The sequence below is a fragment of the Gopherus flavomarginatus genome, chromosome 4 (assembly GCF_025201925.1).
Source record: "Gopherus flavomarginatus isolate rGopFla2 chromosome 4, rGopFla2.mat.asm, whole genome shotgun sequence".
Classification (NCBI taxonomy): Eukaryota; Metazoa; Chordata; order Testudines; family Testudinidae; genus Gopherus; species Gopherus flavomarginatus.
Window position 1 is genome coordinate 206,833,175 of NC_066620.1, and position 72,089 is coordinate 206,905,263.

At 45.0% G+C, this 72,089-nt stretch overlaps 1 protein-coding gene across 1 annotated transcript; it reads right to left on the reverse strand.

The window, feature by feature from the left end:
- Positions 1-418: 418 nt before the first annotated feature.
- On the reverse strand, positions 419-23,986 carry XKR5 (XK related 5). The gene is made up of 7 exons (XM_050948777.1): positions 23,660-23,986; positions 20,641-20,824; positions 15,870-16,051; positions 13,199-13,408; positions 12,224-12,393; positions 11,236-11,347; positions 419-7,820 (listed from the first exon to the last, which is right to left on the reverse strand). The coding sequence occupies exons 1-7, from the start codon at positions 23,715-23,717 to the stop codon at positions 6,529-6,531; spliced, it is 2,208 nt and encodes a 735-aa protein (XP_050804734.1). The 5' UTR covers positions 23,718-23,986; the 3' UTR covers positions 419-6,528.
- Positions 23,987-72,089: the final 48,103 nt, after the last annotated feature.

The window sequence follows — 72,089 nt, forward strand, 5'->3', positions numbered from 1 at the left end:
TCTCAGCCCCACCACCACTCAGTGGCCAGGCGTTTCTGTGTGGATCAGAACCAGGATAAAAGAGCTACGGCCTAGGCTATGAACTCTCTGCCGTTTCCTTACAGAACTGGATGCAAAGGAATGAGGAGGTGGCAGGTGCCATTATTATGAATAATAAAAGCCAGTTGCAAAAACGAATTTAGGAGAATATTGAACTCCGTTTCAGAAGTGATGGGGACCTCTAACCCCCACTGAAGTTGGTAGGGCCACCTATGAAAATCAGACCCCTGATTTGCAGTGTGACAACACCCCTTTAAATACACAGGGGTCAGAGTGTCTGGCCTGGTGATTTGGGGATCCAATGTACCCTTTGTTAGGCTGGAAAGCATGCTGCATTTAGACTTCCAGTGGGAGAAAATCAATGTTGAGACAAAATAGGAAGATGATCAGCAGGGAGCTTATTTATTTGTCCAGTTTATAACATGTGCCCATTGCAATCTCTAGCTGCACGTACCAAAGAAATAACCCCTTCCAGATTAACAGGTTTCAAGTGACACAACAATTAATGCCAGGAACAGACAAAATATTTTGTGCCCAACTGATAATTCCAAAGCCCTCTCTCCTCCAAGTATGTTATATGCAGCTGGGAAATCTTCCAGTCAAAACTAGGCATTTAGAATGGACTAAACAGACATCAGGTCAAGATACAGGGCCTGTCTTTTTTGCTTTGTGTCGCTACAGCACCGAGTACAGGAGTGGCCAACCTGTGGTTCCAGAGCCACATGTGACTCTTCCGAAGTTATCATGCGGCTATGTAGACAAAAGACTATATTACATATACATATATACATTTTAAACAAACAATTTAATACTAGTACACGGTGATGATGATTGTGAAGCTTGGTTGAGGTGGAGGAGTCAGAGGGTGGGATACTTCCCTTAGTGCTAAACGATGAGCTAACACTTGGCTGAGTCCTCAAGGGTTAACTTTCTCACTTTGCAAGGCACCAAGAATGGAGGGAGTTATGCACATTTCCTTTAAGCACACTGCCTTGTTAATTAGTTCAGCTTGCTGAGACCTCAGCTGCTACAAGCTCCCTCCCCAGAGTCCTGCTCTACAGAAGATGGGGTAAGTAGGGTGCAGGAGCAGGGGGAGGGGAGCAGCTCCAAGCCAGAGGACAGGAGTAGCACATGGCAGTGGGGCGAGGGACACAGCTGAACTGCAGGCAGCTGCTGCACAGGGAACTTAGGGGAGAGGGGAGCTAATGGGGGGCTGCCGGTTCACCCTGGTTCCAAGCCCCCACCAGCTAGCTGCAACAGGCTGGTCTTCCTGCAAGCAGAAGACAAAGCAGGCGGCTGCCAAATGACATTAGAAGGGAGCATTGCACAACTTTAAACGAACAAGTTCCCTAATTGATCAGCAACATAACAATGTTAACAGGAACGACTTTAAGTGAGGAGTTACTGTACACATAAATAATAAACAAAGGGGAGGATTTTCAAAGCAGCCCAACTCCTACTACAAGTCAGGAAGAGATGGGTCCCTAGTTCCCACCTGTTCCTCTGAAAGTCTCCCCAGTACCAAGATGCTGGTGAAGTGAACTCCAGCCTAACACAAAGCAGAATCCCCTGCGTACAAGCAACAAGGACAAAGTATATCAATACTGTAAAGGGGGGCAGGTCTCCAGCTGGAGGTGGACACCAACCTATGAATCCCAGGGGGAATTATAAAGGCAGTTCTCTGACAAGAAAGGATGGTCCAGTGGTTAGGGCAGGATTCTAGTACTTGGGACATAAGCTTTCAAGTCCCTGCTCTGCCACTGACGTTGTGTGAGACCTTAGGCAAGTCACTTAGCCTCTGTGTCACAGTGCCCTACCTGTAACACGGGATACAGTGCTTTCCTAACGCCCAAGGCCGTCGTGTGGAAAAATACTTAGAGTGTAAAGCAGACATTAGGGTAAAGGGCGCTATATAAGTAGCTGAAATAGAGTGTACTAACTCATCTAGGAAAGCCAGGATATTCTGAGCTAAGGCAGAAACACTGGGTCACAGTCACTCCTGCTGGGATGAAATTGGTTCACATGCATTAACTCCCTCTGGGGCGTCTGGCAGTCGTTGCACAGAAAATCAATCAGTGGCTGCATTATTCAGAGACAGCAGAGCTAAGCTAGAATCCAGCTTACCTCCAGCTCGCCTTGCTTTTGTCCAGATGAGGACAGTTAACATTGCCACACAATATGCGTGTTGGCTTTTTGTTTGAAGGTCCAGCTGGGCCTGGAATACAGCAGACCTCTTACATGCATCTTGTCCCACTTTCACTAGATTACACATTTCAGCAGAGGGGATTTTACGCACATTATGGATCCTCACTGTGAAGTAAATACGATAGCAATATCAACTGGAGTCTAGTAGAGCTAAGTGACTTTCCCGAGTTCCCACCCACATTCCTACCCCTTGCTGACCTCCAAGCTCCCTTCACAGTGGCTGCAGGCACCCACTTTGGCTTTGCCTGCAATGAGAGCAAAATGCTCCCCCTCGACCCCCAGGGAGAAGCACCGGCCTCTGGCTATACTTAAGATACTCATCTGGCTCCCATCACCCTAATAGTATCTGAGCACTTTAAACTCTAAGGTATTTATCTTCAACAACCCTGTGACGTAGGGCTGTCTGTTATCTCCATTTACAGATGGGGAACTGAGGCACTGAGAGACTAAGTGAGTTCCCTAAGACCACACAAAAAGTCTGTGGCAGAGAAGGGAATTGAACCCAGCTCTCAAGCCCTAGGCAAGTGCTCTAACCATTGGGCTGATTCTCCATGCTTCTCTAGGCTGCAGCCACACCCATTTCCATCACCCCTCCATTTCATTAGCCTTGTTGGGCAGCGGGAAGTTGTGTGACACAGGATAGCTCCCTGCAAAACCTCCTTTCTCCTCATTGAGAGCGACTCTGGCCGAACTGTTCAACATGGTCACGCTCGCATTTCCTTTGCTGGGGCAACCTGTCAGCTTGAGAACGGCTGAATTTCTCAACCAAAAGAAGGTTGTTTTGCAAAACAAAACAAAACCAATCAGCACGTATCAAAAATAGACAAAAATAAAATGGAATCTAAAACCTGAGCTTGTCTCAATATTGTTTTCTGGTTTTTGAGCCTCCTCTAACCTGAAAATAGACACACTGAATCAAGGTGGGGACCTTCATAGGCTACTCTAGGTGTGGGTACGTCTTCACTACCGGCCGTATCGGCGGGTAGCAATCGATCCCCGAACGAGCTCCTGTCGACTCCCGAACTCCACCAACGCGAACAGCCGTAGCGGACTCGACAGGGGGAGCCACGGATGTTGATCCTGCATCGTGAGGATGGTAGGTAACTCGATCTAAGATACTTCGACTTCAGCTACACTATTCACATAGCTGAAGTTGCATATCTTAGATCGATTTCCCCCCCTAGTATAGACCAGCCCTGTGACTCTGTTGTGTTTAGGGACAAAGAACCTTTTTCTCCTTTTCTACAATGGAAATGGAATGACAGTGTATTTGCATCAGAGCTGCCATTAGTCGTTTGGTGTAAAGCTCTGCAGTGGCTTTGTTTCCCAAAGGTGAGACAGAGAAGCCCAAATTACACTTCCGGGTAGATATTTTGTCTCTTGAGCACCCATCGGTTAGCTCAACACATCCAAAACTTCAGACAGGATTTGCTACTTTCCGTGGTTTTTAAAAACAACACCAATCAGTCAGAGATACTGTCAAACATAAAAGCATAATAAAAGCTGAAGAATGGAGCCACTACGGTGCCTACATAATATATCTGCTGATGTCATCATGAAATTAGAACTCACTACAACTGTCTCTTTCCACACCGAGCACATCCAACATGCTATTTTATAGCCATAAAAAATATACAATCCCGAGTTAGTTACACTGGAAACTAGCTTCAATGTGACATTAGCACCCAAGCGTTACTTAAATACATGAAAATCCATCTTGTGAAACCTGTCCAACTAGGCATGTCCAAGCTGTTAAAACTCAATCAAAATAGGGAAGGGAGCTTTTACTGATTGCTCGCCTGGTCAGTAAATCATGGCTCTCCCCCCTGGCAGCAGGACATGTTAGCGGCACACCAGGACAATTCTGCCAGGTGTAGTCAATACAAGTAGGTTAGAGCTCAAAGACCAATGTGACTTCACTTCTTTTGTTAAACGAGGAGGGAAATGAATTTGCCTGGGCTTGAAATAAATGACTCCGAACATTATTGCTCCGGCTAAGCTAAGAAACGCCCAATTCCATCCCCATATGTTTTCTGTTCCTGCTTCAGCTGGGCTGGAGTCACTGCCTGGAACTGACAAACCATCCATTTTAACTGAATGCTCAGACACAGCAAGGACATATTGGGAGGCCACTTATTCACCCCGTTCTCTGTGTCTGTGCTGGGTACTGGTACACCACAGACTGTGAGCCAAGCCAGCCGCCCGGTGATCAGCCCTCTCAGCTGTAGTGCAGTGTGTCCCTGTAAGGGCACGCGTAGGTCCAGCTACCCCTGCTCCAAGGCTCAGCCCCTCAGTTTCCCCTGACGGATCACGTGACCAAGCGGGAAGTCAGCCCTGGTTGGAATTGGGGGCAGGCAAGCTCTGTGCTCAGTCTAGGAGACACCAGGATTGAAGCAAGATCTGGAGTGGCAGCAAAGAGTCCTGTGGCACCTTATAGACTAACAGATGTATTGGAGCATGAGCTTTTCGTGGGTGAATACCCACTTCGTCGGATGCATGCAGAAGCTCATGTTTCAAAACGTCTGTTAGTCTATAAGGTGCCACAGGACTCTTTGCTGTTTTTCCAGATCCAGACTAACACAGCTACCCCTCTGATACTTAAGATCTAGAGTGAGGCCGTCCCTAGGGAGCGGGGGAAGAGGCCTGGAGCTGGAGCAGTTGGGTGGAGGACTGCAAGAAGGCTGGAGAGAAAGCCTGAGCAGAGGAGGACAGCGTAGGAAGCGGCTCTGTGACAGGCAGGATTCTGCTCCTGATTTAGAGTATGTCTACACTGCAGGTGGGAGCGAGCCTCTCAGCTTGGGTAGGCAGACTCACGCGAGCTGGGCTTCAGCTAGTGCGCTAAAAATAGCAGTGTGGACACTGCGGCTTAGGCAGCAGCTCTGGCTCTATTGGATCTGAGCTCAGGTGGCCAGCCTGAGTCTCCACTGGAACCACAACGTCCACACTGCTATTTCTAGCATCCTCACTCAAGCCAAGCTAGTGCAAGTCTGTCTACCTGGGCTGGGAGCTCACCCAGCTGCAGTGTAAACATACTCTGAGGGGCTTCAGCCTGGAACAGAAAGAGGAGCGGGGCTCTTCATGATGCCACCTGGAAGTGGAGGTGAAAAAGTCCCCTGGGGGCAAAGGCCTCCTGAACCCTGCAGCAGGGATTGATTGGCCCTCCCATTCTAGAAGGAAGATCACAGTGTTTTGTTGTGAACTCATGTTTGCCCTGAAAGGGAAAGACTCTTGCTTTAGGCAGAGGTCAAGATACAAAAATCACCCAGCCAGCAGCTGTTCCTCCAAGCTGGGGAGAAGCAAGCAGCTGGGGAAATAACCCTTTGGAAGGAGGGCTGTTAAGGGCCAAGTTTCAAGACGTTGTCACAGATACGTAAGGGGCGCCATGCTTTGGTTGCTTAGTAAGATCTTTAAATGCCTAATTTAACATTTGTACCTTCCCTTTGTTGCAGGCAGCAGAGCTAGGCCATCGTAGAGGAGACTACAGTTCCTACTGCTACAGCCACACAGCCTCAGTCCTAGAGTCAGAGCCAGGCAGAGAGGGTCTCTGGCATTCGTCGTATCCGCTGGCATTGCTAGCATGCTGCGTGGAAGACACTTGGCCAGTTTTCCATCAAACCCCCCTCCTTTCCCAAGTAGTTAAGACATTAGAAAAACTTTTGCACTTTTGCTTTGATGCACTTTTAAGCTGTAAAAGTGACTGAAAATCATGTCGGGTGCTGGATATGCTCTTGGGCCCGAGCAGCGGAAGATTCTGTAGCCCATTGTTAGTTACCTGAGACAGTCCCCTGCCCATTCCAGTGAATGTCTGCCACCGCAGGATTTCACATCTAATGGAACACCCCTCCTGGCCCACCCACAGAATCCCAAACATACCCAAGTACTATTGGCACAACCTCCGTTAAGCAGAATCGTTGCCCCACTACTTACAGCAGGTTCTGCTACTGCCAATTTACGATGCAACTCCTGCCATCGTGGCCCCAGATTACAGAAGAGCATGGCCATTTTAGAGGGAGCAAGCACACAGCTCCAGAGCTGGACTCTAGGAGTAGTAAAAGACTGCAAACAGCTGGGGAGCTACTCTGCATGATACAGTACGTGGGTTCAGGAAGGAGGAATCTAGCAACGTATCCCCAGCAGGAGGAAAAGGTCAGAACTCCAGACAGACAAGAACTGGAGCTGTACGCTCCTATGGAGACTTAAGAGTGAATTATTAACAAGATATCAGAGGACTGGATTGGACACCAAACACACAGCCCCAGTTGGTTAATTTACAGTCTCACTCCATTACAATTGCTCCATCAATCCCATTAGTTTCGTCCTCTCCTTTATCTCCCCCACTCTGCAGTCCTGGCTGGGGGGGTCAGCCTTGGGGGTGGACGTGTAGCACGGTTCCTCAGCTGGCCTTAGTCTCCTCTTCACAGCAGCAACCCAAGTCCCAAGGGATGCGGTGCCCCAGTGGTGGCACTGTGCCTGCTCCGTGACCTCCGAGGTTTCCTCGGATGGACTCAGTGCACTGCACTTACTGGTGCAGCAGAGGGACGGACCGCTTTGCAGAAAGCCAGGAGTGCCAACACCCAGGATTGGACTGATATTAGCCACGGTAATGGGGAAGCCCTCTCCTTTACCTACGATGTTATCTGGTACAGGCCTGAGCCTGCTGTCCTCCCTCAGCTCCACAAGGCCATCAGCCACACAGCTGGCTGCTCCCCCACCTCTGTTCAGAGATGCAGTGGCCTCTGCATTAGCACTGAAGTACAGAGTAGGACTCTCATGCATCGGAGCTGTCCCTTCTGGGTGCTCCACAACAGCTTCCAAGTCAGTGTTGCCGTTGGCACTGTTGTTTGGAGCGAGAGCGGACAAGCCTCCCGCTTTGTCTGCCTGAGCTTCAGGTCTGCTTGTCGAGTCTGTGCAGTCAGGGGCTTTTGCTGTTGGCCTGTGCTCCTCTTGCAGGACTGGCGGCGTTCTAACAGAGCACATGTTGTGTTCACTGCTTGCTAGAGTGACGTAAGTAGTCTCCTTGCTCAGGCTTTCTCCAGCGCTGTTCTCTTCTGCCTGAAGCCTCTGTCCTACCACTCTGGCTTTAGGGGTTCCAGGGCATTTTCCCACCAAAGAAAAGCCAAGTTTGGTCTTTGGCCCAAGCATGGCACTGCAGTGTTTGCTTGCCACCCATCCTGAAGGGTAAAGCTCCCCAATTCCACCATCTCCAAAGGCTGCGTTGATCCTGGACATATCCCCAGTTTTCAAGGCTAGCTTTACCAACAGCCAGTGATGATGGTTCACCCAGGTGTCTTTCACAGAAGTATGACCTTCAAGTTCTCCAAGTGAGGTCTCACCGTGTGCTCTAGAAGCAGGCCTGGTAGGCACCACCTTCGAGACTTCTGCATTTGAAGAGACAATGTCCCCCTGACCTGAAATTCCAAAGCTCTCCCCAGCTTCGTTTACGGACCGGGAAGTGGATCCTTCTGTCCCGTGATACTTTGCAGCTGTGATGTTGCAAGATTTGTTCAGGAAACTCTGCCAGATCTCTGTGGATTTGGGGTGCAGCAGACTGTAATAGGTGACCAGAGCTGCAGAGCCTGAAAGAAAGCAAAAAGGAACAAGGTGACATTTTTGCCAACACCTCACTGTGTCATATGGTGTGAAACAGTTAGAAATATTGATATGATTAGGTATCTAAGCAGCGGTACCATTACTGATAGTCAGTGGTGCACAAAGTTTCCGAGGTAAGGTCTGTTTTACAATGTAAGCAATTTCAATTCCTTATGTAAAGGACGCAACTGTAGCTGTGTCATGGGGAGGGAAAACACACCAGTAGCTAGATGCAATCTGGCTGCACGGAATCTATATGAAAAATGCCTCTGGGAACATCAATACCACTTGCTAGGACCGTCACTCGATGAGTTCGAGTGCAGAGATAAGCAGTCCCTAAGTACTGGGAGGTGATATGTGGGGACAACCATTCACCTAAGACAAGGATCCAACAGGAGACTTGAGCAGAGCTAAGCATCTCTGTACAATCGCAACTTAGTCAGAAGGGACGTCACTTGGTTTTAGCACTCGTTCAACACAGACTTACTGCTTGCCAGTGGAAATTATTCCAGAGTGCTGACTCATAGAATCTCAGGGTTGGAAGGGACCTCAGGAGGTCATCTAGTCCAACCCCCTGCTCAAAGCAAGACCAATCTCTAAATGGCCCCCTCAAGGATTGAACTCACAACCCTGGGTTTAGCAGGCCAATGCTCAAACCACTGAGCTCTCCCTCCCCCACCACAACATTTTCTTTAAATCAGACTGAACTGCTTCTACAACTCTCCTATCGTTCCAGCCTTCCTGTTGTGCTGCGGGCTGTTCCTCATTTTATTACGGCCAACAACGTCCTTTGTCACTGGCAGATTGAGGTTAAGAACTTGTGGTTAGCAGAGGATGTAGGAGGACAAGGCGTGGGTGGCCGAATAGCAGATCAAAAATAAGAACATACACACTCCTGACGCCAGTCCAGAAAAGACTTCTGCATCAGGTTCAGTGCACAGCAGTTAGGAGGCTGGGAAGAGAGTTGTGTGAAAAACAGCCTCAAACTCTGCAATGCTCAGTCTGCAGAGAGACGGTGTTAGATCAACATCTGGGTTGGAGGCCAGATGCCAATAGTGAAGAACAGGAGCTGCTGGGATCCGAGATTATATTTCTGGAAATGGCATTCAGAAAACAAGCTGGTGGAAGGGACAGTGGATTAGCAGTGCCATCGCACAGTGACACAGCAACACGGAGCTGCTTCTGAAGAACAGCTCCTTGTCTGCCCAGGAATAGAGAGACCCAAAGGAGACGTCTAGGGCAACATTTTCAAAGGCTCCTAAGTGACTGAGGTGCTTTTGAAAACATTACCCCCAGATACTCTGAAAAATAAAGCCAAGGGCCGGAGAGAAGTGAATGGAATCAGTCAGACGGAGCGATTCCTTCTGAGCCTCATCTTGAACAAATGCAGGATCTGCTCAGTGCCAGACAGAATATTGCCCAAGTCCCGGCCGCTGGTATGAGTTGCAGTGCCTGGAGTGATGATGTGGGGCAGAGAAGAAAAACAGCGATGGTGGTTTAGTGAGGAGTTAGGTGCTTGATGCTTCCCTCTCATAGTAAAGGAAACGAGTTCCCAAGGAGATCCTGACAAGGTTGGAGCCCCCTTCTATAGTGGAAGGGTGCCCAACTTGGAGAGCGGGATGGAGGGGAGGAGGCAACTGGTAAACCCCCAAGGGTCAGCAAGGAGAGCCAAGCATAACCCAGCAGATAGGACAGCCACCAGGCTTCCCTACACACACACCCTGCCCATGGCGGCTGGTCCCTCCTGAAGTAGGTGGCAGTGGAGCAAGTGCATTAAGCGTTCACCACTACGGACTTGGGACTCACAGCCTCGGAGAAATCCACTCATGACTTCAGTGGCTGCTTCCCAGCTCTGTCCCGTGCCCCTCCTACCCCTGACTCGAGTCCCAAGGTCACTGCATGCTTGGGACAGTATCTTGGGGGTGGAGAACATGTTGTGGAGAAGCCAGTTCCCTCACCCTGTCTATGCAGGTGGAGAGGAACACCAGGCATTCGCTGAGCTGCAGTAAGTTACAATAGGGGAGAATATTGTGGAGAGCTGGCACAATGCGAGAGAATCAAGGCTAACGTTTTCCCGTGCAAGTCACTACATTGTTGCAAAGGACAGTCATGCCCAACATCCTTCACAATGTAGGGCCGCATTCAGTCCTCAAGCGCATGCACCTGACTGAACGGGAGCCGCGATCACACGCCAAGGGCCAAATCTGGTCCCTGAAACAGAGGGATCCTCCTCCACCCACATTTCTGCATAGTCCTTCATCAACATACTCTCAGTCAGAAGAAGGGAACACACCTTAACAAGACCAATCCCTCTTGTATCCCTACTCATTTTACTGGCAAGAGTTTCCGAACAGCAATCCTCCATACTTCAGCACCACCAACCCCAAGCGCTCAAAAATCACGAGTCAGGCCCCCAAAATAACGAGACTTTTTTAAGCCAACCATAGCATTTGCCTCCTGGTTTCGGAGCCTTCAGGGTGCACTGAAGCCACTTTTTCAAGCATCCCTCTGCTACTGTGAGAGCTAGGAAGTTGCCCTTTTAAAAAGGGAAGGCCAAGATTGTCTCCATGTTAGAAACCAGGACGCAGGTGGTCTGGCCTACTGTCAGAGCAAGGGGGTGAGATCTAGTGGGCAGGCATCCAGGCAGGGAACGGACACGAAGGGTCGGAGCTGGCACTTGCTCCTACATACCGGAGCCAGGAGGCTGAGCCAAGTTGGGCCCAGGAACCAAAGCCGAGGATCAGAGTCAGGGTTGGATATCAAATGCCAGAGCCAATGGTTGAGCCAGTTGAAAATCAGGGGCAGGGTCAAAGCCAGGTTTGGTAGCTGATGGCCAGGAGCAAGATGAAAGGGCAGGAATCGAGGAGAGGCAAGAATCAGAAACGAAACAAGATCAAGGCAGGAGCTGGAAGTGAGGAGCAGGTCAGGAGTGGAGCAGGAATCAGCACCAGGCTTAGATCAGGTTTACAGGAGACAGGCAAGAGCAGGATCCGATGTGGTCACAGCAGAAAGTCTTCACAACAGGCTGGATGGCCCACTCAGGTCACTTCCTGGCTTAAGTAGCAGATGTGAGCCAGTCAGACGCTTGCAGGCCTTTAGTGCTCCAACAGAACTTCCTGTGGGGCCTGATTTTCCAAGTTCAGCGAGAGGGTGCTTTGCCTATCCCCCTTGGCTGGCCCCGAGGGAGCGTCAGTGATCCAGAGACCCTTGGTTTCTAGACCTGCACCCTCGGATCCTCTCAATATGACTCCAGGAACCAGAGCTTTTAGATAAGATACTGACCCTCATGAGAAAATTGCGAGAGCTGGCAACACCATTCTAGGCAGGTTCTTAACAGTGCTTTCATCAGCACAGTATCTGAGCACCTTCTGATTCAGAGCGTGAGAAAGCAATAGATCTTACCAATCACGAATCCAGCCATCACAGCCCCTGTCACAAACAGGCTCTCCCGCCGCACCCCCTGCAGGAGGTCTGTGGCCAACATCAAAAGGAAGATGTTCTCTATCAGCATTATCTGCAGGGCAAAGGAAAGATAGCTGTCACTCAGAGCTGCATGTGCGCCAACTGGTTGTAGACACGGCTTCCACTGTGCAGGGAGTTAAATGACACATGAATAAGTTCTAAGCTTTACCTATTTATTTTGCTTTCACTTGCTATCATACCCTGAGCTCCCGCTATCATTCTGGTCTTCTCCCCCACGTAGGTTTTGAATAGAAATGAAGCATGGCTCTTTCTTGTGAAAATAAATTGCAAGTTTTTATAGTAACTTTTCTGTGCCAAAGCATCTCCACACACCAGCAACATGGAACAGGTTCAGCACAGATCTGGGAGCAATGCCAGACACCACAGAACCAGCAATGTGCACGTGTTTCCCACGAACAATAATAGTAGCAGCCTTTATTGTATTTAGAAGGAGCCTCCCAGGGCTGCCACTCTGCACCTTTCATGAGCACTAAATTCACTTAATCTTTATAACTTCTTCGGTTCTAGAAAAGTATATCCACTCCAATTAGCGTAGCAGGATTTTTCAAGTGGAACTGATGTTGCCAACATAAAAATGTAGCTATGCATGCTAAACTAAGGGTAGTCAAATCTCATGCCTCAGGGCAGAGACCGATCATTATAAGGGTCAGAAAGTAAGTGCCACCCCAGGGAGCACTGCTGTTAGAAGTAGGAAATGGGGAAATGGCTCATCGGAAGCATTAGGTGAAGGTCACTGCTGGAAACCCCTGTTACTGTTATTATGGCCAGACTCTATGGGCTCCACTGTAGGACACAAAGAAGCAGCCACAGCCCTTACTGCACAGGTCTTACGGTTAGATTAGCTCCTAATTGTTTTCGTTGTTAGCGACTGTGATTTTTAAGAGCCAAGAGGAGACCAAGCACTTACCACATAAAACACAGCCACTCTGTACCTGGAGGGGCTAGCCTGGAAGTTGATGTAGCAGAAGATGTACACGGCCCCCACCAGGAAGTTGAACAGTCTCCAGTGACAGGAACTCGCTATGATGTCAGTTTGCTGAGACACTAGCCAGAAAGACATCACTAGCCAGTGAACACCTCAGCAGGGAAGGCAGAGAGTAAAAAGCAAGTTAGCTGCTGTGGTGAGCTGGGGGCGGGGGGGAAGCTAGCAAATCCTACAAGCATCAGCAGTGAGAGACCACTGACAAGAAACTCTGAAGGTGGACAGAGAAATCAGATCACTGCCAGGATCAATGTGCAAAGGAACAGATTCTCTTCCTTGCACCATGTCCTGCGGGGCAGCACAGGGAAAGCTTTGCTTGTGTTGTACCAATCCTGGATGGGAGAGGGATTGCAGGCCCCAGAGCTAAACTGTTCATGAGCTGTGTATTTACTGAAAAGAACAGGTGAACCCTGGATTCACTGACACCTAGGGTACGTCTACATCGCAGGAAAAAACCTGCGGTGCTGAGTCTCAGAGCTTGGGTCAATGCGCTTGGGCTTGCTGGGCTAAAAAGAGCAGTGCAGACATTAGGGCTTGGACTGGACCCCGGGCTCTGAAACCCAGCGAGGAGGGAAGGTCTCAGAGTCTGGGCTCCAGCCCAAGTGGGACTACCCTACTATTTTTAGCCCCAGCCCCCAAGTTTACTGACCCTGGTTCTGAGACTCAGCGCTGTGGGTCTTTCTTTGAAGTGGAGACATGATTTAGTTGGTGCTGGTCCTGCTTTGCGCAGGGGGTTGGACTAGATACCTCCTGAGGTCCCTTCCAACCCTGATATTCTATGATTCTATGAACCCTCCTCTGTGAGAGAAACAGGAGAATTACGACACCTAGTGGCTGTTCACAAAAGGGGACACAGGCGACTATTAACTGCACAAGCATGCACAGGAAATCTCGTCTTACCGGCTGCGACAAAAACCCAGACAGGATAGACTCTGGCAAAGAGCACCAGGGCCACGACCCTCGTTCCTAGCATTCCTGTCCTCCACAACAACTGGCACAGGAGGGCTGCCGCTGGCATGTAGAGATGACCTGGTTTCATTAGGCATGTAAAGCGGCTATAAGAGACTAAAGACCAGGAAAGGGAGAGCAGGGACAGTCCGGCACTCACACCTACAAATGAAGGAGGAGGGATATTATTCAAAAGGCACCGTGAGGGGTCAGAAATCCATGGCACCTACATTCCACAGGACAGATGATTTTCACTCCAGCTAGAGCACTTGACCAAATGTTCCTCTGCTGACCCGTGTTTGTTCTCCACTAAACCCTCACCTCGATTTCTTTCCTTCCCCAGTTATCAGTTTTATCAGGATTAAAAGTATCTTTTGCGACAGCCATTAAAAGACCATCAATCCACTGACAAGTGTTCTCATGCTAATACACACTAGTGCACCAAGCACACCTTCTTATTTGCAGGATACTGGGCTAGATGGACCTTTGGTCCCACCCAGTACGGCCGTTCTTATGTATACTCTACTTCATCAGTACTGTCACAGTTTCATGTAACTGCACCTCTATCTCCCCACCTGTGGTCCACTCCAGGGATGCCCAGTCAGGTCTCCAGCCATCACTTGTCTCTGAGCAGGGACCCTGCCCACTCCTTTCCAAGTTGGGGCTTTTAAAGCTGCACAGCTCCCTGCCTCACACTGTGATAGCCCTAGCAAGCCAGTCTGCCCAACAGCCAGGCCCTGGATGTTGCTTTCTCTCTGAGGGTGATGAACAGTGTATTGCCCTCAGCTTCTTCTGAGCAAGTGTAACGCCAACAGACCCGGGTTGTTGGCGGGTGAAATTGAACCTGGGACCTCTGGAGCTTAATGTGTGAGCCACTACCGCATGAGCTAAACACCAACTCCCTTTTAACTAACGCTGTAGAGCAGACTCATGAATCATTCTCTCTAAGTGGTCTCAGCACCACTAGATGGCACATAACACCACACCCTGGAGGTGTGTGGGTTACACAAGCACGTTTATTCTTAAGATAAAAGCATTACAGAGAAAATATAATAAAAATAATACAGATTTAAAGCCATACAAAACATACCAGGAGTCACCCATCCATCCTATGGGGCACTCATAGGCCAAAGTCCTTCCAACCCTTCTGCAGGGGCTGGGCCCCGCCTTGGACAGAAGATCCTGTCCTTTGCTGATCAGAAAGAAGCCCTTGAGTCAACTTAGGCTCATTTTTTTATACCAAAAACACTTTCTTTGCTCTCTAGTCTCTGGAAAACCCAGTCTGAGCCAGTCTAGGCAACTCTCCCCTTGGAACTGTTTAGTCTCAGTGACTCATCTTAACCCCTCCCTGCACCCAACCCTATTTTTAGTTCCTGGAGGCGCTATGGGTACCCTTCCTCCATGGACTAGAATACACTCACACACTAACCATTCATAAATGTAATACAATGGTCCCCAAAGATACTGCCTGCGATTGCAATCGCTCTCACAAGTATGTTCCATTGCACACCTATAGGGGAACCTTTGTGTGTGAGAGAGGGACTCCTAGCACTTGTGGGACTGATAGCCCTGGACAGTTGAGTCTTCTATTCCTGCAGGCGTGCACACAGTAGGAATACTACAGGCAGTGGCAGGGCAAGTTTATCCTATCTCCCATACCCCTAGTCTGGAGGAACCAGCAGTTCCTCTAGTAGGGTGTTTCTAGTACTGAATTGTAGTGTGACCATGGGCAACTCACAACCTTACTGTGCTTCAGTTTCCATATTTGCAAATCAGAGCTGACATTTGACCTTTATAAAGTGCTTGGAGAGCTACAGATGGAGAGTACTAAGCACCATGGTTATTAATTCTTCATGCTCATTCCGTCCGTGGCTTCTCTTATAAGACTGCCCCTAAGCGTCAGCCTCAGTGACTTCTCTCCAATGGGCTGAGAACACTAATTTTATCTTTTCAGTGGACGATCATCATGCACCTGATCTGGATTCAAACCTGCCGGGGAAGTGGAATGCTCCTTCTATACATGGACAGAGGCTCTACATGCCATTGCAGGATAATTCTGAATTTTGTGGGGAGATGAACTGGATAGTCCATCTCAAATGGCAAGGATTCAGTGCCCACTCCAAGATCAGTCCTCAAGCCATCACACCCGCCAGTAAGCCTAGTAATTAACTCCTCCAGAGATGAGACCGACGGTCCTCTGTCCTGGCCACACATGGAGCCCAAGTTAGATTCCCAGTTTCTCTGCTGTAGCATGAACTGGCTGCTAAGATATGGAAGAGCAGTCATGCTGCAGGCAGATTAAGGAGCGAAGCAGGCATGCTCTGGGTGTTCTCTGTCGGAAGGAACACATCCACTGTGTGGGGAGTCACAAGAAAACAGTTGGGAAAAGATGGGGAACCCTTGAGAGAGGGGGAGAGACACCAGCCTTTGCTGCTAGGTAGCTCAAGAGGCTAATTTTTTTAAAGCACTGTTCTGAAAATGTTTTTCTACAGTTAGTCTGCAATATGGTCCTTCATCCTGAAAGTCCACTCCTGCTACCTGTGCCCACCTACCCTGGGGACATTAGAGGACACATCTCACACATACATCACCTTCCTTCTACATTTAAAGACTCCCCACTTACCTGGGACAAGGCCAGTCGGTTCCACCGCTACAAAAACGTAGCTCTGTAGCAACAGGTGGGGCAAGGTCTGCAGCAGGGCTTCCAAGAGGCGCAGAACTGACAGGTCCCCCAGCTGCACAAGGAGATCTCCAGCAACGGAGCTTCCTCCAGCCTCGGCAGCTGTCCACAGAGCGTCCCAATGCCTGAACGAGTACAAACCATAATCAGGGCTCTTTGGGGCAAAGGACCAGTTACTTTTGATGTACATAAGTGTGATCTAGCGCAGTGGTTCTCAACCAGGGGTCCAGGGCCCACTGGAGGGCTGCCAGCAGGTTTCAGGGGGGGTCTGCCAAGCAGGGCTGGCATTAGACCTGCTGGGGCCCAGGCAGAAAGCCAAAGCTCCATCACCTGGGGCTGAAGCCCAGGGCTCCAAGTCCCGCCACCTGGGGCTGAAATCGAAGCCTGAGCAACTTAGCTTCGCAGGATCCCCTGTGGCATGGGGCACCCAGGCAATTGCCCTGCTTGTTATCTCCTGACATTGGCCCTGGCTTCTGCATGCAGAAAAACAGCTGTTGTGGCACAGGAGGGCTGTGGAGTTTTTATAGCATGTTGGGAGGGCATCAGAAAGAAAAAGGTTGAGAGCCCCTGATCTAGAGGAGAATCAGGCCCTTTGGCTCCTGTGCAGTAATTTCCCCTTGTGTAAAGTGATAACATCCTGATCCAGGGGTATTTCACACCCTGCGTAAATGACTACCAATGGCTTGAAGCAGTGGAAAATCAGGACTCTTGGCTTTATGCTTCCCTGTAAAGCACTTAGCACATTGCCAGTGCTAGACCAGGGATCAGCAACCTTTGGCATGCAGCCCGTCAGGGAAATCCGCTGGCAGGCTGGGACTGTTTACCTGCAGCGTCCGCAGGTTCGGCCAATCGCAGCTCCCACTGGCCGCGATTCACCGTTCCAGGCCAAGGGAGACTGTGGGAAGGGCGGCCAGCACATCCCTCAGCCCGCGCCGCTTCCCACAGCCCCCATTGGCCAGGATCGGTGAACCACAGCCACTGGGAACAGCAATCAGCCAAACCTGCAGATGCTGCAGGTAAACAAACCGTCCCAGCCGTCTCTCTCTCTCACACACACACACACACACACACACACACACACACACACACACACACACACACACACACACACACACACACACACACACACACACACACACACACACACACACACACACACACACACACACACACACACACACACACACACACACAAAATTTGATCCGGTTCAAATACATGAACTTTAGCTAAACTGTTAACATTGACACAATTTTAACCAATGACGTGTTACTGATATCCACCGATGTAATTTATTTCACAGCTTGTAATCTTTTAGAGGTGTTTACTTAAGGTAAATATTGGGGCTTTGCAGTAAACCCTACGCACACGGTAAATACAGCCATCTGGAAGACCGTCCCTTAGCCAGAAACTGTTTAGTTTTATACTTCAGGCCTGCATAGACATTCCTAACAGAGACACTGTATTTATTGAACTAGTAAGCAATAGTCTTACTGGGTAACTGGTGTTAACTGTTAACCCCGGGCCGGCGGCTGCAGTGACCCCATATGGCCTGTCTGGCCAGAACAGCACCAGCCATGCCTGCTGGATCGGCCTCACCGCTTAATCAGTTAACCATTTAAATGAAATATTTGTAGTCGTTTAAACGGTTCAATTTTTTAAACGGTATTTACATCCCTAGAATGAACATGAGTGTCAAGAAACCAATAACCCCTTCAGCGCCATCGTGAAAGGACAGTGCAAAAATTGACAAGTCCAACGTTAGGCCTTCTTCCTCCAATAGCCATCTGTTTGCAAAGGTTTATACAATGGGTGTCTCTCCGCCTGCAACTAGAGTCCTAATCCCTCAGCATGAGGATCAGTCAGCTCTACAACTGTGTTGCACCAAGGCCTTGTCTATGTACCGAAATTTTACTAGTTCAACTAAAGGTCAGCTGTTAAATCAATGCAATTACAATGGTGCAACACTGTGTGTGCGCCAAGTTGTTTTCATGTGGTTCTATTTTAACGGTTAACAGTGTCCCAAAATTATGGCATCTCAAAGGCTTTTGCATGGTTTGTGACCATGGTTAGGTCTCACCTACATTACAAAATGGAATAGTTTTGTAACCAGTTCCCTAGACTAAGTAGTTGTAATACAGATGTGGTTTGGTCACTTAGTCCATTCTTCTCGCAGTGTGGCGCACCATCCCCTGCAATTTATTCTCCAATACTTTGTCCAATCTAGCTGTAAAACAGCTCCAACAGGTGGTGCTTTCACCACTTTATTTCACACCCTCCTAGACTTCATTTTTCAGATAGTGCTTTAATTCAACCACAAGTTATTGGGCTAGATGCTGGAATCGCTGGGTGAGATTCCATGGCCTGCGTTATGCAGGAGGCCAGACTAGATGATAACAGTCCATCCTGGCCTGAAAAGAAATCTGGGACAGTTTCTCTCCAATCATCTGCCAACATTATTAAATGTAACTGCACATGCTCAAGGGCAGTGATAAAAAGTTCAGTTACGGAGACAGCTTCCAGTTTCAACTTCTGAGAGTGACTAACTGCTTTAAGAAAAGAGTAATGTGTCCTTTGAGATATCCATTTACAATAGCACTATTATACACTTTACAGGAGCGTCACAAACAGACAAAGGAAACATTATTGAATTTAAAAAAACATAAACCACACACATTATTGGCATTAATCACAAGTTACACATAAAGTGCAAACAAATTTTGTGAGCATTTATCGAGCATTTTCCACTCCCCTTCCCCGCCTCCCACTTTAATCTGAACAAGATTTGAAGGATTTTTAGGATCTTCAATTAAAATAAGAACAAAAACAAAGCAAAAAACACTAGACAAATAAGCCTTCCTTTCAACAACAGAACTAATGGACAGTCCCTAGGACTTTTTTCCACTGCTTGGGAAAACAGAAGCATCTCAACTAGTATCATCATATTGGACCACTCAAGACGAATAATAGCATTAAGGGTGGGAGGTCTTTACATGTCAACAACCTGCCAGAACATGTCAGCTTTCCCATCATCTTATTCTCAGGTCCCATCTTCCTCCATACAGTAGAACCTCTATTTGATTATCTCCTATTTTATGGGGGATTGACTTCATAAAATTGAACATCTCAAGATTCCAGGAGGTGCGATGCATAGGTTAATTAATTAATTGCTCAGTGATAGTGTATATAACAAATGGTAACAACTGGATACAGTGTGCTTGATTTTTCTTTGAGGGAGAGAAATGCATCTCATCTTCGCCACCAAATATCTTAGTCTTTTCAAACTTGGAAAATGTGGTCTAGATGAAATTATTATACGATGGCTACACAACTGGTTGAAAGATTGTACTCAAAGAGCAGTTATTAATGGTTTGCTGTAAAACTAGGACGGCATATCTAGTAAGGTTCTGCAGGTGTCAGTCCTGGGTCCAGTACTATTAAATATTTTCATAAATGACTTGGATAATGGAGTGGAGAATGCGCTTATAAAATATGCAGATGACACCAAACTGGGAGGGGCTGCAAATACTGTGAAGGACAGGATTCAAATTAAAAAAGACCTTGGTCTGAAGTCAACCACATGAAATTCAACAAAGACAAGTGCAAAGTACTTCAGTGAGGAAGGAAAAAATCAAAAGCACAACTACAAAATGGGTAGAGCCCTGTAGGGATACAAAATTTATATCTGTAGATGCAAATATCCACTGATATAATGTGGCAAAAAAGGAGTGCATCAACGGAAGCGTTGTATGCAAGACACAGGAGGAATACTTCAGTGGATCACAAATTGAGTGAGAGTCAACATGATGAGGTAACTGTTCCTCTCTACTCAGCACTTGTAAGACAGCTGGAATACTGTGTCCACTTCTGGGAATCACACTTAAGGAAAGATGTCGACAAATTGGAGAGAGTCCACGGGAGAGCAACAAAAAGCTCCAAGGATTAGAAAACCTGACCTATGAGGAAAAGTTAAGATAACTGGGCACTATTAGTCTTTTGGAAAGAAGACTGAGAAGGGAAACTGATAATCTTCAACTATGTAAAGGGCTGTTATAGAGGATGATGATCAATTGTTTTCCAGGTCCACTTAAGGTAGGACAAAAAGTATTGGGCTTTATTTTCAGTAAGGGAGATTTAAGTTAGATATTAGGAAAACTTTCTAACTATTAGTTAGTTAATAGATAAGATCTGGAATAGACTTCCAGGGAGGTTGTGGAATCCCTGCCCTGGGAGTTTTTTTAAGAAGAAGGTTGGACAAACACCTGTCAGAGACAGTCTAGGTCTACTTGGTCCTGCCTCAGTGCAGGGGTCTGGACTTGATAACTTCCTGAGGTCTCTTTCAGCTTGACATTTCTATAATTCTATGTTGGTTGAAGGATCAGAGTCACACACAGTGGCAGAAAGATGGTTCAGACCAGTCACTTGTGAGACCAATGCCCATAAAATCAGGGTTCTACTGTAATTAGAAACCAGGCTAGCAACTTTCTAGAAGACAGTGTTTATACACAGTTCTGTGGTTTGAAGTCTCAGTGTACCACAGGAAAATCCTGATCCGACACTGCAGAAAGAGACACCTAACAAAACCCCAGTGGTTCTCCTTGCCACATAACACACACAGGCATGCACACACTTTCCATGCAAAGTACATATATTTGTCCTCAGAAGATTAGATCTCAAGCCTCCTAATTCTTCAAAGATTATGAGTTGTTTTCTCACCGCTTCCAAATCCCCAGCTGCAGCATGTGCACTATCACCAGACAGCAGCAGCCTCTGTGCCCATCTGCCCGGAACCAAGAGAAGCTGAGGAGCTGAACTATATAGTCAGGTAGAAGCAAAGCAATGGTCAACCAGCACCAGAGATACCGGCCAGAGAGAAGATAATGGACGATGGTGCAGACCCCTGAAAAAGGGAAAAGAAACAATATGATAAATGGTGACCCACGTGGTACCGCTCCCACCTTGGCTCTAACAGTGCACCAGCCTTTGTGGCTCAAATCACATCTGCCCACAAGCATCGTTACTCTTTCTCCCATGTCACTTCTTATGCCTGGGGCAAAGCTCCCTATAAAGATTCACAGAGGCACTACATTCAACTCCTTCAAACTCACCTCTCCTATAATAGCGACACAATGCTCAGCAACGGCTATTCATCTCCTGTGCTGCGACCTGTTACATTGAGCATAAGATCTCACTGTTACCTTGTGCTCCCTCAGTCTGTATCTTTTGCATCCATATAGTGAGGGATTGGCAACCTTTGGCATGTGACCCGTCAGGGAAATCCACTGGCAGGCCGGGACAGTTTGTTTACCTGCAGCGTCCACAGATTCGGCTGATCGCAGCTCCTACTAGCAGCGGTTTGCCATTCCAGGCCAATGGGGGCTGCGGGAAGCAGCGGCCAGTACATCCCTCGGCCCACAGCCTCCATTAGCCTGGAATGGCTAACCGCGGCCAGTGGGAGCTGTGAACAGATGAACCTGCGGATGCTGCAGGTAAACAAACTGTCCCGGCCCGCCAGCGGATTTCCCTGATAGGCCACGTGCCAAAGGTTGCCGATTCCAGCTCTAGTGTCTATGGTCTTACATTTAGATTGCAAGTTCTCTGGGTTACCGTCTTTTTCATTATCTGCTTGCATAGTGTAGGGGCCCTGATCCATAAATGGGGCCTTCATACAAATTAATAATAAAAATAAGTTCTCTGCTCTTAAAGCAAGAGAAAGTTCAGATTAGGTTTTCAGTTTGGGCTCAGCTCTATACAGAGAGAGTTTTTTTCTTTCCTTAACACTTTTGAAATTTTATTTCAAAGTGCTGGTTAATGCGTAACATAACTAGACATGTTAACTTCATCTTTGTTATAAACCAGGGATCGGCAACCTTTGGCATGCGGCCGTGGTGTGGGCTGAGGGACGTGCTGGCCGCCACTTCCCGCCACCCCCATTGGCCTGGAGTGGCAAACTGCAGACAGTGGGAGCTACGATCAGCGGAACCTGCGGACGCGGCAGGTAAATGAACTGGCCTGGCCTGCCAGGGTGCTTACCCTGGGAGGCCGCATGCCAAAGGTTGCCGATCCCTGTTATAAACTATCCTTTGCTATGGGTGCATCTAGCACAGCGGTTCTCAACCTATTCAACATTGTGGGATGCATCCAATACTACCTCTATGGCCCTGAGGATGTCACATAGGCTGCAGCTGTGTACTGATTGGCAAGTGGCCTATGGGCCACAGGTTGAGAATAACTGATCCAGTACCTGGCACAATGGGGTCCTGCTCCATGGCTGGGCCTCCTAGGGACTATGGCACTACAAATCACAAATAGATACTCTCTCCTCAATTTAACCAAAGCCTTTTCAACACACAGGGGCTTGTTTTCTGGAGGGTGTGTAAAGCAATGAGTCAAATGATAAATAACCCAGAGCTCTCATAGTAGACTGCACAGTGCTTCACCCAGGGGGTCAGCCTCATTATCCCCGAATTAAGGGAGCAGGACAGGGGAGTGACTTGCTTAAGGTTTAGCAGACCGGTGGTAGACGCAGGAACCGAATCCAGGTCTCCTGAGTCCCAGTCTAGCGCTTTATTCACATAGGCCACACTGTCCCTTTGAAGTAGCAATCCTTTCTGTCTGGCCTTTCATTGTTGGATCTAGAATAGCTCTGTGGGACTCCCAGGAACAGCTCAGGCCAATCCAGATCCTAACTTCCCAAACTCTGGGCTTGCTCAGGTCCAGGATTCTGGCGCAGGCCAGACACTGAAAATAAGGGAGGGCAGGGCCTGGGACCTTCCCTACCCAGCAGCCCTGAGCCAGGGGCATCAGCCTGCCCAGCACAGGGTAACGCTTCTCCGATGCACCTGCCTGCTCTGGTAGGGGCCCGAAAGGCAGCAGCTAGGGTTGCAGATTCAGGCGGGATGCATTCCCAGAGGTTTATTGATTTCATTCCATGCCACAACCTTTAATTAAAGATTCATCTTTAATTCCTGGAAATGCAAGGACCATCCTGGAGGGTTGGCAACCCTAAGCAGCAGCAGCCCCCACACTGGGGCAGCCTGCAGAGGAAAGGGGGAGGCAGCAGAATTCGCGGATAAGCCCGGCACGCAAAGGGTTAAAGATTTTAAAAACGACGCGCGCGCTCTCCTCCTTGCTGCGCTGCAAGGAAACGGCCGCAGCCGGGCCCGATGCTGCACCGGTGCCAGGGGCTCAGCCCCGCACGCTCTTCCCCGGCCCCTCCGTGCAAACCAGCCGGCCATGTGCATGCTCCTCGTTCACTCGTAGGGCGGGGAGGAGGGACAACAGCTGCTCCGCAGGTCACAGCGGCTGCTCGCAGGAATGGGCGCCGCTCAGCGAGCTGCACCTACCGGGTGCAGTGGAGAGGGAGTTCACCCCGCAGCACAAAGCGCGGTGCAGCTTTGCTGGGTGCACGGTGAGTGCGTGTAGTTCCGCTGGCGACTTGTATGCAGAAGGGGGGCAGCAGCGCGGTTACAGGGGTGCTCACTGCGGGGCGGCGTTAGCAGCTCGGGTGGGTGCACTGTAGTGTGTAGCTCCATTGATTAGTTGCACGCAGACGGGTGCAGCGCACGAGGGACACGCAATTATGTTGGGGGCACCGTGCGCAGCCCCCCTGGTTAGTTGCAAGGACAGGGGTGCAGGCAGCGCGGTTACACGGGGGCATTGCACTGGCGGCCGGGGGGAGAGGGGGCGCCCCGCTAGTTAGCTGCTGCAGGTCCCGCCGGGCCCCGAGACTCACGCGCGCCCTGTTCCGCCGCCAGCAGCACGAGCGAGAGTCCCGCGAAGACTGCGCGCATCCTCCTCCTTCTCCCGGGGCGGCGCTCAGCTCCGGTGCAAGGACTCCGTAGCAGCCCAGCTCCAGGGCTCCTCGCCGGCTCCCCTTCAAGGGCCCGCTCAAGGCTTTGCCTCCCGCCTTTGCAATGCTCCCTCCTCGTTAGCGGCCGGGGAGTTCTTGGGGTCGGTTAGGCGAGCGATGCGGGGGCTGGAGGGGGTGCAGCAGCAACTGCATTTGCAGGGACAGGCGCTGGCTCTCTGCCAACTTTCTAAAGGGACAAACCCCAACAGCTTTGCCCTTGCCCCGCTCCTCCCTGAGGCTCCGCCCCTTCTCCAAGGCCCCGCCCCTGTTCACTCTATCCCACCACCCCAGTGGAGGGCTCTCCCCCACCCTCTCTCACTTCCAGTGAGCTGGGGCAGGGGGCTGGGATATGGGCTGCAGGATGGGGATGCATTCAAAGCAAAAATGTTTCTCTCACCATATGCTAACTGCAGTCTGGTTGGATTCCTTCAGCCACCACCACTCCGCCAGGTCAATGATGCTTCCCTTGTCTTTAAAACATTGTTGAGGCCATAATATGCAGAGATGAGGGAAAGAGGTGATTTGGTGTCTCTGTTCCTCATTTTTATATCTTTTCATCCTCTTTTTGAGAATCATCTCCCGCTGGAGTTCTAGTGACAGCCAATCTCTTTACATGAGAAGTAATTTTTTTCCTTAACACCTCTCTGCTTGCCAAAGACTGGCTGCTTAGCCAGGTGATAGTCTGTTTGATTTTGTTAACACTTGCCTGAGGTGTCAGTTTGCCTTTGTATCTGAGGAACTGGTTTGTGCCTGCTTTTCTAAACTTGGAGCATGTCTCAGTAATGTCATACAGTAGAATATTATAACTTTTACATACAATGTTGTTACACACATTTTGCCACAACAATAATGATCAGCAAATTATGAGTTTTCAAATGATACCTCACAAGGCATACTTTGTACAAGATTTATTATAGTTTTGTAAAAAGGATGACTGTGAGGGTTACAGACTGTCACATAGGCCGATAAGCCTAACTTCAGTACCAGACAAATTGGTTGAAACTATAATAAAGAACAGAATTATCAGACACACTGATGACCATAATTTGTTGGGGAAGAGTCGACACAACTTTTGTAAAGGGAAATCATGCCTCACCAATCTATTAGAATTCTTGGAGAGGTCAGCAGACGTGGACAAAGGTGATCCAGTGGATATTGTAGAACTGGTGAATGAAATTGTTTTTAATTGTTCACTGTATTAATGTAACTTCATAAGTAAAGTTTTTTATGAATGAAATAACATTCATTCATAAAAACAATTACCCCAATAAGAGGCTAGTTGATAATTAAGCCACTTGTTGAGCTCCTGTGGTTTGCGCTCATTAGAACAGTCTGATGCTGCTCAGTTCAATTAAGCCGCTTGTTAAGAGCCATAGTTGTTCAGCCAGCTGCCCTTGTAAATTTCACTTTAAATCCAATTGCTGCTTAAATCAGTGAAATTTGCACTGTTTCAACATTGTAGCTTCTGCTCACTTTTTGCCATTCCTTACACTTGTCCATATTGTAACCATTTTAAAATGGTCACTCCATTTTGTAAAAGCCTGCTGCAACCTTCATTTTGCAAAACCTTAGTTTAGTTTAAATGTGTGCGCCAACCTGTCCTGATGAAATAAAGTTCAAACACCAACAGCTGAAGATGCAGACAACAGCCCTAACAAAGTAAGAAGAGTCCACCCTAAAAAGAAAAGATCAAAGGTACAATAGAAGGAAGATCAAAGCCAGGTCCCAGGCTGAAAGTCACGTCTGTAATTGACGGGTGAGCAATCACATCGAACCCAAAGGCAGTGTGACACAGCAAGACCTATAGACTCTTGATTCAAACTAAAAGCCTTTAAAGAAAGATGGGTGCGATGGAAGACTTTGGGAGGTAATGTTCTGCTGCCAGCATGGGAGGGCAGACCCAGCCCTTCATTGTGCCCAGCTTTCCTGGCCAGTTAGCTGCCACAAGCTACAAACCCAAGCTGCAAAATCAAGCCATGGACTCAAGCTACATTCAGGACTGGTACCTATACAGCAGCTGCAGAACATCTGGTGTGTGTGTGTATATATAGGTATTAGTTTGTTGGTCATAAATCAAATTGTGTTATCATAATAAATGTGGTATTTTGTCTTGTCCCCTGAAACGATCCTGTGTAGTTTTGTCTGCATGATGTTATAGCGTACTTGGACTCTCAGAAAGCCTTTGGCAAGGTCCCACACTGAAGGTTCTTAAGCAAAGCAAGCAGTCCATGGAGCTTCTGGGACCTAAAGCATTCCTCTCACAATATATGTGAAATTCAGCTTTACAAAGTATCATTTTTTGGCCTTGAGAATCCATAAAGATTTTCCCTGTGCTCATGCACTGAACTGTCTGAATTACTGAGACAATAATATACTGTTTTATGTGTGCTTGCAGGTCCCTCAACCTTAACTGGCCATTGTACTTTGGCAGCTCGGGCACACGCCAGCAGAACCCTGGGTCTTCATTTCATCCAGGATTGGTCGAAGGGGAAGGGCTTCCGTGATGAAATTATGGTTGACAATCTGGACAGGGCCAACAAGCAGGTGCAATATCAGAGAGGGAGGGATTCACGGCAAGTTGAAAGTGCAGGCAGGCTGCAGAGCTTGAAGACAAAATGGCAACGCAGGAGCTGACACTTGCATCTTGGTTCCTGAAACAGGAACGTGAGTTGAGTGTAGAAGACAGAGCGCAGTGGGAAGGCCAGTTTGAGAGGCATTCACTAAAGGCCACTAGAGTGCAGGCTCCTGCATTGCTCAGTCCACAGCCTGAGTCCCCTCCATGGCACCATACGCTGCAGACCAGGAACACTTTGGACAATTCCATGGTTGGTGGGTGGCCCATGCAACTTGGACTTAGCAGCTGGACAGGACAAATCTACCCCCTGCAGTCCTCCACCCACATCCAGACCACATTCCCCCAGCACAAGTCCACCCCTATGCTGACCCCCTCCTCCCTGCAGAACTCCACCCTCCAAGCAGTGGCATCCAATGCATGCTAAAAGCACTTGAACGAGAAAGCAGAACATGCCAGAGGACTCGCAAACTTAGGGGATTGTTTTGATGGCACTGGTTTTGCTGTTTACACCATGCAGTGTTTGGTTTATGCACTTTATTTTATTACTGGTTTTGGTGTTGGTTTGATATATATACACATAGCATTGGCAGGCAGGCAGGCCAGGTGCCATTAGAACACCAAGACAGCACACTCTCTCTCTGTAATACATCCATATTCACAAATAAAGGTTTTTATTTAATTAAGAAAATGTATTGCCATTATTACATCACATTATACAATGTGCATTTCAAATAATAAAGATAAACACATGGTAAGGCACAATTGGACATAATTTCCCTAACACAATCTCTCAATAGTCTGTGTACAAGAATCCATAAAGTAAATACACAGCCCCCTCACCCGCTCCCAAACAGCCATTTTGTGCATAAGAAAAATTCTGCATACGGTTTCATAAACCAAGGCAAAAGAGATACACAGGATCCTGTAGGATAACATTGGGGACAATACGTCAATTTATGGCAATGTCATTTGGTGGGAACAATGTCCCAGGTTGTCCATGAATGCAGACTTCTGATTGTCGGAAAACTCTGGCATCATGAACTTTTCCAGCGCAGCCCATGTTGGTGTCCATAAATTGGCATGTGTGGTCCATGAGGACTTGCAAAATACTGGAGTAGGTTGTGGTTTATGTACTCGTGCTCCTTGAGGGCAAACGATGGGCACATGAGTCTCTGGCACAATTTGGAAACCCCATTTTCTTGAAACTAGCAGTTACTTCAGGGATATTGTGCATTCCTCCCACCTGTGGGTAAATCACACATCTGATTCCCTCCACAACCTCTGCCACTAGTTTACCCACAATTGACTTTCCAACCTCCAACCATTTAACAGTGGCTCCTTAGCAGTCTGGGGTAGCCAGCTTCCAAATGGTTATAGCAATCTGCTCACAAAGCTCCAGAAATATAGCTTTCTTCATGCAAACATTCTGGATCCATTGCTGGTCATCCCAGATCCACATGGCAATGTGATCCCACCAGTCTGTGCTTGTAGCCGTGCTCCAGAAGTGCCAGTCCATGAAGGGGGCATCAGTGGCTACGCTGAGTGTCATGAAAAGCATCATCCAGTTTGAGTCTGCCATGTCTGTATCATCCCCCACCTGCTCCGTCAGGTGCCTTTGGTGGGCCAGAAAACATCGGCAAAATGTCCACCAGCATCTCAGGGAAGCTATGCAGGGCAATCTCCCTACATATAGACAAGGCCTTACTATGAGCCTAGAACTCTTTAATGTTCCCTGGCATGCTAAGTGTGCTCTGGATTGTTACTGGTTAATCCCTTTGCTTTAGGGCCTAAGGAGCAGGGTTGGCCTTGCTCTAGTCTAACCAACTTTAATCCTACTACCTTGTTACCATCCCTCCTTTGGGTTAGTTCCTAACAAGTAGCTGTCTTGGAGAGGCAGATGCATTACTTTTAGGGGCTTTCATTTTCGCTTGGATGTGAAATCCTCTCGCCTGTTTGGTGTTTTAGTAACTTTATTCTCACTTGATTTAATCACTACACGGTTTGTTCCTTTACTCCTGTGCTGAGGTATTTTGGTTTGGGTACCCCAGGCTGATCCATCACACTTTGATCTGGGCCACTCTCACCCTTAGGTTCATCTGACTTCCTCCCATCCTGGAATCTGTCCATTGTGGGAGGAGGGACAGCAAGAAAACATATGGGAAAGAGTGGGGAGGGGGAAGAGTCTGAACCTTTTGATGTTTGGTCACCACTAATGTATGACTTAGATTTGACATAAATGGCTTAGAGACGTGGTTCTCAGCCTTTCCGACACTGCAAACCCCTGTTCCTATTGGTCTATGGTGCTGATATGGCCCCCACACTGTAGTATCTGAGCACCCCCCCATTTTCAATATATTTATCCTCACAACTCCTGGGTGAGAAAGGGGGTGCTCTTATCCCCATTTCACAGATGGAGCTAAGGCCCAGAGGCCCATATCCCCAAAGGTATTTAGGGTCCTAACTTTCAATGATTGGACCCAAAGAGACTAAGACCATATCTACACTGTGAGGACTGTAGTGGCATAGCTACAGCACTGTAGTTATGCTGGCATAACTCCATAATGTAGATGCTTCCAGCAGCAACAGAAGATTTTCCTGTTGCTGTAGGAGCACCATCTCCCTGAGTGATAGTAGCTAGGTAAACGAAAGCATTTTTCCATCAACCTAGCTGTGTCTACACTGGAGGTTTGGTCAACATAGCTATAGCAAGCATGGGGACGGGGGATGAAAAATCCACCCCTCTGAACACCATAGCTCTGCTAACCTAACTTTTAAATATTTACTGGGCCTTGGTGACTTGCTCAAGGTCACACAGGAAGTCAGAGCAGGGACTTGAACCTGGGTCTCACAAGTCCCCTGTGAGGGCCCTAACCACTGGACTCGCCTTTCTTTCTGGGCATTTGATCACCCCCATCTCCTTAGCCCTCTCTCCAATCTAGCTAGGATCTAGCTGAGACCCTGCGCCCAATTAGCAGTATGGGAAGGGCAGGGCAGCTGCAACCCCTGGCACCTCTTTGCAAGCCCCCTGAGGGTTACGACTCCAAGGTTGTGAACCGCTGTTTTAGAAGAGCATGGCACGGTACATATTGGGCGCAACTATATATAATGTTCATTTATTAAGGGAACAGTGAAACACCAGGCTTTGACCCTGCTGCACCATGGAAGCACAGAATCATCAGCATTGCTTGGGACTGCTCCTCTGCTTTTCTTTGCTTCCCATATCAGCAGGGTCTCTACATTTTCTCTTTTCGATCATCATCATCATCATTGAGACAGCAGTTTCCCATCCCGTGATGGCATCGGCCAACATACGTTTCAATGTGGTGGCACAGGGTATGTCGGCACACACCATTCTGCCTCCTGCATCGTCCAGTGCCTGTGAAGGGAAACAAGTGTGTCAGAATTCTCATCTCATCGATACTAGTGCCCAGTTCCAGGAGGCTGAACGTGGTATTGAGAATTAGGAAACTAGCTAATCCCTGGCTGACCACAAGGACACTCCAGTGGAGAAGAAGGAGGATAGGTGGGAGGCAGGACAAGATCAGGATTCTTAATATGCTATATGAGACATCGTCTTGACAAATCAAGAGGAACTGATCACAGAACTAAAAATTAATGGTAATTTAGGTACAAGTGAGCATGCCTAGATCACATTTACAGTGTGCAAACTGAACAAAGTCCAGACCAGTGATGTATACACTTGGTGCTTTGAAAGTGCCCGTTTCACAAAGCTGAATGCAATTATGAGCCAAATCAGCTGGGAGAAAAAATTTAATCAGAAAAGTGTGAATGATAATTGGGAATTGTTTCAGAACATTTCACTTGGTGCCCCAAAAGCCATAATCCCACAATCAAAGAAGGCCATGTTAGTTAAAAAGACAGTCTAGTTTAGAAGGAAAATGAAGGGCGCTTTAAATATATATATAACAAATGGAAGAAAGGGGAAATAGATAGTTATGAATATAAATCAGAAATAAGGAACTGGAGAAAATGGAGAAGGGAAGCAAAGGGACACAAGGAGAAATCTATGGCCAGCAGAGTTAAGAGCAATAAGGAGTTTTTTTTAAAAAATATGTTAGGAACAAAAAGAATCCTAACAATGGTATTGTCCATTACTAGATGGAAATATTAGAATGATCAGTAATCAAATAGAAAAGATAGACATGTTCAATACATATTTCAGTTCTGTATTTGGGAAAAAAACCTCATGATATAATCATATCAAATGATTACACTCTTTCCATTCCATGGTATCTCAGGAGGATGTTAAACAGCAGCCACTAAAGTAGCTTTTTAAATCAGCAGGTCCAGATAACTTGCATCTCAGAGTTTGATAAGATCTGCCTGAGGAGCTCGTTGGACCATTAATGTTGCTTTTCAATCAGTCTTGGACCAGTGGGTAAGTTGAAGAAGACTGGAAGATAGCTAATGTGCCACTATTTTAAAAGTGTAAACAGGACAACTCAGATAATTATAGGTCTGTCAGTCTGATATTGATCCCAGGCAAGATAAATGGAATGGTTGATACGGGACTTGATTAATAAAGAATTAAAGGAGGGTAATATAGTTAATGCCAATCAACATGGGTTTATGGAATATGGATCCTAACTAATTTGATATCTTTTTTGATGAGATTACAAATTTGGCTGATAAAGTTAATAGTGTTGATGTAATATACTTAGACCTCTGTAAGGCATTTGACGTGGTTCTGCATGACAAATTAGAAAGATATAAAATTAACATGGCACACATTAAATGGATTAAAAGCTGGCTAACTGATAGGTCTCAATATGTAATTGTAAATGCGGATTCATCATCAAACAGGTGTGTTTCTAGTGGCGTCATGCAGGGATCGGTTTTCAGCCCTATGCCATTTAACATTTTTTATTAATGGTCTGGAAGAAAACATAAAATCATCACTAATGAAGTTTGCAGATGACACAAAAATTGGGAGTGGTAAATAATGAAGAGGACAGGTCACTGAGGTAAGCTGGGCTCAAGCAAACAATCTGCATTTTAACATGGCAAAACATAAATGTGTACATCTGGGAACAAAGAATGTAGGCTGTACTTACATGATGGGGGACTCTATCCTGGGAAGCAGTGACTCTGAAAAAGATTTGGGGGTTGAGGTGGATAATCAGCTGAAAATGACCTCCTAATGCGATGCTGTGAGCAACAGGGTTAATAAAGTCCTTGGATGCATAAACAGAGAAATCTCGAGGAGGAGTAGAGAGGTTATTTTACGTCTGTTTTTGGCACCGGTGTGACTGCTGCTGGAATACTGTGTCCAGTTCTGGTGTTCACGGTTCAAGAAGGTTGTTGATAAATTGAAGAGGGTTCAGAGAAGAGCCATGAGAATGATTAAAGGTTTAGAAAACAGATTATGATAGAGTCAAAGAGCTCAATCTGTTTAGCTTAACAAAGAGAAGGTTAAGGAGTAACTTGATCACAGACTATAACCAGTGACCAACTTACTGGCCCTCTGAGCCGCATAGGACAATCTTCAGAAGTTTGAGAGCCAGAGCGCACCTGTCAGGAGCCAGGGCTTAAGGCTTCAGCCCCATTTCTGCTGAAGCCCCAAGCCCTGGCAGGTGCGCCCCACAGCGCTGAAGCCTTGAGAACCTCTTCCCCACTGGGCAGAAGACCCTATCTCACCACCCTGCTGAAAGGCAGAGGTCCTGAGCTCCCCGCACCCCAGGCTTATAGATGGAGAATTGGAGGAGGCAGGTGGTGGGGGCTTTCAAGCCACACTTTAATGGTAAAACAGCCACATGTGGCCACCCCTGGTCTATGAGTACCTACACAGGGAACAAATATTTAATAATCAGCTCAGTCTAGCAGAGAAGGTATAACATGATCCAGTGGCTGGAAGGTGAAGCAAGACAAATTCAGACTAGAAATAAGGCGTACATTGTTGACAGTGAGGGGAATTAACCATTGGAACTACTTATCAAGAGTTGTGGTGGATTCTCCATCGCTGGCCATTTTTAAATCGAGATTGGATGTTTTTCTGAAAGATCTGCTCTCAGAATTATTTTTGGGGAAGTCCTAGGGCCTGTGCTATAACAGGTAGTCACACTAGATGGATCACAATGATCCCTTCTGCTCTTGGAACCTAAGAACCATCTGCTCTCCCATGGCCTCCATTTCCAGAACTGACAGTCAGCCTGCTCTCCTCCCGTGAGTCCCAGAATGATCTTCATGGGTGCAGGCTATTTACCCACCCAATCCTTTCAGGAGCACGAAGAGCCTCTCAGTGCTGACTCTCCCCTGCCACTGACCCTGACCCTGTGTCTGAATGAAGCCCTGAAGAAACCCTCAGAACAAGTCTTGATGCTGAGTCCAGAACTTTGGGGAGATGAAAGGTCATGGGGGAGACGGAGAATATATGAGCCAGATCCTCTGCAAGTGTAAATCAGAACTGCTTCATTGAAGTCAATGGCCCTGAGGGTAAATGAGAATCCAGCTCAACAGAGCTTTGCTGATATGAACCAGCTAAGGAAGAGGCCCTGTATGTCTCCATATTGCTAAGATAAACATCACTTTAAGATAAGGAGTGCTTGAGTTTCAGAATCTCCCCGGTCACTCAATAACAGATCTAAAAGTGGCAATTCTTCAAAAAAAAACAACAAAAAAACAAAAAAAAAAAAAACCAAACCACACTTCAAAACCAGACTCCAATGTGAAACTGCAGAACTGGAATTAATTTGCAAACTGGACACCATCAGCTTAGGCCTGAATAAAGACTGGGAGTGGTTGGGTCATTACAAAATTCTAATTTCCCCAATACTAATTTCTCCCTACTGTTACTCACACCATCTTGTCAACTGTCTGAAATGGGCCACTCTCATTACCACTTCAAAAATTATTTTTCCTCTTTTGGTATCCTGCTGCTAATTGAATTGTCTCTTTAAACTGACCTCACACTTGGTAAGGCAACGCCCATCTTTTCATCTGTTTATACCTGCTCCTGTATTTTTCACTTCATGCATCTGATGAAAGCCCATGAAAGCTTATGCCCAAATAAATTTGTTAGTCTCTAAGGTACCACAAGGGCTCCACATTGTTTTCTCCAATAACTAAAGTTATCTCTGTTTTTTCAAGCCTCCTGAATGGAGGTTTCAAATGGGTATGATTAAGGGGTTTGAAATGTACCCCTGTGCTGGGGAGTGCCAGTTTCTTCATTTTCCCTGGCTGTTGTTTCCAAAGCTATGACTGATACAGACTGGACAGAGGGGTTGCTCTCCATCCTAGCTAGGTCACCTCCATCCCTCTCCTCTCACCCATTTCCCTAAGGTGTGGGGGGTTTACAACATACCAGGGCCCTTCTTTCTGCCTCTAACTCCATAATGGTAAAGAACAGTGGGTCTTGCCAGAGGAATGATGTAAGGTTAGGAATGTAATTTAATAGGCCTCGTGGCTGAGGGGTGAAAACATTATCTTATTGAAAGGTAACAAGGACCAGAAAGAGTTAATTAACTCACAGACTGATCTGACCCATGGCCTAACTTTAAAGACTGTTTTGGAAGATATGTAAATGCATAGAGCTTTGAAATGCAAGTCTGCATTGTTAGAGATAGAAGGGTAGCTGTTTGCTCAGGTCTTGTAATGTAAGCAAACAAGTCTTGTCTACTGATATAGCTTTTGATTCAAAGATCAAAAAAGAAGTATTAACATTTAGAAAGACACTTGAGTAAAATAGTATTATTGTCTATACATCTCTTTGAAGGTTGTGGTAACCTATATCTAAACTGTTTAATGTATAAATTATCCTATGCTAATTGCTATGATGTTTAGGAGAAAAAAAGTTAAGTCTATTGTTTTCTCAGGCCAAAAGTCTGCAGGAAATATATAAAAACCTGGGACACAATCCTTCTTCATCTCAGATCTGCTTTGGGTTTCAAGAGGAGGCAACCTTAAGTCAGAAGAATTAAGATCCCCAGTCACTGACTGGAGTCACCCTGAATATGGACATTGGTTTATAACCTATGGACTATTTCTAAAAGGACTTTTGGCAACTACAAGCTCATATCTGATAGGTATCTAAACCTCAAAAACTGAATTCAAGTCTGTATGTATATTAATCTTTTAACTAAAACTCTCTCTCTTTTCTTTTTTAATAAATTTTAACTTAGTTAATAAGAATTGGCTGTAAGCGTGTATTTTGGGTAAGATCTAAGTTATAATTGGACCTGGCTGATCCTTTGGGAATGAAATAACCTTTTCTTTTATATGATAAAATAAGATTTTCAGTAATCATCATCATATCTGACGTGTGTCTGGATGAAGGCCCGAGGCTGGGTATTTTAAGGAAACTGCGTTGTTTGGACTTCTAAGTAACCAGTAAGGTAATACAAAGGCTGTTCTGTGCTGGTTTGGTAAATCTAAATATTGGAATATCCACCAGCTTCTGGGGTTTGTCTGCCCCATTTTGTTTGCTGTTCACCCTAATTGACTGACCTCAGCCAGCTGCCATGGGCAGCGTTGACACAAATGGTTATGATAATAAAGGGGGCGGAGCTAGGGCAAATATATATAAGACTGGGGTTAGCTCTGAAGTCAGAAGGAGGAACCCAGGTGACTAACCTGGTTGTCGGTTAAAGCCATCTACCCATCCTGTACGATTTGTTATTTTGCTTGCTTATCTTTTCTAAGAAGTTAACGTCCTATAATTGTGTCGTTCAGCATCCTCCTCTTCCCATTATAGAGGCGCTGTGACTATGAACCTTAGGAGAAGATTTGAGTAGGCTATTTAACTGAACTGGTTCTCCCATCCCTGCTGGCAAGTTGCCCTCTGCCAGTGGTTTAACCATGATAAAAATAATTCAGGCCAAATCTTCAACTGGGTTAACTGGCATAGTTCTGTTCACTTTGATGGAGCCATGCCAATATATGTTAGCTGAGGATCTGGACCATAAGCCTGATTCTCTATGACCTCACACCTTGCGAAGTCATTTCCACTGCTGCAAAGTGAGTGTAAAATGCCAGCAAATCAGAATTCTCCATGCCCACTAGTGGGAGCTTTTGATGTCCACGATGCCTATGTGTAAATGATTGCACAAGGTGCAAGGCAGTGGAGAGTCAAGTCCAGTGTTTTGAGGATCAGGATTCAGTTCCTTGGTCAATCATTATTTTGTCGTTCTCTTTCTCCCTGCTCTTCATCAGACCTATGATATGTTCCATCTTACCTGAAGTGCCTTGGAAGAAGTAGAAAACAAGAAAAAGAAGGTAAAGGACCTTCATGATGGCTGGGGTTCAGCTGGGATGGGCACCTCACTGGGGAGAAGAGAAGCAAAGGCAGAATGAGCAGGAGATTCTCTAGTATAATAATGTTGTTGAGAGCACACACACCCTGTCCCAGCCTGCCAAAGCACAGCACATAAAATGTTAAACTTACAGAGATATCACAACAAAAAAACCCCAATAGTATTGAGTCTCAGAGCCTGGGTCAATTGACCTGGGCTTGAGGGGCTCGGGCAACTGATCTAAACCCCCCCTAACTGTGTTTCAAAGCTTGAGCTGCAATGGCTACGCTGCTATTTTTAGTATGGTAGTGCAAGCCCCATTAGCCTGAGACTGTTGACTTCAGAGGCTTGCTGCTGCGGGCCGTGTAGGGGTAAGCTAAGTGTGATTCTGGAGAGAGAGAGACAGATTCAATTCCTGACCCTGCCACAGATTCCCTGTGTGAACTTGGCCTGGTCACTTAATCTCTTTGTACCTCAGACACCCATTTGAGAAAGGAGGTAATTATACTTCCTCTGTGTGTCTGGCCTGTCGTGGCTACAGAGAAGTGGGAATTCTGGTTAGGAGAGGGACCCACATATCTGAGGCCAGCATGACCTCCAGCCATCAGTCCAGATGAATGCTGGTGCTCCCACCTGGCTCTGTTCCCTCACAGGCATGTGAGTTCCACATGTTCCTCTTGTATCTTTCAATACCTTTGTTTTATTTATGGAACAAAACAGGTTTAGGGTTTTCTAAAGAAGCTAGGGGGCATTCGGGGGGGGGGTGAGAGGAAGGTATTGTTGGGGTTTGAAGGGGGAAAGATCGTGGGGTGGGAATTGCTCACAGATTTTCCTGTGCATCCCTCTCTGTCTGGCCCCATTGCTGTAGTGTCAGATCCCCTTTCCCTTGTTCCTTTACCCCAAGTTCTGTCTAATAAGGCCCAAGGCTTGGGGGACCTCCTAGGGGACCAGCTGCAAGTGGCACTCACCAGAGCGCAGGATGCACGGCCTCGGGCAGTGGCAGTGACACGACACTATTGCTCCCACAGCCCTGCCCCTTCAAGCTTGTGCCAACAGCCTTCTTCACGATGCAGCGTGGCTGCCGGTTCCCGGCTGCCTCAAACTGCCATGGAACCTCCACTGCCTGGTCCCTGTGACATCGGGCCCCCGGCTGTGACGCCATGTTAGAACCTTCTGCCGTGTCCCTGGGTCATCAGCAAAAGCCCAGGCTTACCAGTGGTGATAATAATAAGGGACACTTGCAGGGGGGTTCCTGACTCGCTGGGGGGAAGCTCACCTCTGTGGAGATGACTGTACACCAGCGACGTCCCTTTTAAGCCTTCTGCAGAGGGATGAATTCCAGCACCCTGTTATTACTCGTACTGTAGTGATACATCATCTTATCACCAGCACCCTATGTGAGCCGTAGCAAGCTTGACCTGAACTCGATGGCTGTCCAGCACAGCAGACTGAATCCACAGCCTCAGATAAGTTAAAACATAGAGGGATTTATTGGATGAAATATGAAATTGGATAATCCAACAAGGCAATTTTTTGTGCATTATTTAATTCAATGTTACATTTTATTTCCTTTTATACACTGCTGTACCTCATTAGGGCCAGATCCTCAGCCACTGTAAATGGAAGTCAATGGAGCTATGCTGATTTGCACCGTCTGAGGAGCCAGTTGATTATTATTTGTTTGCAGCATGCTAGGTGTTTCCCAAATGCACAAGAAGGGGCTGTCCCTGCCCCAACCAACTCACTGGATTGTCATAGAGTGGCCTACATAAAGATCACCACTAGAAGGCAACTGCCATAAGATATTTTACAGTTGCTAAAGGAGTCCCGTCATTCAAGTGTGCTCTGTAAGCAACAGGCTGCCATGAATGCAGTCTCCACAGCTTGCAAATCCGTATGCCAGTTTACACCAGCAGAGGATCTGGCTTTCTGTATGTGGTCCTGTCATTTTGCTTTTAGTCTCCAGCACTGCAATCCACAGTCAAGGTAAAATACTCATTGTCCAGCACACATATTTAAAAAAAAACAGAATCCTAACCCAGACCTTGCATGAGAAAAAAAACAGGCTGTTTAAATAAAATCTAAACTCATCAGGGAAATTGTGAAAGCTATTAGAAATCAACTCTAAAGCTCGGCTGTGTTCCTTGATCTTTGTTATTTCTCCAAACCTGTATATAAAAAGACTGATAGTAGCACCAACACACTCACACACACATCTCTTCCTGGTTGTGAAAGAGAATAAGGGCATTTCCTGCACAGGGAGATCCCCAGATCATATTAAGATTTTGGAATCTCTCTAAAACTACCACATTGGGGTCCTGGTCCATGACGAGGGCTCCAAGATGCTACCTCAGCACAAATAATAAATCTTACTTTGAAGACTTTACTCTGTGAATAAATATCCTTAAGCAACATACAAGTGTGCTGGCCTTAGATTATCACTGCTATACATATGGATAATAAACTCACTCACCCTGCATCGCCAACCACAAGCATTTGAAGAACATGACTCAGGTTTCCTAAAGTCACACGATCGGCTTAAAATCATGAGATTTGGGGTGTCTTTTTATTTACCTTCTGTTTTTTTGAGCCTTTACAGAGCACTCAGTTCATGATTTCAATCTTTTCTCTGCAGCCAGGAGGGCTTGAAAATTATTTTTTTATTCAATAGAAGCCAAGATACTCACATATTCACATGAGTCCAGAGCTGGTGCTTAAAATATATATCACGAGACTTGCAACAAAATCCCGAGAGTTGGCCACACAGCTGATAATAATATCTTACTTGACAACTAATATAAAAGACCTTCAGCTAAATGCAGAACATGGCAGTAAAAAGACAACTCACACACCTAGAAACCAGTCACTGTGCTGAGGCCAGTCATGGAGTGCCAGCTGCAATGGAAGCCTGGTAAGGCCCAGGAAATGCTGCATGTGTGTCGGCAATAAGGTGCTTGGCAGTCATTGTAACTTGCATAGGTTTGATTCAACTCCCAGGAAAAACAGTAAAAAGACTCCCCTTGATTTAAATGGTGGTAGGACCAGGCCCAGTGACACTGTAGTCATGCTTCCCATTTATGTTCAGATCTGAAAATTGACAAATTGCACAACATGGGTGCAATCAGCAGTTTCAATAACAACTGGAAAGTCACCAGGTAAGGAGCAGGGTGGGGGAGACAGGGGATCTTGGAAGAGGTTGGGAGTAGAGACTCTGGGTCAGGGACATCAGACCTTTCTAAAGGGCGGCAGACCTCAGGTCCAGATTATGCCCCGGGCCCCCTGAAACCTCTGTGGGGCCCTTTGTGTACCAGGTGTAAAAATTCAGATTATAACCTTTCTCAGGGCAGAGCTTTGTCATCTCAGGCGTGCCCCATGCACACCTCCAGTGCTGTACACCTAATAATCATTGGTAATAAGAGACTGCAACTTACACACTCTAAATGTCACATGGCTCCAAACAAGATTTCATCTCCACAGGTTGCAACCCACAAGGCCCTATAAACAAAGAGTCTCTCCTCCTCCTCTCGATCGTGGTGCCTCTTCTCTCCTGGGACACTCAGAGCTCACCAGCCTTCTGTTATGAGGATTCTCCACCTGTTCCTTGCTCTTCTCTTCTTGGTGTTCCACACTGCTACAGGTAAGATGTAAATACAATCCGGGCATGGTGGAAGGGGCCATCTTTGCACTTAGCAAAGAGTAAACAACAATGTAAACTGAGGAGCTAAGTCCTGACAAGATGCTCAGGGCAACGTGTTCAGAATTGGGTGCCTACAGTTAAGCACCTCAGTCCATACTCAGCCACCTAAATGAAAGGCATCTGATTTTCAGAGGTGTAGCATCCCCCTGGCTCCCTCGACATAGAAGGGAGTTGTGGGTACTCAGCACCACTTTTATTTAGGTGCCTGCTCACCAGTACGAGTGACTCACTGGAGGCAACCATGTTTGAAGGAGTTGATCCTAATCACTTAACAACCACTTAAAGGAACCTGCTCAGCCCTTCAGTCTGGAGGAAGCCAGGGAAGAATCCTTTGTCAGCAGGATGAACTCAGAATGGTTGTTTTGGTTGTATTTATTTTGAGTAAAAAACCACACAGAATTTAGCTGTGGATGTGGAAATCCTGATATGAGAGACTGTAGATGGGAGAAATATATATTCAGAGGTGCACTACAGAGGTACAATAGCTCACACACCTATCTAAATATCTTTTGTCTCCACTGATCATGGAGGTTGCATTTGCACATGCACATAAATATAATTATCCCTTTAATGTTAAAGGGAAGCTACCAATTTGAAATCTAGTCAGTTTAAAATAATTAGTTTCAAATACTTTCAAGAGCTATCCCTGCCCTGGGCCCACTTGGACATTTTTTTTTCTTTTATATTTTCATATTTTGATTTCACATTTTCCTCTCTTCTGTTGCTTGGCAACACAGAGAGAATCGTGATGCTGACAATACACAAGGTGCCATCAAATATTCCAAGAAACAAACAAGAAATTTCCCTTCTCTATTTTAATCTGTTTCAGATATAGTCATCTTAGGTGTTATATATAGCAGAAGAAGGCAAAATAAAAATTCAATGTGATTTTTAAACGGATGGTGCCCCTTTAAAACTCTGCAGTAAAATTTCACAGCATGTAAAATAAACTCCCTGGGATATAATATGCTAGGCACATATCTATCCTCACCTGACTGGTTGAATCCTGTTATATTTGCTGACCAGTTCAATGACTGTTTTTTCCCTGCATGTGTGAATATACCCAAAGAACCTTAAAGACACTTTCCTTTTTTACAGAACACATCTTGTCAGATACTGTGATATGTCGGAAAACTCAGGGCAAATGTTCATTTGCGCTATGCCCCTTCTTTATGAAAGCCAATGGGACCTGCTACAATGGAAAAGCAAAGTGCTGTAGACCTTGGCTGTAAAGAATCTGTTGATCTGCAGGAAACCAGAATGGGAACATCATAGCATGGCAGATATTTGTTATTCTCTCCTTCTAATCAAAGCATTTAAACAAATAGTGTTTATTTAATAAGATTGTGAACCTTGCTCATGTAAATGTGCAAGGGCGTGAAGATGTTTGTGAGACGGGCATGGAAAACAAGCAAAGCAAGCAGCACCATGGCCCAGGCAAGCTGAATTGTCTCAATGCCATCACTCAGCCAGTTCTTATCTGTGTGACTATTAAGGCGAGGAACCCCTCTCCCCAGCCAGAGGTTGTAGGTACTGGGAGAGTATGAGGTAAAGGAGGAGGAGTCTGGTGGCACCTTAAAGACTAACAGATTTATTTGGGCATAAGCTTTCATGGGTAAAAATTCCACTTCTTCAAATGAATGGACTGAACATTACAGATACAGGCATAAATATATATTGGCACATGAAGAGAAGGGAGTTACCTTACAAGCGGAGAACCAATGCTGAAGGCCAATTTAGTCAGGGTGGATGTGGTCCACTCTCAATAATTGATGAGGAGGTGTCAATACCAAGAGAGAGAAAATTGCTTTTATAGTGAGCCAGCCACACCCAGTCCGCATCCACCCTGACTGAATACCTTGGTCTGGTCACCCTCACGTTTTCTCAAAAAGTGGCAGTCTGACCCCCTCTCCCCTCCCCCACTATTTTGGATATCTGGACAGCTCCCCCATCCACAAATTCAAGCTATCAGTATATTTTGGGGAGCAAGAGGCTTGTCCTTCACATCATCCCCATTCAGAAGTAGCAAGAGATAGAAATGGAACTTTTCAAGTGAGATATGAGATCTGGGATTTGCTAATACTCTGTTGCACTCTGGGCATTTCGGCAAAGGAGAAAGTAACAATAAGACTGGGGTTGGGGCCATTGTGCTTCCTCAAAAGGTATAAATAAAGTCTGCAGGGTGTGGGCTTTGTTTTTCTGTTTTCTGTGTGTGGCAATGGTGTGATTTCAATATGTCTTCCTTCCCTCCTCCCATCTTGATTTTTTAGCTTTAGAAGAAACAGGAGAGTCAAGTCTGATCTTCCCTATTATTGTTGGAGGTCAGAGAAATAGATGGGAGCTTCCTTAGCTTTTAATGACTAAAACCAAGATGAGATCAAGGTGTTGAAATTTAACAAAGAGAGTTTTTCTCCCAACTCCTTATAAAACATTTGAATTAAATATATATTCATAAAACACACACAGTAAAGTGTTTTAACCTTTTCATCGGTACCTGTGATATATTCTATTGGTTCTTTCTTTCTACCATAGCGTGCACTCTCTCTCTTTCTGGCCTAATTAGATACAAATGAGCTTTTATCTGAAGCTATCAGGAACACCCCTAAGAAGACTGGGGTCAGCATTATATTTTTTGCTTGGGGCAGGGTGAAATAACTCAGGCTTGTTGGGGAATGAGAGCTGGGCTGAAGTCAATGGAAATTAGGATCCTAAATACCTTTGAGGAGCTGAGCCTTGAAGACCACTACAGCAGCCTAAGAAGCTCCCTACAGAACAGGGAGTCAGGAAGCATGAAAACAGTCTACAGCTATTCAGAGAGGGCATGCCCCAAAATGCTCTTGAGGAGGAGAGAAGAGGAATTATTTGCAATAGGTTCTAATTAGGAGGAATGGGGTGAAATTAAGAAAGGGAAAATGTAAACTGAATATCAGGTACAATGTCATGCCATTGAGATCTTTCCAGCTGTGGAATCCACTCTTGGGGTAATGGAGTTTGTATTGCTCTGGGCATAGATTAGATTGAGCATGGATATGTGTACAACAGAAAACAATCCCACATGACATTCTGGGTGTGGGTGCTTTTGCCTTAGATAGCTCCCTCTCCATTTGTGCACACCAGCTGGCACAGGGAGGTGTTTCTGGTCCATTTGACCTTGGGGGTTGCCTCCATCTGGGTACAGGGATCTCCAAGGTTCGGACCCATAAGAACATAACCTAAGAATGGCCATACTGGGTCAGACCTACGGTCCATCTAGCCTAGTATCCTGTCTTTGAACTGTGGCCAATGTCAAATCCTTCAAAAGTAACAAACAGAACAGGGCAATCATCAAAGTGATCCATCCCCTATTGTCCAGTACCAGCATCTGGCAGTAAGAGGCTTAGGGATACCCAGAGCACTGGGGTTGCATCCCTGACCTTGGCTAATAGCCATCGATGGACCGATCCTCCATGAATTTATTTAGTTGTTTTTTTAAAACCAGTTATAGTTTTGCCCTTAACAACATCCGCTAACAATGAGTTCATTGTGTGAAGAACAACTGCCTTATATTTGTTTGAAACCTGCTGACTATTAATTTAATTGGGTGACCCCTGGTTCTTGTGTTATATAAAGGGGTAAATAACACTTCCTTATTCGTCTTCTCTGCACCAGTCATGATTTTATTGACCTCTATCATATCCCCACTTTAGTTGTCTCTTTTCCAAGCTGAAAAGTCCCAGTCTTTAATCTCTTCTCATATGGAAGCTGTTCCATACCCCTAATCCTTTTTGTTACCCTTTTCTGTATCTTTTCCAATTCTCTAATATATCTTTTCTTCAGATGGGATGACCAGAACTGCAAGTTGTGGCTGTACAATGGATTTATAAAGAGGCATTATGATATTTTTTGTCTTAGTATATATCCCTTTCCTAATGGTTCCTAACATTCTATTAGCGTCTTTGAATGCTGCTGCACATTGAATAGATGTTTTCAGAGAACTATCCACAGTGACTCAACAATCTTTCTTGAGTGGTAACAGCTAGTTTAGATGCCATCATTTTATATGTATAGTTGGGATTATGCTTTTCAATGTGCATTACTTTGCATTTATCAACATTGAATTTTATCTGCTATTTTGTTGCCCAGTCACCCAGTTTTGTGAGATCCCTTTGTAACTCTTCACACATTGCTTTGGACTTAACTATTTTTAGTCATTTTGAATTGTTTGCAAACTTTGCTACCTCACCGTTTACTCCTTTTTCCGGATAATGTATGAATATGTTGAACAGCGCTGGACCCAGTACAGATCTCTAGGGGACACTGATATTTACCTCTCTCCATTCTGAAAATTGACAATTTATTCCTATTCTTTGTTTCCTGTCTTTTAACCAGTTACTTTTCTGTGAGAGAACCTTCCATCTTAGCCATGACTGTTTACTTGCTTAAGAGGCTTTGGTGAGGAACCGTGTCAAGGGCTTTTTGAAAGGCCAAGTATACTATATCGGATCATCCTTATCCATATGTTTGCTGATCCCCCTCAAAGAATTCTAATAGAATGGTGAGGCATGATTTCCCCTTACAAAATCAGCATTGACTCTTCCTTAACAAACTGTGTTCATTTATGTGTCTAATAATTATATAGTTTCAACCTATTTGCCTAGTACTGAAGTTAATCTTATTGACCTGTCATTGCCAGGATTGCCTCTGGAGCCTTTTATAACTATTGGCATCACATTAGCTCTCCTCCAGTCATCTGGTACAGAAGCTGATTTAAGTGATAGGTTACATACCACGGTTAGTAGTTCTGCAATTTCATATTTGAGTTTCTTTGGAACTCTTGGGTGAGTACCACCTAGTCCTGGTGACTTATTACTGTTTATTTTATTAATTTGTTCCAAAACCTCTTCTATTGACACCTCTATCTGGGACAATTCCTTAGATTTGTCATCTAAAAATAATGGAATGTGGAAATCTCCCTCACATCCTCTGCAGTGAAGACCGATGCAAAGACTCTTCTTTGAGTGTTCGTCTAGCACCTCGATCGTCCAGTGGCCCCACTGATCGTTTGGCAGGCTGCCTGCTTCTGATGTTCTTAAACATTATTTTGCTGACAGTTTTTGTAGCCTTTACTAGTTGCTCTTCAAATTCTTTTTGGTCTAACTACATCTGCCTAATTATACTTGACTTACCAGAGTTTACGTGTCTTTCTATTTTCCTCACTAGGATTTGACTTCCAATTTTAAAGGATTTTTTTTGTCTCTAGCCACCTCTTTTGCTCTGTTTATCCACAGTGGCATTTTTTTGGGCCTCTTACTATTCTTTTTAATTTGGGGAGTACATTTAATTTGAGCCTCTATTATGGTGTTTTTTAAAAGTTTGCAGCTTGCAGGCATTTAACCCTTTTAATTTCTGTTTAACTAGCTTCCTCATGTTTGTCTAGTTCCCCTTTCTGAAGTTAAATACTGCTGTGGTGGACTTCTTTGGTTTTTCTCTCCCCCCGCACAAGGATGTTAACTGTAATTATATTATGGTCAATATTACTGAATGGTTCAGCTATATTCACTCCTTGGGTCAGATCCTGTGCTTCACTTAGGACTAAATTAAGAATTGCCTCTCCCATTGTCGGTTCCAGGACTAGCTGCTCCAAGAAGCAGTCATTGAGCTGCTAACCTTAGTGGCACCTGCTGGCTGACTCACAACTAACTTCTGACACAAGTAATTTCTGCATGCCTGGTACACACCTGGTCCCTCTGGAAGTGCTGCTGGGATGGCCAGCATCCCTCCTACCATGTCCCCTTGTACAGTTCAAGTCACTGGTCTCTCAGTCAATTTGGGCATGACCGAGGAGGTACCGTAGGGGAAATTCTCTGGCCTATGATATACAGGAGGTCAGACTAGATGATCTCTTGGTTTCTTCTGACCTTAAAATCTATGAAATCTATGGACACCAGCTGTAAAAATTCCCTGCCAGCTCAACAACCCTCCTTACGCCACACCCCTCATTGAACTTCAAATGTGCTGGCCAAGACTTTTGAAAAAAATGGCCTAAATGGCTAGGAAATGACGTCCTGGGCTCCAACAGGCTCTTGCTTTGCCAAATGCCCCGCAGCAAGAGATCACATGGGCTCAGCTGTCTCTCCCATGTGAGCCTGCCTCCATACAAATATTAGCTGCCGTCGTTGTCTGACACACCCATGGCTGCAACCAAGCATTCACACCTACAAGAACTGCTTGAGCAATATTCCCTCACTGACCTTGGGAGATAATTGACTGCATCTTTAAGTGATGCATCCTAAGCTCTAGGTGAATCAGCATAACAACTTGGAGGGTGGATGTGGCACTGCAGCCCTCACTCCCACTCCATCACCAGCACAACTAAATGAAAAAGACTAGAGCCATTAGAGTTTCCTCTTGCATATCCAGGCAGGCTGTGTGGTTTGGGGACTGAGTGCTTGGCTCTAGAGTAAATGGCAAGTCATTTCATCTATCAGGGCCTCTGTTCCAGGAATTTTTCTCTTTTGCCCGTGACCTGTCAGTGACTTTTACTAAGAATCACACAAAACCTAAGCCTTAATCATGTATCCCTGGTAGAATCTGGGGGCTAAGAAGCACAGTACATTTAGGAAAGGAGAGATTAATGTCTCCTCATTAGGGATTGAGTAGGGAGAAATTACCTCTGTTTCCAGAGGGGCCTTTCACTGGCCCCTTGTGTCTCAATCCTGTGTGCTCACCACTAGACCAAGGTGGCTGCAGAAAGGGGCTCTTCCCCCGGGAATGTAAGCCTGGGAGTAGGCACCAGCACAACACAGCTTGTTGGACTTTGTGACAGTGCAATGAAGACAATCATGGAAAGACACAGCTTCTGCTTAGTTAAATTTGGGATAAGATTTCTAATCTCCCTGTAACGATGCTGCTCTGGGTGGGACACTTCTGAGTGTATCAGTTCAGGAAAAATTGCTTAGAGCAGGGCAGTTACAGCCCAAGGCTGGTTTTTCCACTTCTAAGGCACACCAAAGCAGACAGACAGACAGGACTTTGGTTTTACCCAACTGGATAATGATAAGTCATACAAGCAATTCTTTTAGACACCAGTTTCCCAGTATCATAACCAGTGCCACTCATTATGGAGATGAATGGTTATGAAAACCAATACCCTAGCAAAAGAAAAAGGGTTCTCTCAATCCTAAAGGACCAACCCCCAGACCCAGGTCAATATACAAATCAGATCTTACCCACAAATCATGCTATTGCCAGTCTTTAGAATTTAAAATCTAAAGCTTTATTCATAAAGGAAAAAGATATAGATGAGAGCTAGAATTGGTTAAATGGAATCAATTACATACAGTAATGGCAAAATTCTTGGTTCAGGCTTGTAGCAATGATGGAATAAACTGCAGGTTCAAATCAAGTGTCTGAAGTACATCCACAGCTTGGATGGGTCATTCAGTTCTTTGTTCAGAGCTTCAGTTTGTAGCAAGTTTCTTCCAGAGGCCAGAAGCAGGATTGAAGACAAGATGGAGGGGTTTTCAGGGCCTTTTATATTCCCTGACCATGGATGGGGATCCCTCTGTTTTTACTGTGGAAAATCACAGCAGAAAGATGGAGGTTGGAATCACATGGGCAAGTCACATGTCCATTCTTGACTCAGTTCTTTATAGGCCGACGCCATTGTTTATATGTTAGTTTGAACTTTCCAGGAAAGCTCAGATGTGGATTGGGGCTCCCAAAGTTCATTATTATTTAAGTGTTTCTTGACTGGGCCCTTGCTGAGAATAGTCCTTTTTCAAGAAGCTGACCAAATGCTTCACTGAGGCTACTTGGACTATATAGCCAATATACATAACTTCAACTACAAAAATGATACACACATACAGATAGCATAATCATAACCAGCAAATCGTAACCTTTCCATTGACACCTTACATGACACCCTTTGTACAATATTTGCTGCAAATATATAATAGTGGTTGCAACGATGACCTCTACGGTCACAGGTTATGTCAGTAATGTCACATTCTCCCACCTCCATCCCGCTACTAAATGGGACAAAAAGAAACCAAACTGCCTGACGTGTCTAATGTGCAGTGCTAGGGCAGAGGTTTCTGAGACTTTTTAGGGTGAGATATGGCTTAAGCAGAGATCCTGCCTAGACAGTGAGAGGCACTGTTGGACATACTGTGCCCTGCACAAAGAAGAGAGGCTCTCAGATATTTTGACCCATTAAAAAAAAAGGGAAATTTTGACATTTGATTTCAGGTCAAAAGGCACTGGAAAATTGCCCCATCAGTGCAAATATTTCTGATTTACATTGTTTTTCCCTAGTGCAACATTCTGCTACAGCATTTTAGTGGTCATTTGTGTTTAATGTCACTTCCCCTCTTTTATAGTTCCTTTGCTACGACGTGAGTCAAGCAGTTTCCATTGCCCACGTGTTCTCTCTAAGAAGTCTCCATTGCATACAGATCCCCTGGATTCCTTTTAATGGGCCATCAGCACATCTGGCAAGTCCATTGTTTACCTGACAGGCTGGATGTGGGTGTTTCCAACCTCACACCGTATTTCAGTGACACACACACATAGCATAACTTCCCATACCATGATAGCACATACAATCCAACAGGATATTAATGTTCAACAGATCAAGAGTTTTAAATTGATACCTCACAAGGCATACTTTGTACAAAACATATCATCATTATATGACAGTGGTGAATATGGGAGTTCCAGGGTGCTGTTTTGAGGCAGGGTGACACAACTTCCCAGGTCACATAAGCCTAACGCTCAACTCTATTCTCATAGCTGTTCTATGCCAGCAGCCGTGGTGATAGCAGGGATCTCTGTGCAGGCTCAATGAACCAGCCAGGAGAGTAGCCCTGCAGCTGATAGCATGGCAACTGCAATGTTAATATGACTAAGCTGGGTATCTGTGTATTTTATAGTATACTCAGCTGGTAACAAGAAGAACAGGTATAGAAAGGGCTGCAGATTTGCAGTGTGGCTGAGTTAACTTTACTGTAGGAACCTTCAGACTTAAAATATTAAAAAAAAAAAAAGCTGACCAATGTTAATGGTATCACCAAGATTTTTTCAGTGAAGGGCCTGGATTTTGAAAAGGGGGGAAATAAGAGGAGAAAGGCCAGATTTTCAAAGGTTTGCAGGTAGAGGCTGATATGTGCCTAGTGTGATTTTCAAAAGCATCTAAGCAGGGTAGGTGCCTAACTCCTGCATAGGCACTTCTGCAAAAACCACTAAGGCCCAGATCTTCAAAGGGATTTAGGCACCCAACTGCCATTGAAATCACTGGGAAGTGGGCACCTAAATAACATTGAGGGTCTGCAGTCACCGGACTTAGGCACAGCGGAGCTGATGTCAATGGGAGTTAGGCACAAAAATACCTTTAAGGTACCTATCTGCATCTGTAGGTGTCTAAATACTTCACAAAATCTGGCCCTAAAGGCAGGGATTAAATTCAGCAGGAGCTGACTGGAGCAGAGTTCCAAAAAATATTTTGAACCCCCTTAGCGTTTTCATAGCATGTTGGGGGTGGGGCATGAGAGGGAGGGGGTCCGGGAAATACTTTATGAGAATTTAAGCCTGCCTAAAAGTCTATACGAAGCTGCTGTAAGGACTGAAGGTACCACAGGGTTTTAAATTCCTTTAAATCCCTAAAGTGGGCTTGTGTGTTTTTAACTGTATTGAAGAGTGAGCACTTCTGATAACATGCCTGAGTCACTTACTGGTTGGTGTGTCTTACACATCCTCCTTTGTGTTCCAGCTACAGAAGATGTGAGTCTGCTTGTAGCCTGATATAGGGTGTGTTAGTACTATTGATTTAATGTATTTAATTTAATTTTAATCTAATTAAATAATAATATTAATAATAATTAATTATTGATATTAATTAGTATGAAGTATGGGTTTTAGGCTTGCCAGTTTATTTGATTAGAAGATAAAGTTCTTATTCTGAATTGGACTCCACAGAATTTACAAAGGACCCTCGGGGGTGTGACAAGAAGCTCACACTGAGGCAGATATAGTCGTAAAAACTTTTTATTAAAATTAATGAAATAGTAACTAAATGGAAAAATAGTTAGAGTTACAAAATTACAATTATATTACAGTTATTTAAGAGATACATATGATAATACAATATTATGTGCTGCAAAACTTTGGTTAATATATTTACACCCTGTTTTGATAACCTGATGTTGAAAGACACAGGACCTCGGCTTTGGTGGTTCCAGTTTCTCACCTCTTGCAGAGGTGTGCAGAAGAAACTAATGCAAGGAGCTGTTAAAGCTGCTTTAGAGTTTACTTGTTTAACTTAACTTAAAATAAAACCTAATAAACAAAACTGAGAATAAAAGTTTAGGGAAGCCAAGTTTAGCCTAGTCCTCTTGGAACTTATAGTTTGAAAAGAAAATAAGTACGACCTATTAATAGTTAATAGCCATCGTGGTTGGATAGCATCGATAGTTAGTTGAAGATGAAGATAAGGTAGCGGGGTGGGTTACCTCTTTTATAGGGCACAAGTACTGGAAATCATAAGAACATAAGAACGGCCGTATTGGGTCAGACCAAAGGTCCATCTAGTCCAGTATCTGTCTACCGACAGTGGCCAATACCAGGTGCCCCAGAGGGAATGAACCCAACAGGCAATGATCAAGTGATCTCTCTCCTGCCATCCATCTCCATCCTCTGACAAACAGAGGCTAGGGACACCATTCCTTATCTATCCTGGCTAATAGCCATTTATCCTTCCTCTTATGCCCATATTTCATTCCTCACCCACAAAAATGTTAGGGTACACTTACCCCATAGGCTAGTATGTACGTGTGTATTGCTAACATGTACGTACGCGCATCAGTTTCTTGTGGTGTACTTGTTAAGTCTGTGGGTACAACTTTGAAAAAAAAAACCCTCTATGTCATTTTTTACTGTCTATTGGTCTAGATAAAAGGTCTTAACCATAGGCGTGGGTACTTATCTATTTAGGTAACAGAATAAAGGTTAACTTTACTTTTTGGGTAAAAGGGCTTCATATAAATATGCTAATTTTGCCTTAGCTTAACATACAGGTTTTTGGCCTGTAGGTCTCTTGCATTATAGCCAAACTCATTTTTAATATAAAGCTATAACCCTATTACAATACATCAAATACTTAAACTTATAATCTATCTATCTATCTATCTATGCAAGCAAGCAGATTAATCCTTTGGGCTACAGTCTGTTACAGGCCCTGCCTACAGAGCCTCTTTCAAGCTGCAGAGACTTGTGCTTTTAGCTCTGCAGGGCCTGGGTTCAGTGCCCAGTGTGTTAGCCAAGCAAGCTGCTGTCACACCTGCATACTTGGCCAGGTCTAAGTCCTAGGAACGTGCACGTGAGCTCCATCATGCTCAATACAGCTCCTCATATGAGTGTTTGCAGGATCTGGGCCCAGATGTCCTAACAATATACTTGGGAAAAATCATCCTTATTTCCATTCTGTGATGGCCTAAACTTCTAAAACGTGCGGTTTTTGTGCGTCCCACAGCTCAGTTTAGTAACAGTGACAGCTGCTAGCTAAGCTAAGCACAAACTCCTGCTAATAACATCCCTGCGTCTTGTCCCTTCCCCACATTTGGTCCCGTCCCCACCCCCAACAACATAGAATAATAGAAATTTAGGGCTGGAAGGGATTTTTTGAAGTCATCAAGTCCAGTCCCCTGTGCTGAGGCAGGATCAAGTAAACCTAGACCATCCCTGACAGGTGTTAGTCCAACCTGTTCTTAAAAACCTCCAGTGGTGGGTATTCCACAGCCTCCCTTGGAAGCCTGTTCCACAGCTTAGCTACCCCTATGATTAGAAAGCTTTTCTAATATCTAACCTAAATCTCCCTTGCCGCAGATTAAGCCCATTACTTCTTGTCCTATCTTCAGTGGATATGGAGAAAAAATAGATCACGATCCTCTTTATAACAGCCCTTATCATATTTGAAGACTATCTGGTCCACCCCTCAGTCTTCTTTTCGAAAGACTAAACATGCCCATTTTTCCCCAACCTTTTCTCACAGGTGAGGTTTTCTAAACCTTTTATCATTTTTGTTGCTCTTCTCTGGACTTTCTCCAACTTGTCCATATAGTTCCTACACTGTGCTGTCCAGAATTGGACACAGTGCTGCAGCTAAGACCTCACCAGTGCGAAGTAGAGTGGAACAATTACATCCTATGTCTTACAGACAACACTCCTGTTAATACCTCTGTCATAGATTTCACTCCCACTCTGAACATTAGGGTACAGATGTGAGGACCTGCATGAGAACCCCTAAGCTTAATTACCAGCTTAGATCTGGTTGCTGCCACCACCCAAATCATTTAGAACAGCTGTTTATGAGTCATTTAGCAACTTCCCCCCCCAAAATCTCTCCCTCCCAAGTACTGTAACCCTTCCCTGGGTAACCTTGAGAGACTTCTCTACCAATTTCCTGGTGAACAATCCAGATCTGTTGGATCTTAAAACAAGGAAAAAATCAATCAGGTTCTTAAAAGGAAGGCTTTGCATTAAGGAAAAGGTGTAAAAGAAATACCTCTGAGAGATTAGCATACAAGCTACTCTCACAGACAACTGATTCAAAACATAGGATTTTCTCCTGGGAAAAACCTTAATTACACAAAAGAAAAACCCAATTTGATTATCCCTCTAATGCAAAAAGACAAAGTCACAAAAGGAAATAAACATAAGCTAATTCATTCCTTCTCTAATACTCACTACCCTGGGTGATTCCTTGATCTTTTCACTCCAGCACAGAACTTAATGGACTGAACAAAGAAAAAATTTCTCTCCTTCCTCTTGAAACATCTTGTCCATCCATTGGTTCCTCTGGTCAGGTGTCAGCTAGGCTAGGTGAACTTCTTAACCCTGTACTAGTAAAAGAGGCATTAACCCTTAAGTGTCTTTTTATGACATTGTGACGTTGCGGTTCTGGCGGGACCCAACTGAGAGTGCCAATTCAGGACCAATTGCTCAAACAGGGCAGTCACAGCCCAAGGCTGGGGTTTTTCCACCTCTAAGGCAAACCAAACCAGCCAGACAAAAAGGACTTCGGTTTTACCCCACTGGCTAACCACAAGTCACACAAGCAATTTCCTTAGACACCCCAGTCTCCCAGTATCACCACCAGTGCCACCCGTCCTGGGATGAATGGTTATGAAAACCAACACCCCAGTAAAAGAAAAAGGTTCTCTCGATCCCAAAGGACCAAGCCCCAGACCCAGGTCAATATACACATCAGATCTTACCCACAAATCACGCTGTTGCCAATCCTTTAGAATCTAAATCTAAAGGTTTATTCATAAAAGGAAAAAGATAGAGATGAGAGCTAGAATTGGTTAAATGGAATCAATTACATACAGTAATGGCAAAGTTCTCAGTTTAGGCTTGTAGCAGTGATGGAGTAAACTGCAGGTTCAAATCAAGTCTCTGGAGAACATCCCCCGCTGGGATGGGTCATTCAGTCCTTTGTGCAGAGCTTCTGTTCGTAGCAAAGTCCCTCCAGAGGTAAGAAGCAGGATTGAAGACAAAATGGAGATGAGGCCTCCGCCTTATATAGGCTTTTCCAGGTGTAAGAACACTCCTTTGTTCCTGCTGTGGAAAATTACAGCAAAATGGAGTTTGCAGTCACATGGGCCAGTTTCTGCACACCCAGCTGAGTCACAGGGTGTAACTGCCTTCTCTCGATGGGACAATTGTGTAGGTGATGGTCCTTAATGGGCCATCAAGCAGGCTAAACAGAGCTGACACCAACTTGTCTGGGATCTTTCCCAGTAACACAACACAAGTATGAAATACAGACGGCATACAACCAATATTCATAACTTCAACTACCACAATGATACAGACATACAGACAGCATAATCATAACCAGTAATCCGTAACCTGGTCTTAGACACCTTATATGACCCCCTTTACCTAGGATTTGGTGCCACTACAGGACCTTGGTTGCAACCCATGTTCTATATGGTCCCAGTTTATATCAATAACGTCACAGACATACCCCCCAAATCTCAGACAGTGTTGGACTGCACTGGCTGTGATTTCTTCCCAGAACTTTAGGATAAACAGATTAATAAAACACATACACCTTTACATATACTACTGATTATGCAAAACTAACAATATTTTTCACATTTCAAGGATGATTTAACCAGTTAATTGTGGGAAACTTTCACGAGAGAGTACATCAGCCATTTTGTTAGAAGCTCCTGAAATGTGTTGAATTTCAAAATCAGTGGGAGCCGCAATCAGCCGAACCTGCAGATGCGGCAGGTAAACAAACCAGCCCGGCCCGCCAGGGGGCTTATCCTGGCAAGCCACGTGCCAAAGGTTGTGGACCTCTACCCTAGATCAAAAGGGTTAAAAAAAATCTGCCTGAAATTTCTGATGCACACTCCAAGAGCAGAGATCAGCTTCAGGGTGGGACCAGATATGGCTGTCGGGAGACCATGTAACTGATTGAAACACCTGAAACATTTTTCTTTTGTAAAATTGTTTTTGTCTCTTTATGGACAATTGTGTGCTTGATTCTGATCTCACGTACACCAGTTTTAAACCAGTGTAACTACAGTACAATGGATTCTGTAGAGTTACTCCTGTTTTAGGCCAGTCAGTGTAACAGGGAGGAGAATCAGGCCTTTGACCTTACTGCAGATTGTCCTGATTTCCTCTGGTCTCCTCAATGTGGATGATGAGTTTTGGATCAGAGGGGGAGGGCTAGGTGCCATGGAGTTCCCCAGTGTGTGTTACACATTGTACAGTCAATCTGTGACTGAACCTAGTTCCCCTGACACTGCAAAGTGCAAGGATTTGTAATAATTATAAGAAATAAAGATCCACCTATAGGAGCTCATTGGAACCAGCAGAGATGTGTGGACTCTGGTCCACAATAACCCAGGTGTGGAAATAACATGTGATATGGACATTTTTAGGGTATTTTCTTTTTAATTTTAAAAAATAAATTGGATTTCTAAAGGAGAAGAGTGATTGAAACAGTCCCTTTGCCTTCTGCCGGGGCAGCTTCAGGCACCAGTGCTCCAAGCGCGTGCCTGGGGTGGCAAGCCACAGGGGACACTCTGCCGGTCACCGCTAGGGCGGCAGACAGGGTGCCTTCAGCGGCATGCCTGTGAAGGGTCCGCTGGTCCCGCGTCTTCGGCGGACCTCCGGCAGACCGAAGCCGTGGGACCAGCGGACCCTCCGTGCTTAGGGCTGCAAAATATCTAGAGTCGCCCCTGCCTCCTGCAACACAAACATACACTTCAGCAAGATAAGCTCAAACCAACTTGCTTTTATTAAAAGGAGAGTAAAAAATCTTAGATGGGTGATACAGGAGCTCCCTTCTGGAATTACTCCACCTCACAATGTTCCTTATAATCCGCAGTCCAGGGGTTCCATTGAAGCAGGATCTGATGATTTTAGAAGCAAGTGGCTGTCTCCCCAATTCCCTGAGATCCTGCTTAGACAATCAGTCAAAAAATCTCCTGTACAAAGAAAAGTGAATCAGATTTTTTGATATTTTCCCATAGAACAAGAATACTATAATGTTTGATGCAAAATGAAAAGGCACAGGAGGAATTGCTCGGTCACTCTGTGGTGAGTGAAGAGGTTCCTGGTTAACTCCAAGAAAGGGAAATTATTTCCCCTACAGCGACATTCTCTTACAGAGTTTTAAGGAGAATTGTCGTATGTATCTAAACAGGTGAACTGGCTGCCTATAGAAACAATACTGCAGAAAAGCACAACTCACATCCAGGTACAGTTGTTCTATCAAACACACCTTGGGCACAACTGAAGCTAAAATGACAGATAATTACTTGGGTGATAAATAACTTGCTCTTAATGAATGAAAGGAAATTCCAATTCTATCTATGGTTAACTCTGTTCTGGTGGCAGTTCCATGCTAGCAGCCTGGCATCGTGATGGCACAGATCTGTGGGCATGCTTAGTGAATCAGCCAAGAGCATCACCCTGCAGCTGCTTACCCTGGTCACCTCAAGCCTAGTTCCTATAGGCCCAAGGGGCTCCTAGTTTCACACGGCCTGTCCTCAACCTGTGTCTCTGGTGCTTTAGTAGGTGGGAAAATCTCTCACCTTCCCAACTGCTTCTCAGGGAGCTGTACCTGATGCAACATTAATTTGACTTGACTGGGCGTTCTGTATTGTTTTTGATAGATACCGCTGAAACAAACAGCACAGGAATAGAAAGGGCTGCAGATCTGCCATATGGCCAAGTTAACTTTACAAAGGAGCCTTCATGTTTAAAGCATTAGAAGAAAATGATCAAATAGTGTTCGCATTGATGTCACCAAGATTTTTATAACTACCTCCCTTGGTCTTCAAAAGGGAGACAATAAAGGGCTAAGAGTCTTTACTGAGCTGCTTTAAGGACTGAAGGGGGTTCATGAGCTCTTAAATGGCTTTCAGTTCTTAGTGGACTGGTGCTGTTTTAATTATATGGAAGAGTCAGCGCTTCTGATGATATGCCTGTGTCACTCACTGCTCAGAGTGTGTTACGCATCCCCTCTGTGCCTCAGTGTGATGGAATGCACAGTCTGCACATTATAGCAATAATCTTTGTACAAGGTATGCCTCGTGGGATATCATTAAGAACTCATGACTTGTTGATCAGTGATATCCTGGTAAAATGTGTATAGCAGCATTATGTGTGAAGTTATAAACTTTCCCCATGTGATGTTAAAACTACATGTTCAAAACTCACAGAGAACCAAACTGGTGAAACAGGATTGTCTTGAATAAAGGAGTGTATGTTTGCCTTGATTTGTATTTAAGTGGTAAATAGAGTCATAAAGGAAGAAGGGAGGAAACAAGAGGAAATCTGCATGTGAGCATACACAGGTGAAAAAACCTAGCAGGGAACATCCTTCCACACAGACTTCTTGTCTCCTGATTCTCAGCTGGAAATGCTTTTCAAGTGGGGGACTGAAACTATAAAAAGGAGGTACAAACACCCCAAGAGACCCCTCTGTCTCCCTGTCTATCTCACTCTTTGCACCTGAGAAGACAAAATAAATAGTTGTTGGACTCTGGGGGAGGGGTCCTGACTTGAAGAGTTTGGTCAGTAGGACTTATGGAAGCATGTGGTGAGAAACTTTGCTTGAGTCTAATATAGTTTGTTAAGGCAGGCACTAGAAAGGATTTTATCTTTACTTTTCTTTTAACCATTTTTTACTTTTATGCCTCATTGCTTGTACTCACATAAAATCTCTCTCTTTAGAGTTAATAAACTTGTTTTCTTGTTTTATCTAACCCAGTGTGTTTAAGTTAAAGTGTCTGGGTAATTCCATTTAAAGTAGGGAGCTGGTGAATATTATTCCCTTAAAGGAATAACATGTTTAATACTTTTGGACAGTCTAGGGGAGGGCTGACCAGGACAGGACATACATTTCTGGGGGAAAATCCGGGAAATCTGAGAGTGTGTTGGGGTTACCCTGCAGTATAACCCAGGCTGGTGAGAGCCAGCATGTAATCCAAGTGTAGCTGACAGGCTGCAGTTACACACAGACACTCAGGGGGTGACTTGCATGCTGGAAAGCAGTTTGTGAGCAGCCCAGTGGAAGCTACTGTAGCAAGGTAAAGTAAGGTACCCAAGGTTGCAGGGCAAGGGTGACACAGCCCCTCACTGGTCTGGCTCACACCCTGATATGTCACACTGAGCTACAGAGAATAAAATTCTTTTATAGCCTCAGCTAGAGAGCCTGGCCCATTAGCTGAAATTGTAGAGACTCATGTCCTTCACTGGAGATGTCTGCTTCAATCCTCCATCTGTTACAATGCCTTTCCCACTTATGTGTTCTGCCTATTCTGCAGCCTCTCACACACAAGCTACTATACTCTCAATGCAGCTCCTCATGTGCATTAGAATTTACAGCAGCTGGACCCACATATACTGTAAGGAAGCCCAGTGAAATGCTGCACGGTGCCTGTTTGACTGAAGTTTTAATGAATTTGTTAGTTTCCACTCAAATATTTTTCACACTGGGTTCATCTGGATGGACCCTTTAGTGAGGACTGGGACAGACATTCAGTTACAACGTTTTGCCACTTTTGAGTTAACTAGGTTGAAAATACTTTAATGCATTTACTTTGTTACTCTCCCTACACACACACACATTTACATCCACCCTCAGATGTCAATAAATTAAAAAACTTTAGGCTTTTCTCCATGATCTTCTAGATTTTAAGGCCAGACGGGACCTTTAGATCACTAGTCTCACCTCCTGTATAACATAGGCTGTAGAATTTCCCCCAGTTACCTCTTTATTGAGTTAGGCAACTTGTGTTTGATTAGCTTCCAGAAAGGCATCCAGCCTTGATCGGAAGACACCGAGAGACAGAGAATACATCATTTCCTTGGTATCTTGTTCCAATGGTTAATCACCCTCACTGTTAAAAATCTACTTCTTATTTCTAACTTAAATTGCCTGGCTTCAATTTCCAGCCATTGGTTCTTGTTCTGCCTTCTCTGTTCAATTAAAAAGTCCTTGAGAACCTGGTATTTCTTCCCTATGGATAAACTTGTACACTTTAATCAAGTCACTGGAGACAACCACATTCAATTATAATTTCCCGTTGACCATTAATTATATTTTATATTATATTAATTAATGCTTTATTGAGGTTGTATGGTGGTAGGTTTTTAATTGGAATCGTGTGCAGTGCTAAGTCAAACTATTTACAATAATATAAGTATATTACATCTACACAGTAACCTTTATTAATTAAATTTGTAATGACATAAAAATTAAATAAGGTTTATTTAACATGACCTATTGTCCAAAAAGCCACATTGAATGGTATTATTTGTATTTCTAATCTTTAATTTTTTATTGATTGAGTCAGCTTTTCAAGCATTTTGCTGCAGATTGATGTCAGACAAAGTGGCCTATGGTTACCTGGACTACCCTGTTTGAATGTTGGCATAACAGTCACACTCATCTGAAATTTCCTCAACATTCCAAAATTTATTAAAAATTATCAGAGGAACAGAAATCTCCTCAGCCAATGCTTTTAGGAATTTGCGGTGCAAGTTATCCAGGTCTGCTGATTTTAAACAGTCTATTCCTAGTAGATGTTGTTTAACATCCTCTTTAGCTACTAAGGGTATGGCTACATTTGCAGCTGTACAGTGCTGGGAGTTAAATCTGTCTTCATACAGCTGAGTAGGGAAAGTGCTGCAGTCTGTCCACACTGACAGCTACCAGCACACTGTCGTGGCCACATTTGCAGCATCTGCAGCGGCATTGGGAGTGGTGCATTATGGGCAGCTATCCCAGCGTTCAAGTGGCTGCAACGTGCTTTTCAAAAGGGGTGTGTGTGGAGCGTGACAGGGAGTGTGGGGGAGAGAGAGAGTGGGTTTTTGGAGCCGACACTGTGTCAGCTCCCTGCCATGCAAGTTCCAACCCCCTCCCCACCCCTCTCTCACTCACTGAAAGCAAACAACAGCTGTTTGTTTTTTTCCCGCACAGACCAGGTAAGCAGCCTCTCTGAAATGGACCCCCTGCTCCCTCCCGCCTGCCGCACTGCTTCTCTCCTCAAGCCCCCTCCCTCCCCTTCTCCTCAAGCAAACACTAGCTTTGGGTGTTCCAAAGGGAGCCCCCTGCCTCTGCTCATTCACAGAAAATAGTAGCTGTGTTTGTTTTTTTGATAAGCAGCTCCTGGATCCTGGAGTTCACAACAAAACAAAGAGCAGGACCTTCACTTAAAAGGATTATGGGAAGCTTCTGGAGGTCAGTTACAGCTTTCTAAGATTATTCCCTGTTTACACGGGCGCCCCAGCACTGCAGCAGTAGCGCTATACTCTTTATTCCTTTTTGGGGAGTTGGAGTACAAGCAACGATGTAGCTACGGAGATACAGCACTGTATGTGCCTTGCCAGTGTGGACGGAGAGTGAGTTACAGCGCTATAAAGCCACCAACAGCGCTGTAACTCTCAAGTGTAGCCAAGGCCTAATTGACTAGATAGTAGTTCACCACCCTCCTGTAAGATTAGTACATCAACCTACTTCTTCCCACATCCAGAAGAGGAATATTAATTGAACACTTATGCTTTTTCTGCCTCATTATTAACAATTTTACCAATATGGGAATGGGCCCAAAGCATTGTAAGGATTTCTTTTCTTCTTGATATATTTAAAAAATGCCTTCTTGTCCTTAGCTCTGCCAGGTTTGGATTCTTCCCTAATGTCCTTAGCTTCCCTTATCATATTGCTGCACTTCATCACTTCTAATTTAGATTGATTGTTATCTATTTCCCATGTTTATCATTTGCTATCAATATTATTTTATTTCTAATTGCCTTCATTTCCTCTGCAGACTGATAGAGTAGACACAGTCCCTATACTCTCTCCTGCAGACTTTTTTTTATTACTGCTTGATTTCTCTATTCTAAAATATAAAAGCAATGTAGACAATAGGGTGTCTGAGCCCCAATCCCTGCCCATATATGAAGCTTTGGCAGCATATGGAGGCTGTAAAAGCACTAAAATGGCCTGGGGGGAGAATTTACCCAAAGCATGAGCAGCACATGGCTGCCATAATAGGGCTATGCTGTCCCTGTTGCAAGCACTGGAGCTGAGGTGGTGCTGGTGATATTGCTGGAGGCTGTCAGCTGTAAGGGGACATTCCCAGTAACGCTGAGAACTGTGCAGACTCTGAGCTGCTCCAGGCTGTGGATTAACCCTTAGGAAACTTGGATGAGGCAGTTGTAAGTAAGAGCAGCCATTGGTGGCCTAGAATGTGGAGAGCACAAAAGTGGCTTAAATCTCCTTTGTCCCTTGCCTCTGCACTGTGCTACAAGCACTGAGCCTCCAAAAGCAGCTAACTACAGCTTGGCTATTGGACAAAGAGGAGAAAATTTTTCTGTTCACATCGCGATGTCTCTCTTGTGGCTTGTTGAACTTACAGTTTACAGCAGCTGTACTTCCGAGAGCATATTCCAATGAGTTTAGCATTGCTGGGACATGGTCCACTGAAACAGAAACCCCCAGCACGTCTGCATCGCTTGCTGGAACGCCAAGCCTGCGAGAATTCTGCACAAAGAAAGAGTCTTCATCATGGGGGGAGGGATAGCTCAGGGGTTTGAGCATTGGCCTACTAAACCCAGGGTTGTGAGTTCAATCCCTGAGGGGGCCATTAAGGGAACTGGGTTAAAAATCTGGGGATTGGTCCTGCTTGGAGCAGGGGGTTGGACTAGATGACCTCCTGAGGTCCCTTCCAACCCTAATAGTCTATGATTCTATGATCATTCTGCAGAGCAGGGTAAATTCGAGTTGTGATTCATAGATGACAGGCATTTCCCAGTCACTGAGACCTGGAGAAGTCAGCCCAATTATCTTCCAGGGCTAAAGTTTATCACAGCTTCAGTCCTATTTAAATGGCTGCATTTCTCTGCACATTCAGTGACAGCCTCTAAGACAGTGGTTCTCAAGCTATTGTACTTATGACCCTTTTCACACAGCAAGCCTCCGAGTGTGACCCCACCTGATAAATTAAAAACACTTTTTTTTATGTTTAACACCATTATAAATGCTAGAGGCAAAGTGGGGTTTGGGGTGGAGGCTGACAGCTCACGACCCCCCCATGTAATAACTTCATGCCCCCTGAGGGGTCCCAACCTCCAGTTTGAGAACCCCTGCTCTAAGAAAACAACTAGGTGAGTTAATTAAACGGAAGCACTGACTCTCTAGCTGCAGAGTTGAGGACCGTACCTCTGAGCACAGCTGTCGTTCACTGCCCCATCCCTTTAAGCAATGGAAAGCAAGTAGCTGCCTACATCACCAACTTCCCTTAGTGGGTGCGGCTGTGGGTGTGATTCCCCCTTGCTCTACCCATGATGTGCCAGGCAGTACCATCAATGCAATCTGGCTATGTAGGGTTGAACTGGCTCTGCACTGGGTTGCATGACTACAATTGTCTGAAAGAGAAGGGCTTGAAAAAGTCCCTTCTGATATGAATGCCTGCCTGTCTGGAAGACTCTGCCCAGACTTTATTCTGAAAAGTCACTTGGCAATAGTGTCTTCATGACCGATTTCCAGTTGTTGTTTATACCTGAAGGGCCGTTATTTTTAAAATGCAGCTCAAAATGTGCACAGCCAAACCTTGTAGACTATTTACATGAGAACGGCCCTACTGGGTCAGACCAAAGGTCCATCTAGCCCAGTATCCCGTCTTCTGACACTGGCCAATGCCAGGTGCCCCAGAGGGAATGAAGAGAACAGGAAATTAACAAGTGAGCCATCTCTTGTTGTTCGTTCCCAGCCTCTGGCGATGTAGGTTAGAGCATTTAAACTGGAGGTTATTGGGCATCCTAAATAGATACCTGGCTGTCTCGGCAAGAACTGTCCCACTGCTCCCAGCCCTATGCATCTTCCCTTAGATCAAAGAGTAGAATCACAGAACATCAGGGTTGGAAGAGACCTCAGGAGGTCATCTAGTCCAACCCCCTGCTTAAAGCAGGACCTATCCCCAAACAGATTTTTGCCCCAGATCCCTAAATGACTGCCTCAAGGAGTGAGCTCACAACCCTGGGTTTAAGAGGCCAATGTGAGAATCACTGAGCTAGCCCTCCCCCATACTGAGCTATCTATCCAGAATCCATTTTTTCTGTATCCCATCTGGATGTTCCATCCTATCATTGGTTGTTAGAGAAAAAGTATGTGCCGTGCAGCTAGAACATGGGGTGGTTTACAGCATGTCCCAGCAAGCTCTGAGGAAAACACTGAAGAGAATTTTTTTTGGTCTGCTTATAATTCAGTCAGATCTCAATGATTCTTACTGGGGGCAGCAAAGACACATCTCTGACTTCAGGACAATTCCTCTAAAATTTCATGTGTGGTCTGCAAACTGAAGAGGCGCTAGAGCTCATAAGGAAAAAGTCAAAAATATATTTCTAATAGAAAGTGTTGGGCAACCTTAGTATGTGCTTCCAGCTATCTCATCCCTTGTTTTCATTTGCATCTTACCTGGGGCACCCTGGAGCACCAGGAAGACAAGAGCAAAGAGCAGATAAAGGATCTTCATGGCTCAACCTTGGCTGGGAACTCAGCGTCACTAGAGGGAAGAAACACCAAGACAGAGAGGAGACAGAGAGTCCCTATATTTCTCGGACACTGGCGATTGTGATATACTGAGCACTGGAAATATTGTTCTAATCCAAATTAAATGTATAATATGTCTTCCCTAATAAGAATATAACATTAGCCATACTGGGTCAGATCAAAAGCCCATTTAGCCCAGTATCCTGTCTTCCGACAGTGGCCAATGCCAAATGTTTCAGAGGGAATGAACAGAACAGATAATCATCAAGTAATCCATCCCCTGTTGCCCACTCTCAGCTTCTGGCAAAAACAACCCTGTCCATCCTGGCTAATGGCTGTTAATGGACTTATCCATGAATTTATCTAGTTCCTTTTTGAATTCTAAATCTCTCAATAATAATGATTGTTATCAGTATAGATCCATAGAAATACTAGAGAAATACAATTATGTGAGACAATATATATTTTAAAAACAGATGTTTTGTAACTTATTGTAATTAACCATTTTCTTAAATTAGGTTTCTCATAGTAATCTCTTTCTCCTTAACCAAAGGACTGGAGAATTAAAAGACTAGAGAATTATCAGTTCATAAATATTTATGTATTTTATTAGCCAATATAGAATTGAAAGCAATTAAGATATTACAGAGCAAAATAAAGGTGGTTGGGTGCTCATGTCTGTGAAATTTATCAGAATGAATTCATCATGTGATGTTATAGTTTATCAAGAGATAATAAATCACATCAATTCATTCTAGGTCATATCCCAGTCATGTTTCTTAGTTAAACTTTACCCAAGTTCTGTACAATCCTGGGCAGGTGACTTTTGTACCAACATGGTCCTATGAAACCTTAAATGCATATTCTTCTCCATTTCTAATGAAGCTGATCACCAATGAAATTATTGAAATGCATATAGCAACTGAACCAAACAGCTCTAAATTTACAGTTTAGAAAACCAAAAAAGTTAAGTTCTAAGAATGATAATTCAATTAGTTATCGCACATTAAACCCCAGACAGATAACGTAGATTGGCTCTGTATGAGTGCTTCTCAGCACTGACAGCGCTAGCCAACCCTGCCTGTCACTGTTTGTACTGGGTGATTGCAGAACCTAGGGCTGTCAGCACCAGCACACTTTAAAGCAGCACCAAAGATGCTCCTGTCTCCTGTGGCTCCTCCACACCCCTTTCTCTCCTCCTTTGGTTCCTCCCCTTTTCTCTCCTCCACCCTCCACTCATTCATCTCACTCCTACCCTGATCTCTTTCCCTTAATTCCTTTGCCTGAGCCCTTCTCCATTCAGCCTTCACCTTAACCTCTTCCTTTGTTTCTATCTTGCCCGTTTGCTCTCTCTCTCTTTGTCCTCATCTGTGCTCTCCTCCCCCACCTTCTCTCTCATTCTTCCCCCATTTTCTTGCTGTCCTCATCCCTAACTCAAGAAGTCTTCCCAAACTGCAGTTTTCAGCCTTAAGTTCACTTAATCAAAGGGTGATTAACTAACATAGTGCTACAGGGGACACACTTTGTATTCAGATAACAAGGATTTCTGTATAAAAGGAATTTAGATAACTAGAATTGTCCTGCAGGTGATTTTAACTCAGGTAGCTGTAAACTAACCAAATTTTCATTGATGTAAACAAAATACAGGCAGTTTTGCTATTTATCCATTTAAATTGGCATGGCAGCGAGTTCTCCAGCTCAGCCTCCCAGTAGCCCTGAATGCTTTCTAGAAAATTCATTCAGGTAGTTCATTCACTACTTGTTCTCTTTCTAGATTTCACAGCTGTCTGTCTAGATAGGATTTTAAAAGGTGAGTTAAAATGGTGGTTATAAAAAAATGACTTTAGTAATTACCAAACAGGGGGCACTCTCAGTAACCAGGTGATGACAGTCCTGCTGGCCGGCTCACTGATCCAGATTGATGAGCTTCAGAGAGTGAAGCTTTGAACAGAACAACCTGTTTTATACAGTTTCTGAAGGCTTGTTTTCTTCTTGGCAAAGCTGCTGTGGGCCAATCAGAAAGAGGCCTCTGCATCTGGGGAAGATTTTAAATGTCCAACCACGATCTGGACGTTGGAATTCTTGCAAGTCTCTGTAGGGGAAATTCCACAGTCTTTGAGCAAAACATCTTGTGCCATCCCAGATTGTGTAAGACACACTAGCCCACAGAAGTTTGTGCAAAATGTCTTGGGACATATAACGAACACCTCTGATCAGCCATGAACATCCTCAGGCCACTCTCCATAGGCCTCCCTGCCTCGCTGTTCTTGGCCAACTTGATACCTCTCCATGTCCTTGCCCAAGTGACAGTTTTTTTGTCAGCATTTTGAGCTGCCATCAGAAATATCTTTCTTCTACTTAGGAGAGATTCTATATGTAAAGTTCTTTCACATTCCTTGATGATTCTGTATGTGTTTCATAGCCTGTCATGCAGCAACACAAAGCCACTTGTCTCATTTGCTTGAGGCCTTACTAATAAAGTTGGTAACAATTAAATCAACAGTAAGACAAACTACTCCACATGGCTCTGCACCAGTAGCTAGGTAATCTCTAAATTTCATTTGTAAGATAGTAGAATGGCATGTAATATTTAGAACTCCTAATAAATAATACTAATAAATAATACTAATAATTAATACTAATAATTAATAATGATAATAATGTAAAGTTGCCTCTGCTTTGTGCCAATCATTGTCCCTTTTGGCTCTCTAGGCTCTATAACATTTTAGTTGAGTTCACCTTACAGATTTTCACTTCACATTGGCTTTGAATATTATCACCTTCATTAACATAAATCAAAAGCTGTATTACCTTTGATAAAGTTAGTTAGCTGTTTCAGGTGGCACAGGTGAAGACACCTAACATTGAGGTTGCCTGACACTTTCTTCCATTTGCCCCTGTTTTCAATTACTTACAACTTTGCCACTCTTAAAATGTTTAAAGTTCCTTGTGGTGTGAAGTGCAAATCCAGGGTTGGGTTTTTTTAGCAACAAACCTCTAGCTGGATCTGTAGAGGAAAACACAGCTGGGACATAGCTTTTTGTTAGTTTATAATTTAACCAAGTCTGAATGGACCATCCTGGCCTCAGCACTTCTCACCTACCCAATTTAATATTTCTGCTGCAAACCATGGAGGTATTAATACTCTTACAAAAAGAGTCAGGAAAACATTTATTAACAGAAAGAATTAGTCAGCCTTACTCTAAAGTCACAACTATCCTTCTATATTATCCCTGTATTTTGTTTACATCTTACCTGAAGCAAGCTGGAGCACCAAGAAGAGAACAGCATGGAGAAGGAAAAGGATCTTCATGGCAGAGGGTCATTCAGAGTCTCAGCATCCCTAGAGAGAAGAGATACCAAGAAAGAGAGGAGACAGAGAGTCCTTGCATTTGAGGTATTGTGATATCCTGAGCTGCAGAAATCTTGTTTTGATCCAAGTGATGTCAAAAATAAGTCTGCTGCAATTAATAATAATGAATGCTATTGATTCAGCATCAGAGTGTGTTAGAGAACTGAAATTGACAAGTCCCTGTCATGAGAAAATGACATTCTGAATATTTACACCTGGCAAACGTCTACAGCCTAATCCAAAGCCCTTTGAGGTCAAAGGAAAGACTCCCAGTGGCATCAATAGGGCTTTGGAGAGGCCCCTAATGCAGACTAGAGTTCCAGCCAACAGATCTACCTGGAAAGCAACTTGGCAGAAGGGGTGTTGTGTGTCTCTGAATGTATCTGTATTTTACAATTTTTGTCAATATTCTATGTATGTCTAATTTCTGAGTTTTTGGGGTTGGGTATTTTATTTTTATATGTCCTACCTACTATAGAAGGGTTTAAAAAATGGAAAATAAAGTTAATACCCTAGACAATACTGTGTGCCATTAATTTCTGGGATTTATTTAAAATCTAACCTGAGAAATTGAAGAGCTTTCTCCAGGACCAAGTTGTGATCATTCCCATCATTTTTTGCCTTGATAAATGGCCAGCCATAATAGTAACAGTCAAAAGTAGAGACACAAACTGTTAATGTGCCCAGCCTGGCTAAGCTAATCATAAAAATCATAGAAATATAAGGCTGGAAGGGACCTCAATAGGTCATATAGACTAATCCCCTGCACTGAGGCAGAACCAAGTATTATCCAGACAGGAGTTTGTCTAACCGGTTCTTAAAAACTTCTAATGATGGAGATTCCACAACCTCCTTAGGTAATTTGTTCCAGTGCTTAACCACCCTGACAGTTAAGAATGTTTTCCTATTGTCTAATCAAAATCTCTCTTGCTGCAATTAAACCCACTGCTTCTTGTCCTTCTAGCAGTGGTTAAGGAGAACAATTTATCACCCTCCTCTTTATAACAACAGTTTATGTACTTGAAGACTGTTCTCATGTCTTTCTTTAGTCTTCTCTTATCCAGACTAAACAAACCCATTTTTTTCAATCTTTCCTCATAGGTCATGTTTTCTTGATGTTCAGGCAGCCGGAATGAGGTGTTCCCCGGCATCCATTTGTACGGGAGATGTCAGCAAACCAGTAAAGTGCCCGAAACCACTATGGCTTATTGCTAAAAGCAGTCAAGTCAGCATGCTTAGCTCAAGCAAGGAAGGAGAAGAGGGAGTTTTGGGTGCCACAGAAAGGGCAGCTTGACCCCACGTCCTTCCTGATAAGAATTGTGTTGAAGTTGCTGGTACATGCATTTTCGAAGAGCAGGATGTGCCCTTGGAATGTCTATTGGGGCCTCAAGGCTGCAAACTCTGGAAAAACCCACACCTGGTTAATCAATAATCCGAAGGATCCTCTTGCTTGATCATTGGAACTGCTTGCTTAAGGTGTTTCTTTAAGGGACATATTCTATTATTAATGTATGAATAAGGTGAAAAAGTTTGAGGTAGAGGGACTGTTTGGGACTGGACTCTCCCTCTGGAGGCATCTTGTGTTCCCCAATGGCAGATGGGCTCCTGCTGTGTACTCAAGAGCCACACTCAGCTTCGGTAATTATTGAGGGTTGGGGGTGTTTTACTAACCTGTTGCGGACGTGTGTAAGTGCTTGAGACTAAGTAAAGTTTAGCTTTAAGTGAAAGCACTCTTGAGCTGTCCTGCTGATGCCAGCCATTTATCGGTCGGATGGCCGTGTCTCCCCTGATTTATTTCCTGACACCACCTCTCAGAGTAAAAGTTACCAAGAGCTTTGGGTTGAGAGAGCCCCGGGTAACGTGTTGAGGGGTCACCATAACTGAAATCTCACTCTCTAAGTGTGGGGCAGTGAGTCAGCTCCAAGGGTAAGGGGTGGGAGAGGGGTTGGGAGAGGGGTTTCTGTCTGGTGGTGAGGCCTCTGTTTAAGGGTCCTAGAGGCCTTTGGAGCCACCCCCTCCAATTTTTAAAGACAAAACTAAAGTGCCTCAAGTGAGAGTCCTTGTCATGTCTCAGTGCCCATTAGAGCTAAAATCACTGAAAAATGGGGTTACGGGCTCAGCTGGTACAGATTCAACAACACTTTTGTCAAAACGCAGCCAGGCTTCTGGGTAACATTCTGGTGCTCCGGGGTCCACAATTCAACCGCAGGGGACTTGCCAGAGCCCTGGAAGGAACTGGCCTTCTCTTGGGTGTCCAGCTCCTTTCTCCACAGCAGCAGCCCTGGGAGCCCCTGCTAGAGCCAGCAGCACTCCTGGGGCTGCTAAGCTCTCTACTCTGCAGTAGGGACCAAGGGAGCCCTGGGACCCCAAGTTGGAGCTTGGGCTTTCATGGTTGGCCAGGCTCCTTGCCTGGAGAAATGTTGCTGAGACATTTTGGCAAATTTGGTTTTGTGGCATGAACCCAAATTCCAAAGAATTTCCAAATTTCTCAGAAGCCAAGAATTGTGAGTTTTGGCCACTTCCTCCCTCCCACCGATGCAGTGCAGGAGTGGAGAGCTGGGAAGCAGCCAGAGTCTGGGAGGGCAAGCACTGAGTGACGGGAGGAGAGACCGACCCCAGCAGATATGTGAGATCAATCCAAGAGATCTGGCATACAGCCTCCTCCCCTTCAACTGGATACTGCTCTGGAGACAGCTACATGTACTTCCACGGGCAGCACCCATCAAACCAAGGTGATACTATCTAACAGAGACTAATGAAATTAGATTCAATTAAAAATATTGGGCCCCTGTTAGCACCTGCCTTCCAGGATGAACCAAGCTCTTCCCACAATTAGCCTCACAACTTCCCTGGAGAGCAGGCAAGCAGTTAGTTGCTATTCATAGTTGGCCACATGCTGCACCACAGAATTAACTTTAATCCTTTAATTGCCAAGCTAATTTTGTTTACACAAAACAGACAAATAACACACCTGCTGTGATCGAGCGATGCAAACTTTCTGAGGTTCACAAACCCCTCCCTGCATCCTGTCAGCTTCCACAAAGAAAGCTGGTGCTTTTCTGTTGCAAAAACATCTCATTCAAAGCAGCTGTCATACACACAAGTTTGCAATGTCTTATGGCAGCAAACCCAGCCAATGTCATTTTGACACAGCATATGGGCAAAATTTCCAGACAACTTCTGTTTTCTGCTTGCCTGCCTCTGCAACACAACAGGCTATGGGGTGTGTGTGTGCGTGTGTATTAGCATATGCAGCATGGCCCCACCAAGATTTCCAGGCTGCATACACCCACTGAAAATCAACCTTTAATGAAGCCAAGTAATGGGATTTCACTGCTTTGGGAAAACTAATATAATACTGCTTCCCAATGGGTGGAAGTGTGGGTATAATGAGGTATACTGGCCCTTTAAGGTCAGGCTACCCTATTTAAGGAATTAAGGAGCAAATGAAGGCCTGGCAGAAGCAGGTGGTGGGAGAAAGAAGGTGGTCCTGGAATGGGATAGTTTAGTGTGTGTGAGATAACCAGGGTGCCCTTCCCTCCTGTCTTCAGGCTGCTGGGCTGCAGTCATCTCCACTCTTTAGCGGGCTGCCAGATGGGCCTCTGGCCTCCCAATCCACAAAGACTGATGGATCTTCACTGGGAAGTGTAGGTCCCAGCCCTACATCAAGACTGAGCTCTGCTGGATCCAGCACTGCTGGCCTGCTGTGGTTGTGGCTGGACCTTCTCTACCCATGTGTTGGGGAAACCTCTGCCACCAGCAGACCTGAACAATGTGAATGAGGCTAACTCTGGAACTGCTTGTCACCTGCAGGCACCACTGGCTCCCCTATGTCTGATCTGCCAACATGTGTTGTGTACACTTTTACTCTCATTGCTAAGGTTGAGGCTTTGTTATGGCAAAGACTGTCAACGGCTTTTTAGAGTGACCTGTTGTGCACTTGCTCTCTACACAACACTGAAATGATGGTAAAACCACACAGCCCCACAGCATTCCACAGAACCCTGTTTATTACTAGGTACAAAATTACTAAGCCTGGCTCTCCATGAACACTCCTGCTTCAGCAGAGTTCTGGTGGCTACAGCAACAGAAGACATGGAGGCACACAAGAGGGCTCTCAGCTGTTAAAAGGAATACCACCCAATTCCTGTCTACCACATAACAGCTCCATTCCATATACATATATTTGTGGCTGACAGGATCCTCAATACTACTAAAGTTATTTTGTGATTTTACAAGGATTTGAAACCTCTGTGTAAGGGGATGGGTGCACGAAAATAGGAATATAAGCTAAATACATGTAGAATGTTGACCAATAGCATATCAAGGACACACACACACACACACACACACACACACACACACACACACACACACACACACTCTTTCTCTCTCTCTCTCTCTGGTGCCACGCCACTTTTCAGGGAAAACTGTTTCCTGAATTCCTCTTTGCACCATAGGGCATTGTCCAAAGCCCACTGAAGTTACTGGTATTCCTTCCATTCATGTCAGTTAGTTTTGTAGCAGGCCACTGAGGTTTAATTGGCATAAATGATCAGGATATAATTCTGGTCCCAGTGAATTCAGTACAAATCTCCCATTGACATTCATGGGGCCAGTATTTCAACCTTGATAGTAATTTTCTCCAGGCAAGGATATGTAAACTCTAATGATGATGCAGAAAATATGGAATTTATTATTAATACTAATGTCATACATGTCTAGGCATGGGCCAGAATCTTTGGCATAATTTAGGTCTGTGCCCTTAGGTCATGTCAAATAGCAGATGCTGAGTCTGTGGTTCACAGAGGCGTTAGATTGAGTAACAGCAACAGTTGCTAGAAAAGCTAACCACAAACCCTTACTAAATTAGAAAATAGCTTCATCTTTTATCAGTTTCTTCTGTATTATATGCCTTATGCCTAGAAGCTCATAATACAGATAGACGGAGCTCTTACTTTATATGGAAGTATAATGTACAATTGTAGAAATTATATAGAAAATCAAAATTTATCTTCAACATTGTGCATGAAGAACCCTGCCTTTTGGGGAAGTTTCATTGCCAAGGAGATCTCTCTAAAGAGAGTATTGCAAATAGAAATATATCTATCTATATATATAGCTAATCATTAACAAAGGTATAAGAAGGTATTCTTTTATAACTAAGAAGGTGATACGTTCAGTTGAATAGAATCATAGAAGATGAGGGTTGGAAGAGACCTCAGGAGGTCATCTAGTCCAATCCCCTGCTCAAAGCAGGATCAACCCCAACTAAATCATCCGAGCCAAGGCTTTGTCAAGCAGGGTCTTAAAAACCTCTAAGGATGGAGATTCCACCACTTCCCTAGGTTACCCATTCCAGTGCTTCACCACCCTCCTAGTGAAATAGTGTTTCCTAATATCGAACCTAGACCTCCCCCACTGCAACTTGAGACCATTGCTCCTTGTTCTGTCATCTACCACCATTGAGAACAGCCAAGCTCCATCTTCTCTGGAATCCCCTTCAGGTAGTTGAAGGCTGCTATCAAATCCCCCCTCACTCTTCTCTTCTGCAGACTAAATAAGCCCAGTTCCCTCAGCATCTCCTTGTAAGTCATGTGCCCCAGGCCCCTAATCATTTTTGTTGCCCTCTGCTGGACTCTCTCCAATTTGTCCACATCCTTTCTGTAGTGGAGAGGTCAAAACTAGGGACAATACTTCAGGTGTGGCCTCACCAGTGCTGAATAGAGGGGAATAATCACTTCCCTTGATCTGCTGGCAATGCCCCTACTAATACAGCCCAATATGCCATTGCTGGCAAGAAGAGCACACTGCTGACTCATATCCAGCTTCTCATCCACTGTAATCCCCAGGTCCTTTTCTGCACAACTGCTGCTTAGCCAGTCGGTTCCCAGCCTGTAGCAGTGCATGGGATTCTTCCTTCCTAAGTGCAGGACTCTGCACTTGCCCTTGTTGAACATTATTAGATTTCTTTTGGCCCAATCCTCCAATTTGTCTAGGTAACTCTGGACCCGATCCCTACCCTCCATCATATCTACCTCTCCCTCCCATCTTAGTGTCATCTGCAAATTTTCTGAGGGTTCAATCAATGCATCATCCAGATCATTAATAAAGATGTTGAACAAAACTGGCCCAGGACCAAGCCCTGGGGCACACCACTTGATACCTGCTGCCAACTAGACATTGAGCCATTGATCATTACCAGTTGAGCCTGACAATCTACACAGCTTTCTATCCACCTTATAGACCATTCATCCAATCCATACTTTTTTAACTGGCTGGCAAGAACATTGTTGGAGACCGTATCAAAAGCTTTGCTAAACTCAAGATATATCACATTCACTGCTTTCCCCATATCCACAGAGCCATTTATCTCATC

Excerpts from the sequence above, each read along its gene's own strand:
- XKR5 (XM_050948777.1), bottom strand. The coding sequence starts at position 23,717 with ATGCGCGCAGTCTTCGCGGGACTCTCGCTCGTGCTGCTGGCGGCGGAA. Across the intron at positions 12,394-13,198 it reads CTGGGTTTTTGTCGCAGCCG|GTGTTCACTGGCTAGTGATG; the intron begins GTAAGACGAGAT and ends TTCCCTGCTGAG. Across the intron at positions 7,821-11,235 it reads GATGGCTGGATTCGTGATTG|GCTCTGCAGCTCTGGTCACC; the intron begins GTAAGATCTATT and ends GCTTTCTTTCAG.